The sequence below is a fragment of the Quercus suber genome, unplaced genomic scaffold (assembly GCF_002906115.3).
Source record: "Quercus suber isolate HL8 unplaced genomic scaffold, Cork oak 2.0 scaffold_439, whole genome shotgun sequence".
Classification (NCBI taxonomy): domain Eukaryota; kingdom Viridiplantae; phylum Streptophyta; class Magnoliopsida; order Fagales; family Fagaceae; genus Quercus; species Quercus suber.
The window spans coordinates 360769-432857 of NW_027069890.1; the positions used below are offsets into that span (position 1 = coordinate 360769).

At 37.0% G+C, this 72089-nt stretch overlaps 4 protein-coding genes across 5 annotated transcripts; 2 read left to right on the plus strand and 2 right to left on the minus strand.

Annotated features, from left to right (window-relative positions):
• The first annotated feature begins 20737 nt into the window (after positions 1 to 20737).
• LOC136061277 (cellulose synthase-like protein G2) lies at positions 20738 to 22252 on the plus strand. The gene is made up of 2 exons (XM_065762023.1): positions 20738 to 21754; positions 22238 to 22252. Exons 1-2 carry the CDS (start codon positions 21140 to 21142, stop codon positions 22250 to 22252), a joined length of 630 nt encoding a protein of 209 aa, XP_065618095.1. The 5' UTR covers positions 20738 to 21139.
• A 105-nt stretch (positions 22253 to 22357) lies between these two features.
• Positions 22358 to 29685, plus strand: LOC112001913 (cellulose synthase-like protein G3). Of its 2 annotated transcripts, XM_065762042.1 has the most exons (6): positions 22358 to 22626; positions 24795 to 24944; positions 25432 to 25557; positions 25677 to 26120; positions 26714 to 27061; positions 29042 to 29685. In XM_065762042.1, exons 1-6 carry the CDS (start codon positions 22420 to 22422, stop codon positions 29588 to 29590), a joined length of 1824 nt encoding a protein of 607 aa, XP_065618114.1. In that variant the 5' UTR covers positions 22358 to 22419; the 3' UTR covers positions 29591 to 29685. The 2 variants fall into 2 exon arrangements, with proteins under 2 accessions (XP_065618114.1, XP_065618115.1); XM_065762043.1 differs by lacking the exon at positions 26714 to 27061.
• Positions 29686 to 45700: 16015 nt separating this feature from the next.
• LOC112012628 (probable E3 ubiquitin-protein ligase RHA4A) lies at positions 45701 to 48697 on the minus strand. Its single transcript, XM_024045007.2, has 3 exons — positions 48313 to 48697; positions 47823 to 47908; positions 45701 to 46428 (listed from the first exon to the last, which is right to left on the minus strand). Exons 1-3 carry the CDS (start codon positions 48526 to 48528, stop codon positions 45978 to 45980), a joined length of 753 nt encoding a protein of 250 aa, XP_023900775.2. The 5' UTR covers positions 48529 to 48697; the 3' UTR covers positions 45701 to 45977.
• Positions 48698 to 60689: 11992 nt separating this feature from the next.
• Positions 60690 to 64071, minus strand: LOC112012618 (small ribosomal subunit protein bS6c). Its single transcript, XM_024044995.2, has 2 exons — positions 63583 to 64071; positions 60690 to 61184 (listed from the first exon to the last, which is right to left on the minus strand). The coding sequence occupies exons 1-2, from the start codon at positions 63991 to 63993 to the stop codon at positions 60945 to 60947; spliced, it is 651 nt and encodes a 216-aa protein (XP_023900763.1). The 5' UTR covers positions 63994 to 64071; the 3' UTR covers positions 60690 to 60944.
• Between the last annotated feature and the right edge of the window lie 8018 nt (positions 64072 to 72089).

The following is a 72089-nucleotide window of genomic DNA, read 5'->3' on the forward strand; positions in this document are numbered from 1 at the left end:
TGAGATATTCCTTAAGTTGCTGAAAAGCTAAAGCACACTCTTCAATCCACTCAAACCCTTTCCATTTGTTAATAAATAGGATGAAAGGCCTGCACATATCTACTAATCGAGAGATGAACCGGTTTAAGGCCGCAGCCATTCCAGTCAATTTTTGGACTTTTTTAGGACTTTGAGGTGGCTGCAAACTGTTAATAGCCTTGATTTGATCGGAATTGACCTCAATCCCTCTGTGGGTTACCATATAGCCCACGAACTTGCATAATCCCACACCAAATAAGCACTTGGAAGCGTTTAAGTGCAACTTGTGTTTTCTAAGAACTTTAAAAATGTTTCTGAGATCTCCTATATGCTCAGATACCACCTTACTTTTCACTACCATGTCATCTATGTAGACTTCAATATTCTTACCCAACTGTGGCTTAAACATCCTTGTCATCATCCTTTAGTAGGTAGATCCCACATTTTTCAAATCAAATGGCATCATCTTGTAATGGTAGCTCCCAATAGGGGTGACAAAAGCAATCTTCTCTTGATTATCCAAGACTAATGGTATTTGGTGATATCCTTGAAAGGCATCTAGGAAACTCATCTGAGGATGGCATATAGTTGCATTTACAAGTTGATCTATTTTAGGCATGGGGAATGGATCTTTCAGGCAAGCCTTATTTAGGTTTGTAAAATCTACGCACACTTGCCACTTTCCATTCTTCTTTTTTACCACCACAGTGTTAGCCAACCATTTAGGGTAAAAAACTTCCTTGATTGCCCCTACCCATTTGAGTTTCATTACCTCGTCTCTGACAACATCTGCATGCTCTTTGGATGGGTGGCGAGGTGGCTGCTTTTTGGGAATGATGGATGGATTAACATTTAAATGATGAAAGATGAAGTCTGCATCCACCCCTGAGGCCTTAATAGCGTCCCATGCAAACACATCGAGATTTTTTCTGAGGAATTCTATCAGCTCTTCCATCTCTTGAGGAGGCAGCTGAGACCCGAACTGAAAGAACTTTTCCAGATCATCATCGATAATAACCTTTACCAAGTACTCACATTTAGCCTCCACGGCTGAGTCGTTGATGGGTAACGTCGTAGGTTTTAACTGCTATAAATCCTTTTCAGCATGAGCCGAGAAGTCAACCTCAGGCTTATGTTGGATGGCGGCCATCAAGCATTATCTGGCTACAGATTGATCTCCCAAAATCTCCTTAACCTGGCCTTCAGACGGATATTTAACCTTTTAGTGCAGAGTAGAAGAAATAGCCCCTAATGTATGAAGCCAGGGTCTAGCTATAATCACTGTGTAGGGTGAATACGCGTCCACAACTATAAAATCTACCTCTACTATTTCTGGACCAGTTTGCACAAGTAGTCGAATTTGGCCTTTTGGGATGACGACCTTTCCATTGAAACTCACCAGAGGAGAGCTGTAGGGCATTAAGTCCTCGGGTTTTAAGTTCACCCCTTATATAGATCGGGGTACATTATCTCGACGCCACTGTCTTGGTCCACCATCACCTTTTTCACATCATATCCCCCAATCCTAAGGGTAACCACTAAAGCATCATCATGGGACTGAATGGTTCTAATTTTATCTTCATTTGAGAAGCCCAAAAATGGTTGAATTTCCATTCTAGCCCTCTTCGAATCTTGATTAGCATCCTCGGCGAATAGCCGAGCTACAGACATTACTTAGGACGAATAGGATCTAGTTCTCCCTGGTGCAACGAAGATGACATTTATCGTTCCCAAGGGGGGTTTGGAAGAATTATCTCTCCAGGATTCTAAGTTTGCCTGGCCCTCCCGACCACTAGAGTGATGTAAGAGTTGTTTTAATTTACATTCACAAACAAGCTGGTCCAAGTGGTCCCATAGACTCTTACAATCCTTTGTGGTGTGTTCGTGATCTTGATGGTATTAGCAATAGAGATTGTGGTTGCGCCTTTCGGGGTTTCCCACCATTTTATTTGGTCATTTAAAGAATGACTCATTCTTGATCTTTTCCAGAACTTGATGCACCGGCTCTCGGAACACGGCATTGACTGCCTGAAGATTTGCTGATCCTGATTGTCCAATAAAATCTCTATGTGGTTTGTTGTTACTGTACTGATTCAACCTGAAATCCCTCATCTCCTGAAGGATAACCTTATCCTTTCATTTCCCCTACTGTTGATCTTCTTTAACCCTTTTATACTTATCAATTATGTCCATCAGTTGGCGCACATTGGTAACAGGTTTACCAGTTAGAGATTTTCTTAAACCGTGCTCAGCCGGAAAGCCGAGCTTAAAAGTGCTGACGGCCACTTCGTCAAAGTCACCATCTATCTCGTTGAACATTTCCCAGTATCTATCTGAATACATTTTTAGGGTCTCACCCTCTTACATGCTTGAGGATAATAGGGAAGCTAAAGACCGAGGAACCCTACAACATATGACAAAACGAGAACCAAATGCCTAGGTGAGCTCTTTGAAGGAACTTATAGAATCTGCTTTCAGGCTGTCAAACCATCTTATTGCGACTAGTCCTAGACTAGATGGGAAAACCTTACACATTAAGGTTTCGTCCTTGGAATGGATAGCCATCCTTTAGTTGAAATGGTTCACGTGCTCCACAGGGTCTATTCGACCATTGTAGATGGTTAAAGTTAGCTGATGAAAGTGCTGAGAAAGTTTTGCCTCTTCAATTTTACGCGTGAAAGGTGACCTAGAGATTTGGTTCAGGGCCTTGCTCGTAGCGTCATTTCCCACATCTCTACGTGACGAGCTTCGAAACCGCCGCTCATGATGATGGTCTTCTTCATAGGAGAAGGATTCACTGGATGGAGTTCGAGACCTCTGCCTATAACTAACATCCCTTTCGTCATCAAAAGGAACGTTAGAGTTTGGAGAAGCTTGCTTCCTCTTTGCGTGGTGTAACTCTTTTTTTAACTAATCAATCTCCAGCTGCATGCTTTTGTTGTTCTTTGCATGGGAGATATGACTCCCCTCGCAAAGTTGATTCCTGTTAGGGTGTGTGGTGTGGATACTTTCTTCACGGTCACCTCTCTACTCAAGGTTAAGAAAATGGTCACCATGCTGGGATCCTCTCGACTCTACTTGTTGTGGATTTGGTTCTGCCATAGTTAACCATTGTTTTCAATATCACACAAGCTCTTCCCCACAGATGACGCCAATCGTAAGGTCACAATTTAAGGCCCAAGCCCCAAAGAAGAATTGGATGATGGCCCAATGAGCCCAATACAATAAATTTGTAGAGAATGGGTTAAAAAACTAGGCCTTAATGAAGCTAATAACAGCTAGTATGGATTTAGAAGATGATCAAATCACTATTTATAAATACAACTTTGATTACTACAGTGTTTCTTTTTTCTTTTTCTTCCTCCCTTCTTTCATGGAAGGTCTTTCACATTATATAGTTCCTTTCAGATCATCTTGACCCTACATTTGTTAATCATCTAAACCTTTACTTGAGTGCATGTCCCATCAAACATCGTCTTTGGCTTTATGTGAGTTGTGGTAACTGAAACTGCATTGTTCAGAGGTCTTCTCCACATAAATGTGGCCAAAAAAGTTATTGCAGTGCATTTAATGCAGTGGTAGCAGCTTTTCCTTTAGATATTTCTGAGTTCCTATCGCTTTTGTACATGTCTGAGGCTCATCCTTATCGTTGAAACTTCCTGTAAGGTCACCTAGATTACCCAAATACAGATTTGATAAATATTCATCGTATCCAAGAAAGAGCTCCTCCTCGGACTATATTGCTCCATTCTTTCCTTATGTGATTCTTAACTTTGGGGTCTCTCCCAATCATTTACTCCTCCTCGGACGTGCCCATGTCCTCAAATAAGGCCCAAGGCCCAATATACAAATTTGGGCTCTTCCCACATATAGATAGAAGAAGATATAATCTAATGGTAGATTTGTCAAAATTCACCTCCAATAAAAAGATATTAAGTAAGTTTGTAGTTTAAAACTACAACTAATTTTGTAACTAAATTTTGTCTCATATTTAATAGTTTTTCCGTACATTGCACAGTGGATACAATGTAAAATTTTAGATTAAATAGTGCATGTGTTATTTAAAAGATTTTTATATTTTTATAAATTTTATATAATGAAACATATAATTTATTTTGCATTCAACAACAATACAAAGTGATGACTAATTTGAACATATAAAAGAATATAATTTTTAAAAATGTACACCCTCATTCCATGGAACCTATGTAATCTGTTATATTAAGTTTAAATTATTATATACATTTAAAATTGTAGCATTTTTTTTCCAAATAAAACTATAATTCCTATTTTATTGAAAATTGAATTTTATAGTAATATTTTGAATATTTATAATTTTTATCGCTTTTTTAGGGCTTATATCTCTAATTTCTAATGCCAATTTTGTTTGTATATTTTAATCCAAAACTATAGAGTTTGGCCCAAAAAAAGAATAAAATTTATACTTTTCAATCCAAAATTTAAGAAAACAGAATTGAATTTTTGAACCCAAAATTGAAAATGAATTTTTGGACTAATATGGACCGAAGTAGAACAAACGGGACCTAACTGGACTGATATGGACAAAATGGACAGAATGGACTGATGTGGACCAAAGTAGACTAAAGTGGACCAAATGGACTAAAATTGCCTAAAGTGAACCAAAATGCTACGTTGATGTAACTCAAAATGATCGTAACAGTAATAAATATTATGCTTCAACTTTTAGATATGATATAGATTTGTAATACTTATATGTAGTAAAATTTGAACTAACTATAGTATCACTGCATAATATATAGGAATTTGTTTGTTATGTTGTTGATGTAAAACCAACCAATCATGTCACTTTCTAATTTTTCTAGTTAATAAACGATATCATGTGTTATTTTTACTATTTAAAATTTTAAATAAAAACATTCATAAGATGCATTATTTAAAAGAACTTATGTTTGAAAAATATTAATTTTTAAAAAATGCTTAAATTAATTCATGTACTAATAGATTTTGACAAAATAATTAAATTAACTCATTTAGTTATTTACTAATATATCTTATAATTGAAATAGACCGAAGTAAATCAAAATGCTATGCTAATGTGGCTCAATAAAAGTATAATAACAATAAATATTTTCTAACTTTTAGATATTATATAGATGTGCTATGTAGGTGACAGTATCAACGGAAATTATTAAGTTTCCAAACTTGGTATATAAGTAGCGGTATCAAATGTAAAGACTAAAGATGAAATATTTCATTTTCACCTCTAATCAGCTTTTTATAGAACTGATAAAGGTGTTTCCGGTTGGGAATCCTGGTCTCTTTTGTGATTCCTTTAATCTTTTGCTTAGAAATATAAACAGAATGCATAAAAAAAAATTGTATTAGTTTTCCGTAGAAATATAATTCGGAGTCATTGAAAATAAAAAAAAAATAAAAAATAAAAATAGAGAGACCATGACAAACAAGCTGAGAAGCATGTAGGACCTCAGTCTACAGTTTACAGATGATAAAGAGATTCTCTTTTCCTTTCACCATCAAAACAACATATTCTCTTGAAAGTCTTACCGAAGACAATTTTTCTAAGATCATACTATGTATCATCATTTTTGTCACATTTTGTTATAATAGTTGATTGTGAATGGTAAACAATTACATTCATATGGACCTATTATATTTCTCCACCAATCATAGTCATTAGTCAACCACATCATAGTGGTTGCACAAAATTATTTATCTAGAATTTCTCTAATGGATAATTAATTGGCTCCTAGTTTCTATTGTGTATTGAGTGGTAAAAGGCAACTATAGCAAGACGATGTAACAGCATACAAAATTCAAATATGGGAAGAGATTCTCTTTTCCTTTCACCATCAAAACAACATATTCTTTTGAAGTTCCTAATGAAGACAATTTTTCTAAGATCATACTATTTGTCATAATTTTTGTCACATTTTGTTATAATAGTTAATTGTGAATGGTAAAATCATAGTCATTAGTCAACCACATCATAGTGGTTGCACAAAATTATTTATCTAGAATTTCTCTAATGGATAATTAATTGGCTCCTAGTTTCTATTGTGTATTGAGTGGTAAAAGGCAACTATAGCAAGACGATGTAACAGCATACAAAATTCAAATATGGGAAGAGATTCTCTTTTCCTTTCACCATCAAAACAACATATTCTTTTGAAGTTCCTAATGAAGACAATTTTTCTAAGATCATACTATTTGTCATAATTTTTGTCACATTTTGTTATAATAGTTAATTGTGAATGGTAACAATCACATTCATATGGACCTATTATTTTTTTCCACCAATCAAGTCATTAGTCAACCACATCATAGTTGTGGCACAAAAATTGTTTATCTAGACTCTCTAATAGATAATTGACTCCTAGTTTCTATTGTGTATTGAGTGGTAAAAGGCAACTATAGTGTCACGATGTTACAGCATACAAAATTCAAATATGGGATAATAGAAAATATTTATATTTTCCACCATATTTTTTTTGTATAGACTATAGAGGATGAAAATGTGAAAGGGTGGAAAGTAAATTACTATTATGTCCTTCTAAAAATTAGAAGGATAGAAAAGTAGAGGGGTAATTTTATACTTTTCTTCTCAATATCATTCTCTTTTATTTTCTTTCCAATTTGGAATAATAATAAAAATTTGTGGACCCAAATAGAAATTTCATTCACCCTATTTTCTTTTCTCTTCTCCCCCCTCTCCAACCAAACAATGAAAAGTCATATTTTTCTCTCCATTTTTCTTCTTCCATTTTCCATGATCTCCATGCTCATCCCAAACAAACATAGAATTAGTTAGAAACTCCTAGAGAGCACTTTTATAATCTATAAATAAAAAGTAAGTTATGAAGTTCATTTTTTTTTTTTGTTTGGAGAGAGAAACAATGAAGTTCTAATTAACATACTAAGTCTTGCACAAAAAATTAAATTAAACGGTAAACTATATATTGCTACATTAATGAAAATTAATTTTTTATATTGGTCGTTAGTCACATCAGCAATTTCCATCCAAGGAATAATGGCAGGGATACAATTGAAAGGTTAGGAACCAAATATATAGTTTACCCTAAATTAAATTAAATTAACATACTAAGTGATAATAGGTTTGATAAGAGACCATTCAATTTTTAGCAACCAAAAACAAAAACCCTATGCCATAAGCAAGGATGGAACCAAGATTGTTGAAAATTATCTTCCATGTTTTTTCTCTAAAAAATAGATACAATAGGAATTTAACCTAAATATCTCTTTACCATTGGATCGACCAAGACATCAATTAATTTATTTTTGGTCTAAACATGATTCAAACCTATGCACTTTATTCAAAAACAAAAAACTTTAACAATTGAGTTGCAAGAGTTACTGATGGTTAATATATATAAAATGAAAGAAGTAATTTTTTATTTATTTCTTCTAATGTTACTATATTAGTTTTTGAACGTCCGTAGTTTTCCACGTCATCATTCTAATATATTTTTAATTAATTTTAAATTCTATAAAAAAAAATTCTCTATAAAAGCTCTTATGTTTACACACTCTATATGAATCTTGGCACGACATTTAAAAAAAAAATAGTAAAATAGATTATTTCATGTATGCACTAAACAAAATTTTCTTATGTAAAAACAATTACAATAAAAGTTTATTAATAAATATCATAATTATAAAATTCTGTAATTAGGGGAAAAAAGGAAGATAAAATCTTACTGAACTATTTGATTATTGACTAGTAAAATAAAGTAGATCACATATGAACTAGGCCAAAATGACCAAATATTACTGTAGGTCGAAATATTTTGCAATTTATCACTATTTGTGAAATATTTAGGGCCCGTTTGGTAAGAGAATTCTAGTAATGTTGTTATTGTTTTGTGAAAATACGTATGGATGAAAAAATATCTGAAAATACGTGTAATATTATTAAAACACTGAAAACTATTGTTTAAACAACAATACCAAACACCCCTTTAACAATCTACCACTATTTTGTAATTCAAATGAATGAAACTCGATTTTTACATATAACACAAGTTTTAAAGTGTCTAAAAAAATGTACCACAATAACACCTGCTGCTCTGTCATTTTTTAATTGAAAAGTTGACGTAGAATTATAATATAAATTTCGAGCTTTTTAAACTTGAGTTATTTAAAAATATAAAGTTTCAGACAGAAATATCAAACCCCAAGACACAAGTACCAAAATTTCCTAGGAATACTCACAAACCCGTGAATTCCCTAATAATATATAAGGAAATGCTAACGAGTTTCCTTAGAGTACTGGTTAATAATCCATTTAAAGAAAGTTTTTATGGGAAATAAAAAAAAAGTAATTAATATTTTGATAGCTTTTTTCATTTCCCATAAAAGTGGTATCAAAATATTCTTAAAATGGATTATTAATGAGTGCTCTAAGGGCACTCGTTAACATAACCCTAATATATAATCAAAACCAACATGATAGAATCCTATAATTTTAAATTAGAAAAAAAGAAGGGCACACCTTTCTTGGCCAGTAGTGTCCCAAATGTGAGCCTTGATGACCTTGCCATCAATATTCGAACTCTACCCCAATAGTAGAGTTGGACTCCAAATAAAACTCATTCCTTGTGAACCTTGAGAGCAGGTTGGATTTTCCCACACCAAAATCACCGATCAAAACCAGTTTGAACAACTAGTCATAATCATCTTCATGTTTGTACACGGCGATGTATCAATCTTCACTTTCTTATTAGTTAACCAGAAGATCCACTCCACTAGCTACTTTTCTTGGGTTGTGTTTTTTTCTGTGTGTTTTCTTATCTTAGGCTGTGGTTGGTTTTTTGTAAATCGAATTTCGAGTGTAAAATGAATGCTGGGGAAAGTGAATTCCCATAAGGAAAATGAAATCCGGGTGTTTGGTTCTGCAATGAAAAATAGTCTAGAAAACGATTTCTGATGTTTGGTACCATTCTGAAAATACTATTTTCCTACAAATTTTTCACATTTTCTTAATCATTTTCTCAGGTCTCAAACAAATTTTATAACAGAAAATTTCAAAATATACACTTAACACAACCAAAAATCAAAATAAAAACATTTTTTATTTTCAAACTCGGTGAGAGGAGGAAGAAAGAGTGAGAGATTAAGGGAAAGAGAGATAGATCGGGAAAGAGATGGAGATTAGGTCAACGAGATCGGTCTTTAGCGGCGGCGACGATCTTCAACGGCGGCAATGAGATCGGTCTTGGGTGGGTCGAGAACGAGATCGGTCTTGGATGGATTGGGTATTGTAGAGGGTGGGGTTGAGAGAAATGTTTCGCCGGTGATGTGGGAGCGACGGATCGGAGATGTTGGAGGTGAGATGGGCTTTGCCGACATAAGGGGGGACCTCGGACTGGCGTCTGTGTGTGGGGTGGAGCTGTGTCTCTCCCTCATTGGTGCGTGGGGTGGAGCTAAAGCTCTCATTGTGGGTGGATTGGTGGCCCTTGTTGGATTGTGGGTGGAGCTCGGACTGGTGTGAGGGAGAGGGTCGAGCTACGTTTGGCGTGAGGGAGAGGGTAGAGCTCGGTCACAACTGAGCTTGGAGAGTACCAGTGATGTTTGTGTGAGAAGCTTCGAGAGAATGTGTGAGAAGCGTAAATCATTTGAAGGTAAATAAGAGCGGAAATGGTTTTATGGGTGAGGAGGCTTATTTTACAGTCAACGCGTAAAAGGATTTCTGTTTGACCCAATTTCTGTAGGTACCAAACACATAGATTGGTGTAAAATATTTTTCCTAAAATCATTTTCAGGCGAAACAAATGCAGCCTTAGTGCTCAGGCTAGTTGGGTATAGCCTATGGTAGCCCTAGGACCCCTTATACGTCCATTAATTTATTCTTTAAAAAAATGATTTTACCTTTTTCAAAAAGAAAGAGAGAGGGAGAGAGAGAGAAAGAGAGAGAGAGGGAGAGAGAGAGAGAGGAAATGGTTTTTGTTTGAAAGGTGAGAAATGTTAAATATATTAGTAGCAATGCGATGTGTTATACCATGTTGCTAAAGTGGATATGTAAGGGGAAGCATAGAATAGAAACACCGAAAATATGAAGGTTACGTAGTTCAGCCTTGTCGGCCTACATCCTCAGAGGAATCCTTTAAGGGCTACATCTTTATTATATAAAAGTGTAGTACAATAACATGTGTTACAATGAGCCATAATATGAGTATATATAGGTGACTAAACCCTAGACTACTAGTACAAGCAGGATTGGGCTTGGACCTATTACATTGGTCGAGATTCATCAATACTAACACGACCCATTTATTAAACGGGTTAGTCATGTCAACCTGTTTATCTAATTTTATCAAAATGAAGAAAAACATTTATGAAAAAACAAGAAAATAAATATTTTAAATATAAAATTCAGAAGTAATGAGTAACTGCATCACAAATACTCATTCAAAACTAAAGCATGTCTCAATATCATAAATAATCCATCACAATATGTCAAAGAAAATAAACTACAACAACTAATAAATTTATATACTTAGGGTTTGAATGGTATATTGGTAAAATTTCATTTAATTAAACGGGTCAGACAGGTCAAATAAGTTCCATAGGTTCAAACCTAACCTAACCCGTTTATCAAACGGGTCTGTCGTGTCAACTCGAATATGACACGAACCCATGAAGCCCTAACCCATAACTTTTTAATTTTGTGTTGTGTCAGGTTCATGGGTCGTGTCCAATTTTGCCACCCCTAATCGGATGTCACTATAATTAGGGTCTGTTTGGTACTAGATTTTTAACAATAGTTTTTAATTTTTAAATATTGAAACACATATTTTTACAATATTTTTTAATTTACACGTATTTCTACAATATTTAAACAATACTAAAAATCTCTAACTAAACGAGACCTTATTTTTAATGAAATGAAACTCAAATGACATGACGGGCTCATGTTTAAAAAACTCAAATTTTAAAATAATGAATTTCGGCCAAACAATTGTTTTTGGCGATTTTGGCCCATGAACCAGCATACATGTCATTATCCTTGATAGAACAATCAAAGGGCTGTTTGGATTTTCAGTTTCCATTACCCATAACTCTATTTCCATCACTCATAACTCAAAATATGTGAGTCCCATGGCTGAATGGTTTGTTTGGGGATGTTTTCAGTTTTTGTTTCCATCATTCAATTCTTTGATTTTTGAGTAATGAGTTATGGAAACTAAAAACACATAAAATGTGTTTTCAAGTTATGAAAACAGAGTTATGATGGCATTTTTGTAAATACACACACATTGAGGGACCTACAGTCAGACGAACATTGTCTTTTTTCTTTTTTTCTTTTTTTTTTCTTTTTTTTTTTTTGGTCTTTCACGCTGGGCCTCACCTTTCTCTATTCTCTTCATCTTCTTCTTCTTTTTCTTTTTCATGCTAGCTTCTAGGTTTGGTGGCATTTTTGTTTTCCCATTCTTTTTCATTGGGTTTCTAGGCTTGGGAAAAAAAAAAAAAAAAAAAAAAAAAAAAAGCACATTGGGTTTCTAGGTTTGGTTGCCTATCCCACATCAATACCAACCTTACCACTGTGAACAACCACCAAACCCCACATTTTGCCAAACCTACATCAAAACCCAACCACCATCGTGGGGTTTGTTGAAGACCATGACTGTGAGGAAAAAAAAAACCCACGGCGAGCATAACGCAAGCCCACGTCAAGTACACCCACAACGGCAACCTAGAAATGATCCAGCAAAAAAAAAAAAAAAAAACTCCATCCTCTCCAAACAAAAATCAAGAACACCGCTAAAAAACTCACCACCAGTCTGATTTTGTCTGATCCAAAAGCCCAGAACAAAAGTCCATTGAAAACGTCGAGGAGATAGCCTCGCCGGTACATGTTTCTTTATGCTCGTCGGCGCCGTTGGGTCGCAATGGAGGAGATAGTGCCGTCGATACATGTCGAAGAGATGGGTGTTGTTCATTGGTGACGATCCTAACGAGGCAAGGGAGCTTCTGAAATTTTTATGGGTTCTTGTTTGGGTTTTGGGAGATTAACAGGGGTGAAGAGGTGAAGGGGAAATGAGAAAAGAGAAAAAGATAGGTCCCACAAAAATCAGAAAAATGTGAGTGATGAGAAGCTGAGTGAAGTGTGCAAAACAGGCGGGGATTAGGAAATTGGGATATTTTAAGTAATGAGTGATAAGTGATAAGTGATGAGTGATGAGTGATGAAAATTGAGTGAAAAATGATAAGTGATGGAAAAAAAAAATCAAACAGCCCCTAATGGATGGCAAGTTTTCATCGGGGATTCTAGCCTTTTACCCCTATTTTTTAAAATACTTGGCAATATGCCCATGTTTTGAAACTATTTAGGTTCGTGTCCCTGTTTCAAAACTCAATTTTATTAAAATTGAGTTTCAATCAAAAAACTAGATTGGTATAAAATCGAGTATGGGGCGATCAAAATTAAAAAAATAAATAAAATTGCATGGAACTCGAGCTCCATGAATTCGAGTTCCATGCAAAATATATATATATATATATATTAAGTTTGATCACCCTATAGCTACGTTCAGATATACCTATAGTGGCATTTTAAAGGGAACTTGAGCTCCATGTACTCGAGTTCTATGCAATTTTTTTTTTATTAGTTTGATCACCTCAAATCTATAGTTGCATTCAGATATACCTATAGTGGTGTTTTAAAGGGAACTCGAGTTCCATGCAATTTTTTTTTTTTTTTTAAAGTTTGATCACCTCAAACCTATAGCTGCATTTACATAGACCTATAGTAGCGTTTTAAAGGGAACTCGAGATCCATGAACTCGAGTTCCATGCAATTTTTTTTTTTTTTAAATTTGATCAGGCATAACTCGATTTTAAACCAATCGAGTTTTTTTTTTTTTTTTTTATTGAAACTCGATCTTGAGATAATTAAGTTTCAAAATAGGGGCATGAACCTAAATAGTTTGAAAACATAGGTATATTGCCAAATATTTTAAAAAATAAGGGTAGAAGGCTAGAATCTCCAGTTTTCATCACCCATAACTCAAAATTGGTGGGTCTCAAAAAGAGAAAGTCTGTTTGGCTGTGTTTTCAAGTTTTGTTTCCATCACTCAATTTTTTAATTTTTTAATGATGAAAAACGTAAATAACTTTTAGGTATTTTTGACTTATGAAAATTGAGTTACGATAACTGATGATGCCGAGAAATTCACCAGTGAGCCATACGATACTTACGCATTCGAATGTAAAACCTGCACAATACAAAGAGAGAAACCTAACAGAGAGCACCGGTGTGGTGCCGGCCAAATACCCTCTGAAGGTTAAGTTAGAACTATTCTCAACTCCAGAATGCTAGAGCAGGGGTAGATTATGCGTACCTTTTTCTTGAGGGTCTTTGGGTTTTTATAGTAGCGTAGGGTCAGACTCCTTTGTTTGCGGAATAAGTCTTTTCCTTATGGGGAAGATACTCATTAATGTGTGTATATTCTAGAATTCTACTCATGTTGGGACTTTACAAACCAGGAAAAATCATGTGTCGCAAGTATTTTCCATTTAAGGTTCCTTAGAGACCACATAATAATGAGCTGGATGCTACGTGGCCGTTCGATCCGTACATGCCACATCTGTCCATGCCACATCTGTCCAGATAGCTCTGTTATGCATAATTTTTCCTCTTCAGTTGCCCCCTTCACCCTATGGGTCCGTGATCTCGGAGTGAAAGGACCCGTGGGGTGACAGANAAAAAAAAAAAAAAAAAACTCCATCCTCTCCAAACAAAAATCAAGAACACCGCTAAAAAACTCACCACCAGTCTGATTTTGTCTGATCCAAAAGCCCAGAACAAAAGTCCATTGAAAACGTCGAGGAGATAGCCTCGCCGGTACATGTTTCTTTATGCTCGTCGGCGCCGTTGGGTCGCAATGGAGGAGATAGTGCCGTCGATACATGTCGAAGAGATGGGTGTTGTTCATTGGTGACGATCCTAACGAGGCAAGGGAGCTTCTGAAATTTTTATGGGTTCTTGTTTGGGTTTTGGGAGATTAACAGGGGTGAAGAGGTGAAGGGGAAATGAGAAAAGAGAAAAAGATAGGTCCCACAAAAATCAGAAAAATGTGAGTGATGAGAAGCTGAGTGAAGTGTGCAAAACAGGCGGGGATTAGGAAATTGGGATATTTTAAGTAATGAGTGATAAGTGATAAGTGATGAGTGATGAGTGATGAAAATTGAGTGAAAAATGATAAGTGATGAAAAAAAAAAATCAAACAGCCCCTAATGGATGGCAAGTTTTCATCGGGGATTCTAGCCTTTTACCCCTATTTTTTAAAATACTTGGCAATATGCCCATGTTTTGAAACTATTTAGGTTCGTGTCCCTGTTTCAAAACTCAATTTTATTAAAATTGAGTTTCAATCAAAAAACTAGATTGGTATAAAATCGAGTATGGGGCGATCAAAATTAAAAAAATAAATAAAATTGCATGGAACTCGAGCTCCATGAATTCGAGTTCCATGCAAAATATATATATATATATATATTAAGTTTGATCACCCTATAGCTACGTTCAGATATACCTATAGTGGCATTTTAAAGGGAACTTGAGCTCCATGTACTCGAGTTCTATGCAATTTTTTTTTTATTAGTTTGATCACCTCAAATCTATAGTTGCATTCAGATATACCTATAGTGGTGTTTTAAAGGGAACTCGAGTTCCATGCAATTTTTTTTTTTTTTTTAAAGTTTGATCACCTCAAACCTATAGCTGCATTTACATAGACCTATAGTAGCGTTTTAAAGGGAACTCGAGATCCATGAACTCGAGTTCCATGCAATTTTTTTTTTTTTTAAATTTGATCAGGCATAACTCGATTTTAAACCAATCGAGTTTTTTTTTTTTTTTTTTATTGAAACTCGATCTTGAGATAATTAAGTTTCAAAATAGGGGCATGAACCTAAATAGTTTGAAAACATAGGTATATTGCCAAATATTTTAAAAAATAAGGGTAGAAGGCTAGAATCTCCAGTTTTCATCACCCATAACTCAAAATTGGTGGGTCTCAAAAAGAGAAAGTCTGTTTGGCTGTGTTTTCAAGTTTTGTTTCCATCACTCAATTTTTAATTTTTTAATGATGAAAAACGTAAATAACTTTTAGGTATTTTTGACTTATGAAAATTGAGTTACGATAACTGATGATGCCGAGAAATTCACCAGTGAGCCATACGATACTTACGCATTCGAATGTAAAACCTGCACAATACAAAGAGAGAAACCTAACAGAGAGCACCGGTGTGGTGCCGGCCAAATACCCTCTGAAGGTTAAGTTAGAACTATTCTCAACTCCAGAATGCTAGAGCAGGGGTAGATTATGCGTACCTTTTTCTTGAGGGTCTTTGGGTTTTTATAGTAGCGTAGGGTCAGACTCCTTTGTTTGCGGAATAAGTCTTTTCCTTATGGGGAAGATACTCATTAATGTGTGTATATTCTAGAATTCTACTCATGTTGGGACTTTACAAACCAGGAAAAATCATGTGTCGCAAGTATTTTCCATTTAAGGTTCCTTAGAGACCACATAATAATGAGCTGGATGCTACGTGGCCGTTCGATCCGTACATGCCACATCTGTCCATGCCACATCTGTCCAGATAGCTCTGTTATGCATAATTTTTCCTCTTCAGTTGCCCCTTCACCCTATGGGTCCGTGATCTCGGAGTGAAAGGACCCGTGGGGTGACAGATTGATTTGGATCCTGGGAGACTTGTTAGTCTTTGACAGGCTGGCCCGAAATTATTTATGGCGATTTATTTTTATTTTTATTTTTATTTTTATTTTTTTGTCTATCCATTTTTTCATGGACATGCACTTCATAATAAAATTTTTTTTTTTTTTGTCCGTCCAGGACTTCATCATTTTTTTTGTCCATCCACTTTGGTCATGGATTTGTTGTTGGTACCAAGTGTGACCTTGTCACCTTGTTGGTTGTCCACTTGAGGTCGTGGACTTGTTGAGGTCTTGTCACCTTGTTGGTCGTCCACTTGGGGTCGTGGACTTCTTGAGGTGACTAAGTGTTACCTTGCCACTTTATGGGTCGTCCACTTGGGGTCGTGGACTTATTGAGGTGACTAAGTGTTACCTCGTCACCTTGTTGGTCGTCCACTTGGGGTCGTAGACTTCTTGAGGTGACTAAGTGTTACCTTACTACCTTGTTGGTCGTCCACTTGGGGTCGTGGACTTGTTGAGGTGACTAAGTGTTACCTTGTCACCTTGTGGGTCGTCCACTTGGGGTCGTGGACTTGTTGAGGTGACTAAGTGTTACCTTGTCACCTTGTTGGTCGTCCATTCGGGGTCGTGGACTTGTTGAGGTGACTAAGTATTACCTCGTCACCTTGATGGTCGTCCATGGGGTCGTGGACTTGTTGAGGTGACTAAGTGTTACATCGTCACCTTGATGATCGTCCACTTGGGGTCGTGGACTTGTTGAGGTGACTAAGTGTTACATCGTCACCTTGTTAGTCGTCCACTTAGGGTCGTGGACTTGTTGAGGTGACTAAGTATTACCTCGTCACCTTGATGGTCGTCCACTTGGGGTCGTAGACTTGTTGAGGTGACTAAGTGTTACCTCGTCACCTTGATGGTCGTCCACTTGGGGTCGTGGACTTGTTGAGGTGACTAAGTGTTACATCATCACCTTGTTGGTCGTCCACTTGGGGTTGTGGACTTGTTGAGGTGACTAAGTCTTACCTCATCACCTTGATGGTCGTCCACTTAGGGTCGTGGACTTGTTGAAGTGACTAACTGTTACGACATCACCTTGTTGGTCATCCACTTGGGGTCGTGGACTTGTTGAGGTGACTAAGTGTCTAAGTGTTACCTCGTCACCTTGATGGTCGTCCACTTGGGGTCGTGGACTTGTTGAGGTGACTAAGTGTTACATCGTCACCTTGATGGTCGTCCACTTGGGGTCGTGGACTTGTTAAGGTGACTAAGTGTTACATCGTCACCTTGTTGGTCGTCCACTTAGGGTCATGGACTTGTTGAGGTGACTAAGTGTCTAAGTGTTACCTCGTCACCTTGATAGTCATCCACTTGGGGTCGTGGACTGTAATTTATATCTGTCATCTTTTATGGACTTGTAATTTTCATCCTTCTTGGATGATCCGTCCACTTTGTGCACTTATAATTACATCCTCTTGGGATGATCCTTCCACTTTGTGAGAGTGTTTACCCTCTTGAAGTGATCCATCCATCTTGTGAACTTTGTAGGAATGCAGGTAGGAAAACATAGTTTTGTCTGAATATTCCTCTTATTAATTAAAAAATCATGCATTTGTAGAAAAGTACTTGCCCCCTTAGGCTTAAAAACATATTGTAGCGGAAAATTGACTAAGTAAAACTAGTAATTGTAAAAAAAAAACTAAATAAACTGGAAAATTAGGGAGCGCTTTTGTTCTTCATATTATCTCTACTGGTAGTATTTCCATAGGTGCTTCGTGTTCTATGGGTATTGTAGCTTTTGCCCATCCAGCGTTTCGAGGCGGTAGGTTCCCTTCCTCTGTCATGGTTCATTGCTCTTCTATGCACATGGTCTGCTGATGATCTTCCATCTTCATCATGGCAATGTACCACTTGTGTGCGGCCACCTGATTTCCTCGTAGCTCTCCAACCCCGTACTCCGTAGGAAACTTAATCATTAGGCGGTATGTTGACATTACCGCCTTCCATGAATTAAGGGTGGGTCGTCCGATGATAGCATTATAAGCAGATGAGCAGTCGACCACAAGGAAAGTCACATCCTTAGTGATCTGCTGAGGATAATCACCTAATGTTACCGAAAGCGTGACCACGCCCAGTGGGAATACCCTCGTACCTCCAAAACCAACCAGTGAAGTAATTGTCGATATTAAGCGTTCTCTATCAATCCTCATCTGCTGGAACGCTGGGCAGTATAGGATGTCTGCTGAGCTACCATTGTCGATCAGCACCTAGTGTATGTTGAAGTCCCCCACTCGTAAGGTGATGACAAGCGCGTCATCATGAGGGTGGTGAAGACGTTGAGCATCGTCTTTTGAGAATCCTACGATCGAGCTCTCTGTCCGTGCTATCTTTCGTACGGAGCCCGTTCGCTGGATGTTATAAACCTTCCTGAGGTATGTCTTTCTGGCCTTCTTGGACGACCCCATAGTTGCCGTGCCCCCTACGATCATTCTTATATCCCCTATAGGTGTTCTGGGGAGCTCATTTTCTCGTCGAGGTGGCTGCTCTTAATGTTGCTGATCTGTCCTTTCCTTGCTAACGAACTTCTGCAAATTTTCCTGTCTAATAAGGGCCTCGATTTGCTGTTTTAAGTCGTAGCAGTCAGCCGTATCATGTCTATGATCACGGTGGAAATGACAATACTTGTCCCTGGATCGCCTATTGGGATCTCTCTTTAAATTTTCGGGAAAGGTCAGGGATCCTTCGTCCTTGATCTGCATTAGTACCTGGTCTATTGGGGCAGTCAACGGGGTGAAATTCATGAATTTCCCTCCAAGGGGCTTGGAGCGTTTGTCATCCTTTCGATCTCAGTCCTGTCGGGCATCTTCTTGCTTCTTTCTTTTTCTTGGCTTTTCGTCTCGAGTCAAAAGCGCATCCTCAGTGTTCATGTACTTAGTAGCCCTGTAGAGGACCTCCGACATCGTTTTTGGGTCGTTTTTGTATAGAGAGAAAAGGAACTTACCCTTTCGCAACCCGTTTGTGAAGGCTGCTACCAGTATCTTATCGTCGGTTTCATCGATCGAGAGTGCTTCCTTATTAAAGCGTGTTATGTAGGATCTCAGCGTCTCATCCTCTTGTTGCTTGATGCTCATCAAGCACGCTGTGGACTTCTTATACCTATGTCCCCCGATGAAGTGTGTAGTGAACTGAGCACTTAGCTCCTTGAAAGTGCTGATGCAGTTCGGCATCAGTCGGCTGAACCATACCCTTGCGGGGCCTTTAAGCATTGTAGGGAAGGCCCTACACATGATCTCATCTGCTACCCCTTGAAGGTGCATTAGGGTCTTGAAGGTCTCTAGGTGATCCAGTGGATCCTTTACTCCGTCATAATTATCTATGTGCGGCATGTGAAATTTATGAGGTAGAGGAAAGGCATTGACGGGGGCAGTGAATGGTGAGTCGGTTCTGTTGACTAGGTCGTCAAGGTCGCTGGATACTCGTCCTTTGAGAGCGTTCATCATGACTTCCATCTGTTCCTTCATCGCCTGCATCTCTATGAAAATAGAGGGTAGAGCCGCGTCCGTGAGGGATGGGAGGCTCATGTGTTGCCTGTCTAGTCTGCTTGGGGCGTTACTGCCTTCAAGTCTTTCTAGGTTCCTCCTTTCTGCGCTGGTCCCTTCTTGATCTTCTCATTGGTCATTTGGCACTGCATTCTTCTGGCGCAGCTGTTCATCCAGGTCGTGGTTCTGTTTGGTTAGGCGCTCCAAGACAGCAGCGAGAGTTTGGACTTGTCTCTCTAGAGCCGTCGTAGGTGGTTCCTCTCCTTGGACGTTGTTAGTGGTTGCCATACATCAAGTGAGTACCATGCAATCTTTTTGTCCGGGAAACGATAATATGGCTTACGAATCTCAAATGCGTTTCCCACAGACGGCACCAACTGATGATGCCGAGAAATTCACTAGTGAGCCACACGATACCTACGCACTCGAATGTAAAACCTGCACAATACAAAGAGAGAAACCTAACAAAGAGCACCAGTGTGGTGTCGGCCAAATACCCTCCGAAGGTTAAGTTAGAACTATTCTCAACTCCAGAGTGCTAGAGTAAGGGTAGATTATGCGTACCTTTTTCTTGAGAATCTTTGGGTTTTTATAGTAGCGTAGGGCCAGACTCCTTTGTTTGCGGAACAAGTCTTTTCCTTATAGGGAAGATACTCATTAATGCGTGTATATTCTAGAATTCTACTCATGTTGGGACTTTACAAACCAAGAAAAATCGTGTGTCGCAAGTATTATTTAAAGTTCCTTGAAGACCACATAATAATGAGCTGAATGCTACATGACCGTTCGGTCCGTACATACCACGTTTGCCCGTGCCACCTCTGTCCAGATAGCTCTATCATACATAATTTTTCCTCTTCAATAACATTATGATAAATACACACATTTTAAAGGACCCAAACAAGTAACGTCTAGGCGCAACTTTTGATGTCTCCACCAATGCCTCTACATCAGTTCACTGAGATCACTCCAATTTCTTTACACCGCCAACTCCAAACACAAAAGCCTCTGCCCTGCCCTCACCTCCTCACGCACGCACTCACCCCAGTCAAGCCCACCGAGCCCCACCTCATACCCGGCCCGTTTAGCACCACCTGGGTCTCAATGTTCTTGTTGTTTCCCATCCGAGTTCATTGATGTACTACTCTCTGCCCCCATTACAGATATCCAACACACACAAATATTATCCTTTTATCTTCAAGTTCTTTCTTCTCGTGCCACCGGAGAGGGAGAGAGAGAGAAAGAGCGAAAGATTTGAGGGTCAGAGATCCATCTGCTAATCTCTGAGCAGAGAGAGAGGCAAAGAGAAAAGGTTGTGGCTTTTGATTGTGAGAAATAAAAGCAAAAGCAAAAGCAAAATTCGCAAACAAAGGGAGAGGAAAAGGACAAAAGGAGGTCAAGGTGTCTGCTTTTGATTCATTGGCTCCACAATACAATGGATTCACATCACACAACGTTTTTTTAAAATTAAAAAAAAAAAAATTTCATATTTACAACCGGTCAGGCACTACTTGGTGAGTTGACTCAGCTTATTTGGACTCTGTTTTTTTACCATTGATGGACGTCGAGCGTGCGAGACGAAGTGGAGAAGAAATGGGATGGTAAAGTGAGGTATAACTGGTAAGTGGAGTTAATAGGGACGGGTAGGGGGTCAGGTTCACTGGTGAGCTCAGAGTGTGTGGGTCCTATTTTTTTAGATATTTTTAGTTGAAAATATAAGTGATTGGTGCCAACTAGCTGAGTGTGATCTTTCATCATTATTAGGCGATAGAAAATGAGTAACGGAGTGATAGGTGATAAATGCTACACTTTTCTTCTAAGCTGAAGTTACTTGAATGTATCCTATCTTAGATATTATCCCTGCACACGATACTTTACCACCACAAAAATGGAGGATCTGAGGCTGAGAGGGTTCAACACAAGTTCCACAACCTCTACCCCTCCCCTTCACACACTTAGACACGCACGTCGCACAACCTTGAACCATGTGTTTATGGCAGTTTACATTTGTGCTATCTTAGCCCATCTTTATCACCATGCACACAAACTCATCCAATCAACCACCTTAGCCTCCTTCTTTATCACCCTTTCCTTGTTTATCTCTGATATTATCCTTGCCATCATTTGGGTCATGCAGCAATGTTTCCGAGTGGCCATTGTTTATCGCAGTGAATTCCCTGAAAACCTTGAAAAGGTCATGAAGAAATCGGATTTTCCAGCACTAGACATGTTCATTTGCACAGCAGATCCGTACAAGGAACCACCAATAAGGTTGGTGAGCACAGCCTTATCAGTCATGGCTTATGACTATCCAACAGAGAAGATTTCGGTCTATGTATCGGATGATGGTGGTTCACAGCTCATTCTCTTCGCTTGTATGGAAGCTGCAAAGTTTGCAAGTCATTGGTTACCATTTTGTAGGAAGACGAACATAATAGACAGAAGCCCAGAAGCCTATTTTGCATCAAAGCACTCATGGTCATCTGATGCTGAAAAGATTAAGGTAATAGTAGTATTTAGTAGTTCATCAAAAAAATAATATTTAGTAAAACCTTTGGGTCAAAAGGCCAAAACTTAGTTATAATTTCTTAAATATTTATAAATTCAACTATATGTGATTCTATTGACAATATTATCTTACATAAAGATAATTTGTTTGAAAGAGAGTTTTATATAGTTTTTTATTATCAAAACAAGGTATTGATCGATTTTTGGTATAAATGGAGATTAAATATCATATTTCTTATTTAGTCATAAATTTTTTTACTAATTAAGTTAACTACTTCAATATAAATTAAATTAAACATTTGATCCTATTAATCATATTTAAAATTAATTATTAAATCTAAATTACACAACTCAAGGGAGTGGATCTAAGTTTAGCCCAATTCTTTTTTGATAAACTCATATTGAGCTAATTAAATTTTCCTAATACGTACCTCCCCCTTTTTTCTCTAGCCAAATTCTCTTTTTCTTGATGAATTAGATTCATGTTACTTAATATTAAGCGATATGAATTATATCCAGACATAATTCCTGTGCAAGTCTTGATCAAATTTCCCAGTGTGGATCATTTGCTCATCCCAAAGAAATTCCTCTATGTTCATTTGCACAGCAGATCCGTACAAGGAACCACCAATAAGGTTGGTGAGCACAGCCTTATCAGTCATGGCTTATGACTATCCAACAGAGAAGATTTCGGTCTATGTATCGGATGATGGTGGTTCACAGCTCACTCTCTTTGCTTTTATGGAAGCTGCAAAGTTTGCAAGTCATTGGTTACCATTTTGTAGGAAGACGAACATAATAGACAGAAGCCCAGAAGCCTATTTTGCATCAAAGCACTCATGGTCATCTGATGCTGAAAAGATTAAGGTAATAGTAGTATTTAGTAGTTCATCAAAAAAGTAATATTTAGTAAAACCTTTGGGTCAAAAGGCCAAAACTTAGTTATAGTTTCTTAAATACTTATAAATTCAACTATATGTGATTCTATTGACAATATTATCTTACATAAAGATAATTTGTTTGAAAGAGAGTTTCATATAGTTTTTTATTATCAAAACAAGGTGTTGATCGATTTTTGATATAAATTGAGATTAAATATCATATTTCTTATTTAGTCATAAATTTTTTTACTAATTGAGTTAACTACTTAAATATAAATTAAATTAAACATTTGATCCTATTAATCATATTTAAAATTAATTATTAAATCTAAATTACACAACTCAAGGGAGTGGATCTAAGTTTAGCCCAATTCTTTTTTGATAAACTTATATTGAGCTAATTAAATTTTCCTAATACGTACCTCCCCCTTTTTTCTCTAGCCAAATTCTCTTTTTCTTGATGAATTAGATTCATGTTACTTAATATTAAGCGATATGAATTATATCCAGACATAATTCCTGTGCAAGTCTTGATCAAATTTCCCAGTGTGGATCATTTGCTCATCCCAAAGAAATTCCTCTTTTTGTGACCAATTATATATATTCAAAACTCTATACTTTATAAATTGTTTATAATTAACCATATAATTTCTAAAGTTTCAAATTAATTCTTAAAATTAAATCAAATTATTAAAAAATTAGATTATAAATGATTATAGTTTTAAAAGTTAAAAGTATTTATTTGAAACTAGCAAAAGTATAAGTTTAAATTTCTAATAGTCTTGAACTTAATGATTAAATTTGAAAATTTCTAAACTATTGAGTTTAATTTAAAATTACTCCTAAAATATAAAGTGTAAATTTAACCGCATCAAACCTAAAAGCCAAGTGCAAACAGCACTTGTCTTCCCTCTTACAAGGAGACATATAGTGCATAACTGCATATAGCCATATACTAAAGAAATTAGAAACCTAATAATTGAATCTCAAATGTAATTGAGTTTTTTAATTTTCAAGTTTATTTAATTCAAGTTTTTTGTCCAATTCTGTTAAAATATTGGCGGTAATTATACAATTAACTAATTAAAAAAAATTTGAAAAAAATTCTCACACATAAATGCTATAAAATATTTTTATTAATTATATAGATTTTTTTTTCATGTGAGAAAAATACTTTTTTAATAACAATTTTTTTTTTAATGAAATTGGACAAAAGTCCTGAATTGAATAAATTTGAAATGTAGAAGACTTAATTGAATTAAAGTAAAATTAGAGAACTAAAATGAATTTTAGACAAATTTAGAAGGTATAATTTGCATTTTAGCCTTAATTTTTTATATAGGCATAACAAAAAATTTTACAAACTTTTTCACAATCACAAGTCTTAAATAAGAGATAATAAAAGCAATGTTAGTTAAAGATCCTATTGAGAATTAATAACAACTTATTTATTCTGAAATTAAAATTTGTTATGGAAAATATTGTATACATAGTATTGCTCTAATTTATTGGACACATCTCATATTTGATCTCTCTCTCTCTCTCAAACACACACATATATATAACTCCCTTTCTCTTAAAACAATGCACTTTTGGGTATGAGTGAGAAAGGGATTGAACCCCTTAGCTTTAACCTATGTGCATATTTCTATTGGATATATCATAAAGGCATATAGTGAAAATAAAATAAAACCTACAATATTATCTAACCCTTTCTTTTTTTATTGTAATATTGATGGAAGGATATGCGCATATCATTTATTCATTCAATTAAATGATTACACAAAATTGCACTCGGAATTAAGCATTATTCATACCTAATGCACAAAACTTATACTTTTGAGGGATCTTAGAGAGGGTCATGATAAACAGTCTTACTCTTTTATTTTTAATAAGGTTAATTCTTGAATTTGAACTCACGGCCTATCATTTTTAGAAGAAGACACTTATTATTGCACAAATGGCCAATTTAGATGGAAAGGGAATAGAATCTCCTCTAAAACTTATTGATTCCCTTTTAAAATTATAATTTGCAGGGAAGATTTATTCATGGAACTTTTGTAAAATTAATGCGATTTCCTCATTGAAGAGTTCTATCAAACAATAACCCTAACCATTAACTTAATCACATTCTTGTTCTTAACAATCCTACAGATAATGTATGAAAGAATGAAAGTTAGGTTAGTGAATGTTCTTGAGCTTGGGAAAGTTTGCGAAGAATATATCACTGATGAGTCAGAGCGCAAGGCTTTGAGCAAATGGACAGATGAATTTACACACCAAGATCATTCAACTATCATTAAGGTTTGTTTTATATCAAGGGATTTACTATTTGTGTTAAAAAAGATCAGTGTATTCATTGTTAGCATTTTTTTTTTCTTTTTTGTCTTTGACAATGTTAGTGATACAAATTACTTTATTAATTTTTTACAACTTATTAAGGTGACAAATTATAATTGAAGTTCTCATTTTCACATTAACTAATCACTAGCACTACTTTTATCATACATCAATTACAAAAGGTTACATCAATTGTTGTGAAAAAAAAAAAAAAAATTTGTATCCATAGACTCTTTTATTCATTCCAAAGAAATTAATCCAAGGGTCATCACATATTGTAGAACAGCATTGGGATAGGAATTGGTAATAGAAACAATTGCTCGGCCAAAAAAGTAGCAAAATTTTTTTGTTTTGGGCATCTAATTCCCATTTTAAAATAGTAATTCCTTTTTATTTTTAGGTAATTAAAACTTTAGTGGGCATCTAATATATTGGCTTGTACCATGATCAGGTCTTATTAGAGAGTAGCAAAAACAAAGATATCACGGATCATTTGATGCCAAATCTCATCTATCTCTCTAGAGAAAAGAGCAAAACTTCATCCCACCATTTCAAGGCTGGTGCCCTTAATGCCTTGGTAAGCCTTCTTATATTTGAGCCAAAATGTACTATGTTACACTTTCTACTACTTCTTTTATAGTTCTTTTTGTGTTTCTGTTCATCAATTGCTACTTGTTTTGGCCTTTTGTTTTAAAGCTTCGAGTCTCGGCTGCCATGACCAATGCACCTATAATCCTAACCTTGGATTGTGATACATACTCTAATGATCCACAAACACCTCTTCGTGCATTGTGTTATCTATCAGATCCTAAACTTCAGTCCAAATTAGGATATGTTCAATTCCTTCAAATGTTTCATGGGATCAACAAGAATGATACTTATGGTAGTGAATATAAACGAGTTTTTCAAACTAATCCAATGGGTATGGATGGACTATTGGGCCCAAATTATGTTGGAACCGGATGCTATTTCAATCGGTGGGTTTTCTTTGGAGGTCCATTAGCTTTTATTTCACCAGAAATCACAGAAATTAGCCCATACAATGTAGTGAACAAGCCCATCCAATCCCAACAAATTCTCGATTTGGCACACAAGGTTGCAAGATGCAATTATGAGAACAATACCAAATGGGGGTTCGAGGTAAGCCTTTGAGTTTGTTTATATTTCCCTAGCTTATAAGTTATAAGTTATATCTGATTAGTGTGCTTTTTGATTAGTTTTTCCTTTTAAAAAAAAAAAAAAAAAAAAAAACTTAATCATTTGCTTATGTATGATTGATTAAATCGTCACTTTTCTTAAGTATAACTATACTTTTGTATTCCCATAGGGAACTCAGGTAGTGAGTTTATTGGTTTGGGATATGGCGTAAAGTTGGAAGTCTTAAATTCAATCTACCATTCTATTGGTTGATTTATGGGATTTTTGAGATGTCTCATGAATAGCGAGCAAAATAATCTGGTTAAAAACTAGGATATCACTTCCTTGCACATACATACTTTTTTCAACTTTTAATAAATAAACAAATAAAATTTTCAGCAAAAAACTAATCCAATTGCACACTAAGTATTATATAATAATTAAAATTTAGGGTCGAAATCTTATTTTCATCTAGAAAATGCTGAATATCTTACATGGATTCAATTCTTAATTAAAGAAGAGTGAAAAGTGAAAAATCACATTCGATTGTAAGTATAACTTATAGATGATCAATAAATTCATTGTGCAATACGTAGATGGGCTTCAAATATGGATCACTAGTTGAGGACTTCTACACGGGTTATCGGCAAAAATGTGATGGATGGAGGTCCATATTTTGCAATCCTAAGAGGCCAGCCTTTTTGGGTGATGCACTAATCAGCCTTATGGATGGATTAAATCAATGCCAAAGATGGGCCATTGGTGCTATACAAATTGAATTCTCAAAATATAGCCCCGTAACCTTTGGCACTAGGTCCATGGGCCTTATTATGGGCCTTACTTATACATATTATATACTGTTAACCAATTGGCTTATTCCATACATCATATATGCCTTCCTCCCCCAACTAGCTCTTCTCAATGAAGTTAGTATATTCCCAAAGGTATGTACCTAAACACTTTACAAATTTCATGTCATTACTTTGGTTTTTCTCTTTTGGATAGAATAATTTAGCCATGTAATTACTTAAATGTTAGTCTTTGAAATATATGCTAGGCTTCTCTACTCTTTTTCTTTTCCCCACTTTTATTCGCTAAACTTTTGAAGTGTTGATGCCAAGATTATGTCATTCATTAATGTTAATGAATTTATTATTTTTATATCAACAAGTCTATGGAGGCCAATTTTTCACAATTACTAGCATGTTCTGTTATGATTAGTATATAATAAAAATAATGTTAGAGATTAAGCCATGTGTAGAGCAATTTAACCTAGGCCACTTTCAGACAATAAATGGCCCTAGCTCCCCCAATGAAAGAAGACCCCTATTCACCAACAAAATATATTTAATTAGTCTTGCAATATAGAAAGAAGAAAAAAAATTAAGGCACCTCACCTAGGGGGAAAAAATTAAGGCTCTCTCTATTGGCCAACGTAATGCATTGTTTATCAACAAAAGTTATTTTTGAAAAATTATCTTCTCTTTGAATGCTATGCTACATATAAAAATTTTAATTAATTAATTTTTTTAATCTATCATCTCATGGTTTGGAGAAAGAGAGAGAGAGAGATTGTTTGTCAAAAAGCCAATGGCACATATGGTGCAAATAAGAAGGGTAAAGAAGGTAGGGTAAGTAGAAATTACATTGTGATAAGTGTGCCGTGTGGCACATATGGTGCAAATAAGAACACAAGAAACTCCACAATTTTTTTACATCAATTAGTTTAGAGTTACAACAGTTTTTACCACACATTTTACAACTGCCAAGTTGACAAGTTTTGAATGGTAAATGATAAATAGAAAGTTAGTGATGAGTCTAGATGTGAACTAAAAAAACCCTGCTAGGTGTCAACTCAACTGTTGTAAAAATTATTATGGTGAATAGGTAGCTAAAGTTTCTCTTGATTAATATTCTACCAGCAGTATTACTATACATAATTACTGTATTTTTTTTATTTTTTTATACTTGTTTGAGCTTATCGATCTCTAATTATATATAATGTCATTTTCATTTTCTCTACCAAAGGAACAAAACACTACTTCTTCAACAGTACATGAAATTAAAATTAGATTTGTTACCAATGTTTATACTCGTGTGATGAATCTATAAAAATATTTTTTATATTGAGAAATATGCAAATTTCTTTAGTTAGTAGGGAAAGGATGTGAAAGTTATACTATTATTTTAAATCTATCCCTTTTCCTTTGATTAGTTCAATGATTATTTAAGATAAATCATTATTACCAGTATTTATCACTTTATTTTTGCCATAAATTAGAATCTTACCATTCTTAATTCGATTCTACAATTTGATCTATAAGGACCTCTCATTGATCTTGCTTAGGATCCCAATTCTAATAATTTAGGTTTTACAGGTAAATTATACTTTCCTATTATAGATCATGCTTCATATCACCGGAAAATTATTAGATACTCCTGAAGTATTATAAATGTGTAGTCCCCTCTCTCACATGAATGATAGGTCCCACCATGAATTTAATTAATGGGATCCACCATTCATATGAAAATAGGAAGTACGCATTTATGGTACTCTGGGAGTACACAATAATTTCTTCATATCACCTATGTATGATTTTTTTTTTTTTTTTAATCTTAAAAATGATTTTTGGATAAATTTGTTACTAGTGATAAACAAAACATAGCTGAAAATTTGGATGAAAAGTATTTCCAAAATTAAATAAATATTAAAATAATAATTTTTATTTATATAAGAAAGTATCACATTTGAAATTTTGGTCTAAGACCCAAAATGTATTGAGCCACTCCTAGAAATATTAAAGTAAAATTGCTCTAATCATAACTTGCCACATTAATAAGTTGTGAAAAAAGCCATGTTACCATCATTAAGTGATTGTCATTTTTCAATTGATGAATTGATTTAATTGAAAAATGAGTTGTAGTTATCGGAGCCATGGTTCTTCTTGTACGTGTTTCTTTTCGTTGGAGCCTATGGAAGTGATTTCCTTGAATTTATAGTAGAGGGTGGAACAGTTCAAAGGTGGTGGAATGATCAAAGAATGTGGATGATAAGAGTACTCTCAGGCTTCTTCTTCGCATTCCTGGAGTACTTTCTCAAGTGTCTAGGCATTTCCACGTACGGTTTTAGTTTGACTAACAAAGTTGTTGACGATGAACAAAGCAAAAGATATGACCAAGGTGTTTTTGAATTTGGAGTCCCATCACCCATGTTTGTGCCAATAACAATGGCAGCAATAATCAACTTAGTCTCATTTTTTATGGGGCTCATGCAAGTTTTGAAGGGCAGCAATTCGGAGGGACTATTTTTGCAGATGTCTATGGCAGGTTTTGTAGTGGTGAATTCCATGCTAATCTATGAAGCCGTAGTCTTGAGGAGGGATAAAGGAAGAATGCCAGTGAAGATTACTACAATTTCTACATGTCTGGCATTGGCTCTCTATGTTCTAGCTTCACCGGTTCTCTTCATCTAAGGAATATAAATTAGGAATTGGGTTTATATTCTTTCTGCTAAATAAGTGGAAAACTTCATTACTTGTATGCAATTTCAAGTATGGAACCTTTTTTTTTTTTTTTTTTTGAGAAACCAGTCAAGAATTTTATTCAATCAACAGAAAAATCATTGTCAAACAATACAAGAGGGGCAACATCACTATGGATGTCTTCCAACCAAATCTGGGGTTCAACATAATGCTTTGCTAATTTGGCTATTTTATTAGCCACAGCATTACCCTTTCGACGTACATGGAAAAAAGTACAAGAACTGATCTGCAAAGCCCAAACGTGGGAATCCTCAATAACATGAACAAAAGATGCCAGACAAGAAGGGCCAGCCTTAACTCTTTAAGATAGCTGATGACTGTACTAGAGTCCCCTTCAAACACCACATTCTGCAGCCCGATCTCTAATGCAAAAGAAATCGCTCTCCTACATGCCAAAGCTTCGCCATCGTCAACTGTTGGAGGCAGCGTAATCCTTTTCCAATAGAGCAGCAAAAACCTTTCCTGTAGAATCTCTTGTCACTACTCCAATACCAGCAGAAGAGGTGTCCTGGAAAAGTTGGTGGCCTTTGTTTGGGGCAACCATAGAGACAAATAAACAAAAATAATTATATATCCATACTATTAATAACAGAATTTTTTGTTTGGGTTTAATTATTTTGTGTACTAAAATATTTTTACACAAATTCTTAAACTCTTTAAAATACCAATATATTTTAGTTAAATAATTTTAAATTTAAAAACACAAACGGATTGAAAGAGTAATTTACTATATTTTTTTAAAGTTCCTAAGTTTTACCTTTTTTCATTTTTCACTTACAAATAACTAATTAGAAAAAGAACTCAAGTACAGAAAAATCCTAATAATTAGAACACTATTTCTATTTCATTTTTAAACATTATGATACTAAACCTAAAATAAAAATTAAATAAAAAAATTTGAGATTTACACACATTTGAAAGTTATATGAAAAAAAAAATGCATTCGAAATTGACAATTGAGCCAAAAGTTATGGCCTTTCGAAGTGTCTCACTTTCTAAGTGCATTTTATGCATATCTAATCGACTTGGATGCTTGTTATATATAAGAGGACTTTCCTCTTTCAACTAGATTTTTATGTGGCTCAAAAATACCCCCATTAATGAAAGGTAATTTTATTTAGAAATAAGGTCATAAATGTCAAATAACAAATTTAATTTTAAATTAAAAAAAAATAACTCTTAAAATTTAGGATTTTTTTTCCCTTCAAGTTCAAAAAAGAAATTACAATTACTGCTTATTTTTAAAGTTTATCATTTTTATTTGTTTGAAAAAAAAATATTTCTAAATTATAATAGATACAAATTATTAACATTTATTTAAAAAAAATAGAAGAGTATCTGAACACGCACGTGGGCGCGTGTGCAAAGGCTAATATATATATATATATATTGGAGAAAGAAATAATTTAGATATATAGTGAGTGTTTGGATTGTACTGAAATGATACCACGTTTGCGTTTGTGCATTTTGTTGAAAAAATGTGGGTCTTATGGCACTGTTCACGAACCCACAAAAGACATCCAAACACAGATTTCAATATAAATTTGGGTCTCACAATACTATTCACACATTTAAAAATTATTTTACTACAGTATTTTTAATTTTCAGTAATAAGCGGTATCCAAACAGACTTATAGTATCACTAAAAATGTTTTTTTCTTTTCTCTTTTTTTCCTTTTTTTACTTAAACATTAAAACAGGACTACACAGAGTTTACCATTAGAGTTCCAAAATATTAACATATAACATAGAAGCTATATCAGCTTGGTTTGACATCTCTAATAAATAAATAAAAGAAGGCCTTCTATTCACACTTCCACAACATGTGTGATAATTAACAGCACACCAGCTTTTTAATTAGTCATATGGTCAATCCTAGCTATCTATCAATGAGGTTTTTTTTGTTTTTTGTTTTTTGTTTTTTGTTTTTTTGTTTTTTTTTTTTAAAAATAAATCTAACCACAAGAGATTTTATCAGTTGTGCATATTAGAACCCACAACTATCAATGAAATTATTAAGCCTCATTTTTCATGAGTTATTTAGCCATATTGAGCCTCTCTTTTTCCTACCTCTTCAATTGGAATTATTTACTTTCTAATATTGACATATAAGTACCTGTAGGGATAAGGGCCCAAAATTATATATTGGGTCATGGGCCTTATCTGAGGACGTTGGCATGTTCGAGAAGGACAAATAGTTATGAGGGATTCCAGTTAAGAGTCTCGTAAATAAGAAAGGAGTAGAAGGTAGTCCGGGGAGGAATTCCTCCTCGGCTATGACAAATATAGCTCAGATACGTATTCCAACGATGAAAATGATCTCCATAGAATCTCCAGTATTAGAAGCGTGGCTCATATACACACGAGAAGGAAGGGAACCCAAAAATATCTAAGGAAAAGCTATTGTCTCCGCATTAAATGCACTACAGCTGCTTTCTAGCCGCATTTATGTGGAGAAGACCTCTGAACAGTGCTTCCTTAGCTATCGCAACTCACAGAGAGCCAGAAGGGGTGTTTGATGGGATAGACACTCAAGTAGTGACTTGGACGATTGACAAATGGAGGGTCAAGATCACCGGAAATGAGATATATAATGTAAGAGACCCCTGAAGGAAAAGGAAGAGAAAAAAGAAGAGATGGAGGATACTGTAGCAATCAAAATTGTATCCGTACCTATTGTTATTAATTTATATAAAAAATATCTCCTCAGACGGTGAATAGATCCAGCTTTATTTTCCTCATTCTTGCTTGATCGTCTTTTAAAATTCACACGAGTCGTTGTCAAATTCATTATGACCTAATTCTTTAACCCGCTCTCTACAAATTCATTGTACTGGGCTTATTAAGCCAAGATCCCATGCATCTTGGGTTTGGACTGCAAAACGTGTCCCTATAATTGGTACCGTTTGTGGGAAGAACTTATGTGATAGTGAGTGCAAAGGCTAACGATGGTAGGTTCAGGTCCATACTGGGCAAAATCCATAGGATCCCAACGTAAAAACCCATTTGTCAACCTCGAACGTAGAAAATTGTATTTGTACTCATTGTTATTAATTTATATAAAAAATATCTCCTCGGACGGTGAATAGATCCAGCTCTATTTTCCTTATTCTTGCTTGATCGTCTTTTAAAATCCACACTAGCCATTGTCAAATTCATTAGGGCCTAGTTCTTAACCCCGCTCTCTACAAATTCATTGTTCTGAGTTCATTGGGCCAAGATCCCATACATCTTGGGCTTGGGCCGCAAAACGTGTCCCTACAATTGGTGCTGTTTGTGGGAAGAACTTTTGTGATAGTGAGTGCAATGGCTAACGATGGTAGGTTCAGGTCCACATCAGGCAGAATCCATAGGATCCCAACGTGAAAACCCATTTGTCAACCTCGAACGTAAAAGAGATCGAGAGAGGAGTGTGCATACTATTTAGTCTAGTAAAAGTCACTCTCGGAGTAAAAGCCATCTCTCTCATGAGGAAGACACACAAGCCCTGCAACTGGAGGTTAACCGGCTGAAGAGAAAGCTGTGCCACGCGCAACAAAGTGAACCCCCTCCAACTCCGATGCTTCCTCTGATGATAAAGAGGATGCTAGTTATAGGGGAAGGTCAAGGCAAGTCCTTCTCCTACGAGGAAGAGCATCATCACAAATGCAGGTACAACAGCCCGCCTTGCAAGGGCCTGGGAAATGACGTTATGAGCAAAGCGTTGAACCAGATTTCTAGGTTGCCCTTCACACATAGAACCGAAGGTGTAAGGCTACCTCAGCGATTCAATCAGCCAACATTCACCATTTACAATGATCGAACAAATCTTGTGGAGCACTTAAGCCATTTCAACCAGAGAATGGCTGTCCATTCCAAGGATGAAGTCTTGATGTGTAAGGTGTTCCCCTCCAGTCTAGGACCCGTGGCAATGAGATGGTTTGATGGCCTAAAGGAAGGCTCCATAGACTCCTTTAAGAAGCTCACTCAAGCATTTGGCTCTCGATTTGTCACTTGTAGTAGAGTTCTTCGACCCCTAGACTCCCTACTATCCCTGTCCATGCGAGAAAGGGAGACCCTGAAAAGTACTTGGACAGATACTAGGAGATAGATGGTGATTTTGATGACGTTGCCATTAGTACTTTCAAGGTCAGCCTCCCAACCGAGCACGGTCTAAGGAAGTCTTTGACGGGAAAGCCTGTCATTAGCGTACACCAACTCATGGACCGGATTGACAAGTACAAGACGGTTGAGGAGCACCAGCAGCAGGGGAAGGGCAAGCCTAAGGTTATCCCTCAAGAGAGAAGGGATTTCAGGTCGGACCGTTACAACAGCAACCAGCCTCGGAAGGACTTTGCCGAGTAGTCAAGATCTGCCAACACTCAGATGGTTAACGCGATGTTCCGGGAGTCGGTGCATCAAATTTTGGAGAAGATTAAGAATGAGCCATTCTTCAAATAGCCAAATAAGATGACAAGAGACCCCATGAGGCGCAATCAAAACCTCTACTGCTAGTATCATAAGGACCAATGACATACTACAAAAGACTGTAGAAACTTGTGGGACCACTTGGATCAGCTGGTCCGAGAAGGAAGGTTGAAGCAATTCTTGTATCATTCCAATGGCCAGGGGAATCAAACTGGCCAGGAACCCTAGAGAGATGCTACTTCAAAACCTTCATTAGGCATGATAAACGTCATCTTCGTCGCACTAGGGAGGACTGGGTCCTATCCTTCCAAAGTGATGTCTATGGCTCGATTGACCACCTAGGACCCCAATTCAAAGCCAAAGAGGGCTAGAGTGAACAACCAACAAACACTGGGTTTTTTTGGAAGAGGATAAGATTGGAACCATATAGCCTCATGATGACGCTTTGGTGGTCACGCTCAGGATCGAGAGTTATAATGTGAAGAGGGTGATGTCGGACCAAGGCAGTGGTGCCGAGACAATGTACCTCACTCTGTATAAGGGGCTGAACTTAAAACCCGAGGACCTAACACCCTACTACTCGCCCCTGGTGAGTTTTGATGGGAAGGTCGTCACCCCAAAGGACCAAATTAGACTACCCGTGTAGACTGGTTCAGAAGTAGTGGAGGTGGACTTCATCGTGGTGGATGCCTACTCCCCTTACACGGCCATTGTGGCTAAGCCTTGACTCCACACCCTAGGAGTTGTCTCTTCTACTCTGCACCAGAAGGTGAAATATCTATCGGATGGCCAGGTTGAGGAAATTATTGGGAGCAATCCATGGCCAAATGCTTGGTGAACACAATCTTACATCGGCCCAAAGCTAAGTCCTCAGCCCTTGCTGAAAAGGGTTCATAGCAATTAAAGGACCTGGTGCTGCTTGTCAACGGCTTAGTTGATGAGGCAAAATGTGAGGATTTGGAGACTGTCGTTGTTGGTGATGATCTGGAGAAGTTCTTTCAGGTCGGGGCTCAGCAACCTTCTTTGGAGAAGGAAGAGCTGATAGAGTTTCTCAGAAAAAACGTTGATGTCTTCACATGGAGTGCTCACGAAGCCCCGAGGATGGATCCGAACTTCATCTATCATCATTTAAATGTTAATCCCTCTATCACTCCTAAGAAACGACCTCCTCGACGCTCGTCTAGGGACCATTTTGATGCCATCAGAGATGAGGTGAAGAAACCAAAGTAAGCAGGGGCTATCAAGGAGGTATTCTACCCTAAGTGGTTAGCCAATACCGTGGTGGTGAAGAAGAAGAGTGGAAAATGGCGAGTGTGTGTGGACTTCACAGATCTGAATAGGGCTTGCCCAAAGGATCCCTTCCCTATGCCTAAGATAGACCAGCTGGTAGATAAAACCATAGCACATCCTCAGATGAGCTTCCTAGACGCCTTTCAGGGATACCACCAAATATCACTAGCCCTGGATGAACAGGAGAAGACAGCTTTCATCACTCCTACCGAAACTACTACTACAAAGTGATGCCGTTTGGTTTAAAGAATGCAAGGTCTACCTATCAAAAGATGATGACTAAGATATTTAAACCACATTTAGGCAAGAGCATTAATGTCTATATAGATGACATGGTGGTAAAAAGCAAGGTAGTGTCCAAGCACTTAGGAGATCTCGGGAACATCTTCAAAATTCTGAGGAAACACAAGTTGCACCTCAACGCTTTCAAATGTTCCTTTGGTGTGGGATTAAGCAAATTTTTGGGCTACATGGTAACCCATAGGGGAATTGAAGTTAACCCCGACCAAATTAAAGCAATCAACAGTTTACAACCACCTCAGAATCCCAAGGAAGTTTAGAAACTGACCGGAATGACTGCTACCTTGAACCAATTTATCTCTCAGTCGGCGGATAGGTGCAGACCCTTCTTCTTACTGATGAATAAATGGAAGGGGTTTGAGTGGACCGAGGAGTGTGCCTTGGCCTTCCAACAGCTTAAGGACTATCTTTCTCGACCTCCTATCATGTTCAACCCTGAGGTTGTCAAAGTCCTGTTCACTTATATTACTGTGGCCCCTCATGCTGTAATTTTGGTCCTGATATGAGTTGATGGTAGCACATAAAGGCCAGTTTATTATATGAGCAGGTCACTACATGAGGCCGAGATCCGTTATCTGCCGCTAGAAAATGCTATTTTAGCAGCGGTACACGTCATACCCAAACTTCCCCATTACTTTCAAGCACACATGGTTATTTTCCTAACTCAACTTTCGCTCAGAGCATTGCTCCGGAGTGTTGATTACATGGGGAAGATTGCTAAATGGGCCACAATCCTATGAGCTTTCAACATTAAATACATGCCTTACACCTTTATCAAGGGTCAAGTCCTCATGGATCTGGTAGCTAAGTTTGCTAAATCCTCGTTAGAAGAAGAAATGGAAACATAACACATGGGTGAAAAATCAGTTAGCATGATCTCCCAACAGAGTCCCCTATTTTGAAAAGTGTATGTTAATGGTGCAGTAAATCAGAAGGGTTTCGGAGTGGGGTTAGTACTATTATCCCTTGAAAGGATCACCATCGGGAAATCATTAAGATTAGGATTCTCGGCCACCAATAACGAAGCTGAATATGAGGCTCCACTAATGGGAATGGCCATGGTTCGAAAAATGGGCGAAAAGGCCGTAGATATATTCTTGGACTCCAAATTGGTCGTTGGCCAAGTGAAATGAGAATTTGAAGCGAGGGATGAAAGAATGTAGGGATACTTAAGTCAAGTTAGGCACCTACAATCAAAATTCAAATCTTTCAACCTGTTGTACATCCCCAAGAGTAGAAACACACATGTCGATTCCCTAACCACGCTCACAACCTCCTCGGCGTAAAGTTTACCTCGAGTCATCCTTGTAGAAAACCTATGCAAGCCTACAGAGATAAAAAGAGAGGTGGTTCACGTTCACCAAGTTAGGGTGGGGTCTAGCTGGATGGACTTCATATCACTCTTCTTAAAAGAGAATAACCTACCTAAGGAGAAATTAGAAGCAGACAAAGTATGTAAAAAGGCTCATCGGTTCTGGCTGTCCAAGGACCAAAAGTTATATAAACACTCATTTTTTAGGCCATACCTACTATGCATATACCTCGAGGCAACATAATTACTCCTTGAATAGTTACATGAGAGGATTTGCGGGAGCCACACCGGAGGCAAATCTTTGGCGCAAGAATATGTAAAAAAGTGTGACCCATGCCAAAAATTCACACCAAAGATACACCAACCGAGGGGAGTGCTTAATCCACTATCCAGCCCTTGGCCATTCGCTCAATGGGGCTTAGACATAGTGGGCCCTTTCCCCAAGGCAGCGGGAAATAAGAGATACCTGCTGGTCGGCACAGACTACTTCACTAAATAGGTCGAAGCCAAGCCTCTAACAAACATCAGAGATGTGGATGCCAAGAAGTTTGTATGGAAGAACATCGTCACACGATTTAGAGTCCCTCATACCCTCATCTCGGACAACAGCCTTCAGTTTGATAACAAATCTTTCAGGAGATACTACTATGACTTAGGAACTACAAATAGATATTATACCCCAGCCTATCTCTAAGGAAATGGACAAGCCGAGATTATTAACAAGGTCATTGTAAGCAGACTTAAGAAGAGGTTGGACGATGGGAAGGGAAAATGGGTGCAAGAACCACCACATGTCCTGTGGACATACCAAACCACACCTCGCAGGTTGACAAGGGAAACTCATTTCTCAATGACATATGGAGCCAAAGCCGTTATCCCTTTTGAGACTGGCTTTCTGACACTGAGGACAAGTACTTTTGATTCGAGTAATAACAACAGATTGCTGGAATAAAGCCTAGACCTGATTGAGGAGATGAGAGAAAATACAATGATTCAACTAGCATACTACCAACACAAGCTTAAGCAAGGTTATGATACTAACATAAAGCTGAGACCATTAGTGCCTGGTGACTTGGTGTTGAGAAAGATTCTAGGTACTTCGAAAAATCTAGCGTGGGGAAAACTAAGGCCTAATTGGGAAGGACCATATCGCATCACCTTAGGGGCTAGTATCGAAGCATATTTTCTAGAAGACTTAGATAAGCATGTAATACCACACCCGTGAAATGTAAACAACCTGAAAATGTATTATTATTAATGAAAATCTCTTTTGTCAATATGTTCATTTATCAAAGTCATTATACTTCTCATTATTCAATCTTTTATAAGTATTAAACAAATCTTAAGTTATGTCAGGTCTCTCAGACCACATACTTAGGTGAAATTAACACTCAATGACATCTTTTATAAGTAATTAAACAAAACCTTAATCATGTCTGAGTCCTTGGACCAGATGCTTTGGGGAAATTAATACACTATGACATCTTTGATAAGTGTTAAACAGATCCTAAGTTATGTCAAGTCTCTCAGACCACATACTTGGGTGAAATTAATACTTAATGACATCTTTTAGAAGTGATTAAACAGAGCCTTAGCCATGCCTGAGTCCTCGGACCAGATACTTTGGGGAAATTAATACACTATGACATCTTTTAGAAGTGTTAAACAGATCCTAAGTTATGTCAGGTCTCTCAGACCACATACTTGGATGAAATTAACACTCAATGACATCTTTTTAAGTGATTAAACAGAACGTTAGCCATGCCTAAGTCCTCGGAACAGATGCTTTGGGGAAATTAATACACTATAACATCTTTTATAAGTGTTAAACAGATCCTAAGTTATATCAGGTCTCTCGGACCACATACTTGGGTGAAATTAACATTCAATAACATCTTTTATAAATGATTAAACAAAACTTTAGTCATGCGTGAGTCCTCGAACCAGATGCTTTGGGGAAATTAATACACTATGACATCTTTTAGAAGTGTTAAACAGATCCTAAGTTATGTCAGGTCTCTCGGACCACATACTTGGGTGAAATTAACACTCAATGACATCTTTTATAAGTGATTAAATAGAACCTTAGTCATGTCTGAGTCCTCGGACCAAATGCTTTGGGTAAATTAATACACTAGGGCATATTTCTAAGAGTTAAACAGAACCCAAGTTATATCAGGTCCCTCGAACCACATGCTTTGGTAAAATTAACACCCACTGCCATCTTTATAAGTGTTAAATGAGTTGAAGTCCTTGTACATTTATCCAAGTGATGAGCAAAATGAGGGTTGTCTCTCCCTCTGATTTCTCCCAAAGGTATATGGTTACTTCAGTATAGAAGATTCAATTCTTAATACAAATGTGTGTTAGACCTCATTATTATTGGAACTTAATCAAAGTACTTAGATTGTTGTCAGCATACTATTGTTAAATTTTGTTGAGGGCAGTAATAATAAGCTTCGAAGTACACAACAATAAAGGTATGAGAGATAAAAGGAAAAAACATTTTCATTAAACAAAAATGGGAATACATTATGTTTGATGGTAGATTGCCATTACAAAAATAAAAATAAAAATAAAAACATATATATATATATATATATATATATGTATACATACAAAGAAAAAACTACAAAAGAAAGTCCTACATCTAGGAAAATAAAAACATATATATATATATATATATATATATGTATACATACAAAGAAAAAACTACAAAAGAAAGTCCTACATCTAGGCCTTGGCTGGGGGAGGGTCTTTCTTGGGATCGGCAGTCTTGGAATGGACACTATCAGCTTTAGACTTAGCCTCCGCGTCCTTGGCCTAGGAGACCACATCCCTGATTGTAAGGGCATCCTCAGAGGGCTTGGCCTTCACTAGTGGTTCAGTCTCCTTACCCACTCCAGCCCCTTCAGGAACTTCGGCCTCAGGAGGGGAGCTTAAGTATTAGGGAGTTACTCAGGAGGAGGGTCCGCATCTGGAATTTCTTGAATGTCCTCCGAGAAGAAGATATTCTCGGCCCTCCTCAACTCAGAGTCTACAAGGACTCCCACCCAGTCCATCGCCACTCCCCAAGACACGGTGCAGTAGTCCCTGCACACTATGGCCACCTCCTCAGCCAGCTAAGTCTCCATATCCTACACCCTGCGCTCATAGGATGCTGCCACCGCAGCCTCAATGGCTTCCCTGGCCACCCGAGCTGCCTCCTTGGCATGCTGCAGCTCCACCTTAAGATCCAAAACAGCTTATTTCTCGGTGGTCAGGTTTATCTCAGTTATGTGCAGTTGTTGGCGCTGATCATCGGCCTGCCTTTCCACGGTTTTTAGACCCGCTAAGGCAATCAGATGAGTTTCTTTGGCTTCTTTTAGCTTCTCGGATAACTCGACCTACTCCTGCTTTAAAGCCTTCAGTTGCTTCTCAACCTCTAAACGAGAGTAGGCCCCAACCCTGACTTCATCATTAGCGTTCCTTACCCACTCCTCAGCTAAATAAATTTGCTAGGTAATCTGTATAAAAGTAGTAAAAAGGTCATAAAGAGTATACACATATATGAATAAACGTGCAGCTTAGTATTTAACAAAAAAAGATGTCGGTTGACTTACCATTGCAAGGTCCCTCTTCAATGACATGAAGAGGTCAGGTTGCTTAATACGCCTGAGACCCTCCATGTCTCTATGGAGGAAAAGGGGCTGCTCTAGGGCCTCGGCAAGGATGCCGACGTGCCCCCTTTGAGACTCCCAAATCGTGGCATCCCAAGAAATTGGAGCACCCTCCACCTTTAGTCAAGGCACCCAAGAGCGCTGCCCTCGACGCACTTCAGCCTCATCCCGACTCTCCACTAAGTGGGCCCTCTTGTCCTTAGGGTCCTTAGCTTTCTTTTGTTGCTTAGCTCCCTTTTAAGGTCCCACCTCACCTTCCTCCAGGTCCTCAACTGGCCTCTTCTTCCTTAAGTCCGGAATGGCCTTTAGTCCGAGGTCAAGAAGGAGCAAAGCGGGAGGAGGAGGAAGATTGGGAGTAACCTGGGTCTTAGGGACTTCTTTCGAAGCTTGTCCCTTGTTCCTATTGGCCATTAAGCCCTTTAGGCCGGTCCTTTGCTTTAGGTCCATGCCTTCTTCTTCGACTTTTGAGCTGGTATCGATCTGAGCTACTATCAACCTTGGAGAATATGCAACAAAAAGTCGGTCAAAATCAACTTCAAAGTCCGAAAGTTCTACAGACCTTACTGGCACTTCACCTTCCTCGTCGAAGCAGAATTGGTCAATCTTGGCCTCGAGGGATGAATGTGTAGAAGCTATCTCATCTCTTGGAGCAGCTACCTCTTGAAGGGTGCGTTGAATGGGCAGCTGAACGGGCGAAAGATCTCTCCGAGCCAAAAACCCTGGTTTCGAGACGTCTATCCAAGCTAATCTAGAACTTCCAGCCCTTATCGCTTGGCCTACATCCTGGAATACACAAGACAAAGGCTCATAATCCAAAATTAAGTGAGTAGCTCATAGTTGTCCGTCCTCACTTATAAATATCTCCAACCTTAGTAGGTAGTTGAAAGCTGGAACGTTGGTCAAACTAATCCTCGAAGCAACGTGGTTTTTATCTGCAAAAACATCCGAGAAGGAAATTATAGTCAGACCGACGAAGGTTACCATCAAAAGAAGATGAAGCATTAAAAGTGAAAGGGATAAACCCCTTGTTCAAAAGAATTGATCCTAAATGTACCCCACCTAGATCTCCTGCCCGAGTTGGGTAGGGAAGATCATCGTGCCACACCCCGGAGGCAACCAGATAGTCATCCTTCAAGCCCTTGTTAGACTTAAGAAGGCAGGATATCAACCTAACGACATTGGTCCGGGATTTTAGGTAATATCCCGCGCTAGCAAAGGAATGGCACTTGTACATATGATCAATGTCGTGCCATGTAAGCCTTAAGTTCATTTGGTCGTTCAGAGCATCTATACACCCTAGGACTCTAAACAGGTTGGGAGTGCACTGATGGGGACACAACCTATGGTTAAGCAAGTAATCTCTGGTTATCCTACCCATAGGAAGAGTCATTCCTCCCTCTATAAAAGCGATCATTGGAATGACAACTTCACCCACCTTTCTATTAGTAAGTATTCAGTCTAGGGGATAGTATTGTAAGCCCACTCCCTGTGGGATATGATATTTGGCCCTAAAACCCTCCATACTGGCCGAAGAATCCACTAAGTGTTTAAATCTACCATCTATGCGAATGTGAATGGCAAGGACAAAGTTTTCTAATAAGGAAGAAGGCCGAGGAGAAACAGAAAGTTTGAAGAGGTAGATACTTATGAGAACAAGTGTACTAAACCCTAAACCTTTAGGAAAAATCTTTTGGAAATTTCTTAAGGAAAAGATTTAGGGAAATTTAGTGGCTGAGAGAGCTTTGTGAGTTTGAGCGCTTGGGATCCTTGGAGAGCTTGAAGACTTGTAAAATGAGGGAAATGATTTCTCCGGATGCTTTATATAGAGGGTAAGATTGAGTGGGAGTTATCCCACTCAAAACCCAAGGAAAAATGTCAACCATTGGATCTACGCCACGTCATTGGATGTGGGAACATAACGCCGCTTAGAGCAATTAATGGTGCCTCGCAAGCCACAAAGCATCAGTAGCAATCAATGGGTGTGTAAAACAGCACTCCTATACGTGTGAACCAAAGAGATAAATGGTTTCCATGAAGCGTCAATAGCAATCAAGGGGCGCGTAAAATGACACTCTTACACGTGTGAACCAAAGAGATAAATGGTTTTGTCTCTTAAAAATCAAAACCTCACCTTTTCTCCTCAGATGAAAGGGAAAAACCGAAGTTTTGAGAAGCTATTGTAGGGATAAGGGCCTAAAATTATATATTGGGCCTTGGGCCTTATCGGAGGACGTTGGCATGTTCGAAGAGGACAAATAAAGGATTTCAGTTAAGAGTCTCGTAAATAAGAAATGAGTATAAGGCGGTTCGAAAAGGAATTCCTCCTTGGCTAAGACAAATATAGTTCAGATACGTATTCCAACAATAAAAATGACCTCCATAGAAGCTCCAGTGTTAGAAGCATGTCTTATAAACACACGAGAAGGAAGGGAACCCAAACATATCTAAGGAAAAGTTGCTACCTCTGTTGGGTTACACGTGTGAGTGAAATCCCACATTGAATAAAGATGAGAAGAATGAGTAGTTAATATAACATAATTGAGCACATACCCATAAGGCTTAGGCCTTTTGGGTTAAAGTGTGTCTCTATATGTTATATTAATTACTTAAGGAAGCTCCTCAAGGTATTTATCTCCCCAACAAGTGGTATTAGAGCCCATGGTGGTGTGCGGCGAAGGTGGTGAGATGTGTTCATGGTCCCTACCCAGTGGGGACAGAAAAAGCCTAGACGGCCCACACACAAAAATCCTGGAGAAGAAAAAAGAAAAAAAGCCCAACAAATGAATATTGCTAATGGTGCTAAATAATGGTGTGATGCGAGGTTCCCATGGACATGGACGTACGGGGTTCCCATGGATGTGCGTGTGGGGTTGACACGTGGTTCCCATGGATGGCATACGAGAGACCTATGGATGACGCGTCAATGAAGTGAAAAGCCCATTAGGCAAGGGAGAGTGAGAAGGACTTGTTCATGGCCCACAGAGAGGTCTTGAAGCCCATAGAGAGGCAGACTCACACGTGAGGGGGAGATTGTTGGGTTACACGTGTGAGTGAAGTCCCATATTGAATAAAGATGAGAAGAATGAGTAGTTAATATAACATAATTGAGCACATACCCATAGGGCTTAGACCTTTTGGGTTAAAGTGTGTTTCTATATATTATATTAATTACTCAAGGAAGCTCCTCAAGGTGTTTATCTCCCCAACAACCTCCACATTAAATGCATTGCAACTACTTTTCTAATCGCATTTATGTGGAGAAGATCCCTGAACATTACTTCCTTAGCTACCGCAACTCACAAAGAGCCAGAAGAGATGTCTGATGAGACGGGCACTCAAGTAGTGGCTTGGACGATTAACAAAGGGAGGGCCAAGATCACCGGGAATGAGATATATAATGTAAGAGACTCCTAAAGGAAAAGAGAGAGAAAAAAGAAGAGAGGGAGGATAATGTAGCAATCAAAATTGTATTTGTACCCATTGTTATTAATTTATATATAAAATATCTCCTCGGACGGTGAATAGATCCAGCTCTATTTTCCTTGTTCTTGCTTGATTGTCTTTTAAAATCCACACTAGTCGTTGTCATATTCATTAAAACCTAATTTTTTAATCTGCTCTCTACAAATTTATTATACTGAGTTTATTAGGCCAAGACCTCGTACATCTTGAGTTTGGGCGTAAGCAGGTTTGTGTTTTGGGCGTAAGCAGGCTTGTGTGAACTGATAGATGTGTTTCATGTCAGGGATCTCTTGTGTGATTCACATGCTTGGGGCTTGCCGACAAAAGATTTCTTTGACTTTTTTCTACAAATAACCCAAACTGCTGGTGCAATGATTATAAGATGTGAATAATAAGGGGACTCGTACGCCACTTGTTTGGATTCATCGATTACTTTATAAAGTTATTGAAGAATTCATCACCCATGTTGTGCCATATATTGGCAACAAAGGAATAATCATCTGATCACATTTTGTCATTTTTTTGTAGGGGCTCGTTCTAAATATGTGACAAATGGAATAGAATGTTCAAAACTGAGAGCATATTATTGAATCACAGCTAAAACGTACTAAGGAAGCCTACACATGTAAGTATAGTCTTAAATTACCTATTACAATAAAGTAATTCTATGACTACACCTTTTATCATATCATTGTCCATAATTATCATGTGACAGACTGATTTTTTTGTCACTTTGACATAAATTTACAACTTTTTTTCTACAAGCAAGTTTTTCAAGGTAAAGAAAGAGTTAGCACAAGCCATGTAGAAGCCTTTCTCTTTATTCCTTAAAAAAATAATAATAAAAATAAATATGTGATTTATTCACTCTTTTGCCTAAATTGTTACGCTTGAAACCACAGAATTAGTTTTTCGATAGTGGGTTGTTGTTGCTGTCCAAATTAGTTCTAGTGTTGCAGACGAGGGTTGTTATTGAGGAAAGTTCGTGTAAAAGAATTTTACAGTTCTGAGGCCATTACAATGGAAAAGCAGCTGCGTGGTTAGTTTTTTGACAATGGATTGTTGTTGTTGTTTGAAATTTCTATGTAGTGGATAAAGTTTGTTCGTGGAGAGAGTACGTGTAGAAGAATTCTACAATTCTGAAAGTTTTGAGGCCACTGCAGTAAGAAAGCGAGTAGGGTGTTTGTTGAGGTTGTATTACTAGAAATTTCGAGGTCACAAAAGTTTTGTATATTATGATTGATTGTAAATTTGTAACTATTTCTTCTATAGTGAATTTTCTTCAACTTGGATCCCCTTGGAGTAGGGTTTCTTTTTTTTTTTAATTAAAAAAAAAATCCAAAGAGGTTGTTAATTGGTTTTCTACGTGATTATCTTTTTTTTTTTTTGCCTTTTACTCTTTTGATGATTATTAGTTTTAGATCTTGTAATTATATTTGTGATTGAATTGCTAAGTAAAATTATTTTTTTGGAATACGCATTATTTGTTCAGTTAATCCAATTATTCCCTTGCTTAAGTTGTTGGGGGCCTAAAATTGTATATATATTTTTTTCAGTATATATGTTACTTTGTTGTATTTGATCAGGCTACGTACACCTACAGAAAAGAGCTCAAGATAATTATGCCAGCACTAGCACTCTTTTTTTCTTTCAAGACAAATAGCAAATTACTACACACACCTCAAATGAGACTTTCCAAAACTTATACTGATCTTCCCTCTGATTCACTAACACTAACTATAGCCGCCTTCATAAAGTTGGAATAGCAGCAATAACACAGCAAAAAAAAATGTGAATGTTTTAAGAGGCATGGACCTGTCTGCATGCCTTCAGAACTGGTGTATAGTCCATCACTTTATTCCAACTTGAAAAAGAAGGCTTCATAAATTTATTGCATTCGGATATGGAGAACTACAGATTCTGGACTATGATCCATCTCATTCTCCCTGCAATTGGACAAGTCAGGTAATCTGCCAGATTCCCTTATTCGTGTATTCTCACTCGACGATCCTTCAATAGCTATTGTTGTATGTTCTATTGGAATGTTAATGAGATTTGAGCTTGCTCTGTCTGCTTGTTGTTGTTGCTGCTGCTGTTCTGATGATTCATTCTGTGTGTGCTGGTTGGAAGTTGTGCTATCTTGCTGGAGGGGCTCGGATATGGTAGGTAGAGCAGGTGGATTGTCAAGTTTGGTTGGGGTGACCAAGCATCTACAAAGTGGACATGTTAAATTTGAGTGCAGCCAGTGACGAATGCATTCAACATGAAACACATGTTTGCACGATGGGATTTGAAGCAATTCTTCTTTGATCTCGAATTCTCCCAAGCAGACACAACATCTGTGAAAAATATATCATAAAATCTTCTTAAATTCAGTTCAACTTACACCTCAACTGAAAAATTGCTAATACTTTTCCAAAATGTTGATCTTACATTCCTTTGTCTTACTAATATGTTACAATAATAATAACAACAAAACCTTAGTCCCAAAATTTTGGGTCGGCCATGTATTTTTAAATAGAAAAGTTAGGGTCGGCCAATTCTGAGGTCTTAGTAATATGTTTGTTTAACAAAAATAGTTCTTCGTTTTTAAAAATGAACTTTTATACTTAGCATTTTGAGACTAAGTTTAATTGTTGTGGCTGTTTCAACCTTGGCATTTTAGCACTTTAGAGAACTTATGCTGCAATTTGCAGACCAAGTATATAAATTGAGATCCATGAGCAGCCAGAGTTTGCTGGACTTTATATTGACTTAATCAGCCTTCATGATCATCTATACAGGTGAAGTGATAACGTTGGCGGAAAGTTATTTAAAACATGCAACAAATAGAGATAATAATCAAATGCAACTTAACATGGAGGGCAAGTCAGATCTTCCTATGCCTGAAAGAAAAACCCTGCATATAGCACATGAATGGATGTTGATCTTATCCAGATGGGATACTGTTTCTAAAGAATCTTCAAATCAATTGCACAATTCTCTTTTCAACTTTATTCATATTTAATAACCTCCAAACATGTCATCTCTCATATATGCTACTCTCTTATCGTGTAATGTTTAAAACGCACTATTTAGGAAAATAGTGGATGTCATTAGAGATACTCGTTTGAAAAAAAAATTGAATTCTATCTGGAAGCTGTAACGACTATAGGGGTTTCAAGGATATGTCACTATCAAGGTCCTTTGTGAAGTTCACAAAGGAAAAAAAAAAAACTTAGTGGTCATTCTCAGTCGTTCATCTATTATGAAGAGGGCTTTTCAAGTTGACGGATGTGATATATCTTAGGCCATCGGGTGCACGTGCTGTAGTGCATAATTGATTAATAACCACGGAAAAAACTTAGCTAGACTTGGACCTCTCACAAAGGATGTGAGACCCCCAAGTGTGGAGCCTACTCTTTTTGTGAGAGACCGAGAGTCTTGATGATTTCTTTTAGATTATTTAAGAATTGCCCAACAACCCTATAACCTTTAAAGTCCCGATTATTTCTTTTGGACTATTTAAGAATTGCCCAACAACCATATAACCCTTACATCAATAGCAAGCTCATCAACTTTTAAATACAAAACAAAAAAAATAATAAATAGGAAATTTTTTTTATTATGTTATTGGTATGACACTCACTTTGTAAATTTTTTTAAGTAAAATTGATAGTCATTTTCTAATCTTATTTGGATTAAAAGTATAGGGGAAATCTGAAAGGTAAAAGGAAAAACAAAAAATACTTACTGTGATTCCTTTGTCCTTAATTCCTCATCAAACAAGATTGTTGGAAGCTTGTCCTTGATCTCCCCCTTCAAGCCCACTTGAGAAGGCTGTAGAAAATATGAAGCAAAAGAGAATTAGACAAATATTGGCCTGAAAGAGAAGCTATATATCATGTATAACTCTAATATGAATATCTGTGAATCTCTCTATAGCCTGAAAACTTTGAAAAAGATCAGGACGAGTACTGTCAAATTTTATAGTACATGATTGACATCATCACAGTAGTGATGCCATACATGTACAATAACATTTTCTTAGTCTATGTTGGGGTAATTCAGTGAGCTTATTATTAAAGATCAAACAAAAAAGTACCTTTACTCAAAAAAAAAAAAAAAACACATGATACCATATTGTACTTGTTTTTCTATTTGTATGTGTGCTTGCATGTAGGGTATGCAATATTGTGTGTATGTGAGAGAGAGAGAGAGAGAGAGAGAGAGAGAGATCTTACTGAGGTCAAATATGCACTAGCTGGAACTGGACTTCTTGAAAGTATAGGTGGGGGATATGAGAGAGTAGAAGCTCTCCTCTTGAGGTAGAACAAGTAAAACAGGAGAAGTAGAATAATGGAAAATAGGATAGGAATTGAGAATATGAAAGCTTGGTAAAGTTTAAGTTGAAGTGCCGGAGAAAGGTGTGGAGGATTTGGAGTCTGAGGAACACCCATCTGAGTTTTTAAGATACAGAAGAAGCGCAAACGCCTTGGCCAGGGTATTTATGCAGAAGAATCTTCTAGTGTTTTTTTTATATATGCCCAACACAAAGAGAGAGAGAAATGTTGAAGGATTGCTTTACTGCTGTATTGGGAAACGCTCACTAAGAGTTAATGTAAACTTTGTTAATTAAATATGATAAACAAAGAGCACTTTTGGGATCATAGTTACATGATGGCATATATTCTCTACCTTTCTATGATGGGAAGAGCCCATGACTCTCCACTAAATTATAGGCCCCCACAGCAAGCACTTAGGCCCGTTTATCTTCGTCCTTCATGCATGGCCCAACATAATCATGAATTCTCTTTTATTAGTGCTTAGACTAACGCTAATCTTAAAATTCCTTAGTTGATATTTATAAACAGAGAAAAAGGGTCTTGTCTGATAGATTTTAAATTAGTCAATAAAGCAATTGATAACCATGATCTAACATCTGCTAAATTGTGTCCTGTAAAGAGATATTTGGCTTGCTAAAAAGTTTGTGAAAGTGGTAAGTGAATCTTAACTGCTTTAGGCCAAAGAATATCTAGATTGATTATTCTTAACCTGATGATTATAATTTATGCAATATTGACCCTCTTAGTGGATCCATTCTTGGGTTAGAAAGGTTGGTTTAACTCAACTTCAATAAATTGACTCATTTCTACCTTATAGGTTTGACAGTTTTAAGAGCAACTAAGGCCACGAGTATATACTTTGGCGTGTATGTTCCCCCATGAACATCAGGTTTCTTGGTGTCATATATGTTTTTTCAATTATTATTATTGGAACAAAAAACATAAGGAAAAAGATAGGGTGTGCCCTACACTTTGAGTGGCTATTAGGGCCAGCCTTTTCTCTTTACTAAGTATAAAATAGCTAAAGAACTTATTCGTCTTGGAAATGAAAGGAAAAATTCTGCAATTCATTGCACCAAAGAGATGATGTTTTTCCTTTGAACTTTTTATCATTACATAAACACGGGATCAATTCAAGCACTGAGGCATCAATAAAGCATCGCTATCAAGTGCTCATGCGTACAACTGTGCTTATTCAATTCCTCAATCCCGCATTAGTTAATTATTTAATTCCTAAATCCAGCATTAGTCATCTAACTACTCAAATAAAGTTTGTCAGTTATTTCCAGCCATTTGTTCTCTTTATTATTACTTTTTTCCTACATTATATAACTGCCCAATAAAGTTTTCCTCCAAATCGATTAATATTCCATCCACACTGTCATTTTTATGACATAGTTATTAAGGGTGTTTTCAAAATAAAGCCTATTTTACTAAAACAAAAAATTATTATTGAAAGTATTATAAATAAAGGTAAAAGTTAGTTGAAATAATACAGTGGTGTCCATGAATAGTGTCAAAAAGTGCAGTAAGGCTCATGAATAGTAGCAAAAATAAGCTAAATAGTGAAATAATTTTAATTTTTCATTTCAATCCAAACACACACTAAGTTATCTAAATTAGTTATATGATTATTTATTTAATGGTCGCTATGGTTAAAGAAATTTTCTTCTAAATCAATTTGGAAGAAAATTATATTTATATTCACAAGTGAAAAGTATAAAATTAAGGATGAAGGATCCATTTAAAAAGACCTGACGGTACTAGATTAGCGGACGGATAGTGTTTCTACATGGATGGATCCAAGATACACGGACACGAGGTGGACAGATCTCAAGGCCACATGGCATCCACATGAATTAAGTGACCTCCAAAGAATCCTAAATAGAAACAACTTGCGTCCCACAATTAACCCTAGTCAATAAAATCCCAACATGAAAAGAATCCTAACATGGGAAGGATCCCGTAATATACACGCATTTATGATGATCTTTTCTCGTAAGGAAACATCTTCTAACGCAAGAAACGGAGGTTGAATCTACACCACTATAAAAACCCAAGACCCTCAGAAAATAAAGTACACATAATTCACCCAGCTCTGGCACTCTAGAATTGTGAAAGTTCTCTAACTTAACCATCGGAGGGTTTTTGGCCGGTACCACACCGGTACTCTCCTAAGGTCTTGTTTTGTGTTGTGCAGATGCTGTTTTGAGCGCATGAGGACTATGTGACTAACTGGCGATTTTCGGCATCATCAACAAGACATGGTAAAGTTTTATAGAATCTGTGTATATTAAGAATTCAATCAACATTTTGAGTTGAAATCAACAGTTGGAGCAGGAATAGTGGCATGGAGTCCAAGTGCAAAGCATCTTGTATTGTGTCTTATGTACGAACTCATTCTTTAAATTAGCCACTTAAACAGGCAGTGCATTAAGCATCATAATTCATAGGATACAAAATTCGAGACCAACACTAACTTTTCTTACATATCTGCACCATTTTAATGTGTATCAAATTTTATTTTGTGATCCTACTTGGTGCAACTTGTTCTCTTTATAATCTTTTATATATAGAATGCCCTTTGATGTCTGAGTGTCCCAAACTTGAACTGAGGAGGCCTTTCTGTTGCTGGTGGCTTGTGAAGTCTCTATCAGAAAGTGGGTATGAGATCAGATTTCAGACAGCAGCACTTATTCAGATTCTCTAGCTATTGAAAAAATGTTGCTACTTAATTAACACATGTTTTAACTGAACAAAGTTCTCTCACTGTTATTTTGAAGTAATCCTTAGAAGTTAGCAACTGTGGAGATTTGTATGTGCAATTGAAAAAAAGTGAATCCAATTACCATTAGGTGGCGGCTGACGCTGAATCTACACATGCTAATGTGGCATCAAAGCTAAAAATCATTGGCAGAAGCTTACTCTAGAAGCTCTCATGATTCAACTATGATTAAATAAAAGTAGTTTTATGATTAGTGCTTGCCAAGAAGGATGAATCTTTATGAAACACTATGGATGAAGATTTGTCACAAATTACTAGTCCAAAAAGATCAGAACTGCATATACCTTGTGAGAACTTTTAGTATCATCGCTGGCGTATGAAGATAGGATCCTTTGTTGTGGTGGGTGATGACTAGTATGTATAAGACAACCTACAAATAATTGATTTTGACAAAAACTTACATCAAATGCTAAAGATTAATATGTTTAACATCACCAGACCTCAGTCCCAACTCCAAGGCTTGCTCATATTAGCTATACACTAAAGGCCAAATAACCTAGGACACAGACAAAAGAATACATTAATCCCAACAATAAAAAAACAAGCATTCTTTTTCACTTGAGTTCAGGATTTTGTCTTAATTTTATCTTGATTTGTCATATTCCCCACACAAAAGATCGAGTCAAATCACCTTGAATTCATCAGTTTTGTTGCTCGAGTCAAATCCCCATATTGATGTGTAGCTGTCGTCCAAATAGCTTCCCCCAGTGGTCTAAGGACAAGAAATTAGATGATTATGTGACAACAAACAAATCTATTTATATATATATTTAAAAGCTAATGCTACGCTCCTGTTAAGTCACATCAGCGACTACGTTGCCATATATATATATATATATATATATGTTTTGTGGTTTTCCATCTTTATTGACTGTGTATTGCAAAATTAATTATTTTTGGCCAATGTGATGCACTACATGCCATCATAAACTCTAATTGTCTATTGTCTATTGTCTATATTAAAAGTTCCTTTCAACATTGACTCTCTCTCTCTCTCTCTCTCTCTCTCTCTCTCTCTATATATATATATATATATATTAATGTATGCAATAAATCTCACTACTCTCACAACAAAATCCTCTTCTTCTACTTATTAGTTCACACCTACGGTTACACTTCCTCCAACCTTTCCGTTCCATCTTTGCCTCTTTACCTCCCCCACTACTCTCTATTTCACCATTACACTTCATTTATCTTTTTCTCTTTCTTATATTTTAACTATTCTTCTTGCCATTTTATTTTACATAAATTTGATATCATTTCCTCCATTCAATACATATTTTTTCCACACAAAAAAAATTGTGAGCTCTCTCTCTCCTTTCTTTTGGTGAATTTTTGTTCTTTCTTATAACTCTAATTAAAAGGTTGTGGTGGGCTTTTTGTGTCGTTGGGCTTTGATCTCTCCTACGGTACCATGGCTCGTGATTTTAAGGTAGGAGAGTTGGGACTGGCCTAAGTGAAACATACCTTAGGCCAGCTTGTGCACAAGTTGGGCCATCCTAATATAGAAGCACCCTGGCAAGAGTCTTAAGTGTATGGCGTGCCCACGACAGGAGTAAATGTTACAGACATTACAATAGGAAACACAATACGGCAGGATAACTATAACATTTTACAAATAATACAAACACCTAAATAACAAAACCAAGGAATCTAACAAGGTTATGGTAGAATAATACAACCACAAATAACAAGATTACAGCAAACGATTGAGTAATAAGGTAACAAATTAATCATTCATCAATCAAAAAGTAAAACTCGTCTGCCAAAGAAATGGACTTAACTATTTACCAAACACAAGTCCAAAAAGGGAGCCGATCTCCAATGTGAGTAACCTTAGAGAAGGCTTCTGCGATAGAGATTACGCACTTTGGAAAAATGACCTAGATGGCTTAAACTCTAACTCTTAACTTCTCAGAGAGTGGGTCTGTCAAGAGGGAGAGAAATGGGTAGCCTATTAATGCATGCCTCTATTCTTATCCCTCATACTTTTCTCTGATTTCTTTCTTCTTTTCTTTTCTCTCATTTTCTTCCTTGTTCTATCTCTATTTCTTGCCATGGTTCCCCCCTCCCCCCCATTTTTTACTATTCACAACTATTGCCTTTTATACTATCTGCCATGATAGGATTTACCATTTTACCCCTCAACTGATTTTGGCTCGTTGTAGGCGTCCTTCCAAGACTGCCCACTGGCTTGCCGGCTGTCCAGCCACTACCATTACAACTATGTTGGTTGCACCACGCTTCATTCCCAGACAAAAATGACATGTCTTGTCTCTTACTCTCTCATATTGATGCGCCTCTATTCTATCACTCATACTTTTCTCTAATTTCTGTGTTCTTCTTTTCTTTTCTCTCATTTTCTTCCTTTTCTATCTCTATTTCTTGTCGTGGTTCCCCCCCCCCCTATCTCTATTCAAACTATTGCCTTTTATATTGTCTGCATGACAAGATTTACCATTTTTACCCTGAACCGCTTTTGGCTCTTGTAAGGTCCTTCAAGACTGCCCACTGGCCTACTGACTGTCCAGCCACTACCATTACACTATGTTGGTTGCACACGCCTCATTCCCAAACAAAAATGGCATGTCTTGTCTCTTACCTCTTTTGTTTTCATTACTCTCATCTGATAAAGGTTAAACTCTCCCTCACCTACCTCCATGACATGCTCACATTACTTCTTTTGGGTGAGATGTATCCCACAAGACATTTCTCCCCAAAGTAGTTTGAGCGGAACTCCAAAATAGACTTCCTCTTTCTCCCCATCGCCAAACCATACCCTCTGAATACCCTTGACCCATGGCCTACCTCCCATGTATTGATTGGGTACAGGTAGTGGTGCTTGGGCCTGTGTGTATACTCTACTTCCGTCTGAATCAATTACTTTTCTGCTTCACGCATTTGCTATTGCCTTGTGTTTTTCTGATTCTATTGTAGTTCTGTAAGGTGTTTAACTCTTATGCATGAAAGACATATGGGTCTTTGGGTTCACGTTCTCTGCCTTCCATCTCTTCTTTAGATTGGGTATTGCTTGGGTGCAGGTCCTCTCCTTCCTGTTTAACCCATCTTCTTTCCTGTGTCTATGGGCTTCTTGGCTAGGGATCCTGCCATGTCACTGCATTACTCCTGTTGTATCATTACCTCTCTTTATTTCCTTATAAACTATGGGCTTACAAGGCAGATGTTTCTGCCGTGCCAGTCCAATTTCCAGATCATACTTTTGATTCCATTCTCTTGTAGCCTTTCAACTCTCTTGGCTTATTGGCCAACATTCCCGCTGTGTCAGCCCACTTTTCACATCCTTACCTTTTTTGGGCTTTACAGGGCCAACATTCCTGCTGTGCCAATCCATTTCATTCTTCGGCTTCCTCGACCCATTTACTTCTTCTTTACCTTTTTTACTCTCATGGGCTTTTGCTAAATCCTTTAGGCTTCCTGGCCCGATTACCAATCTTTACCTCTTATTACTTTTGGGCTTATTGGCCTTTAGGCTAACCCAATGAATTTACTAACTCATTTCTTGGGCTTCCTCGGCTCATTTACTTATTCTTTACCTCTTATTGTTCCCATGGGTTTACTACTTCATTGCTTGAGCTTCCTCGGTCCATTTATTTCCTTTTTACCTCTTATTATTCTTGTGAGCCCATTATTCCTGCCATTTCGGCCTACTAGGCTTGCTCTTCTCACTTTCTTCATATTGTTAGGCTTCTTCTGCTATTGGACCCTTTGTCAAAAAGTGGGCATCAACAAAGGGTTTTTTTTTTTTTTTTTTTTTAAAAAAAATTATGTGTTTTGGTATTGTGTTTCAATTTCCCATCACAAAGTTTTATCTCTCCCTTCTATAGCTTTGGTTAAATTTTGGTTTAGGTTAATACTTAGTTTTTTTTTTTTTTTTTTTTTTTTTTTGAAATAGGAATTTGAGTTTTTATCAAAATACAATCTACATGGCTATAAATTTGAATATGCCTACCAATTGTTTAAAATTTTGAATAATAAATAATTATAAAGCCTATCTTTTATACCTTTGGTTTCATTTTTAATTTTGGTTAAGATAACATTGTAATTTTGTGATGAATTTTGATTATCATGATAGTTTCCTTATTGCTTAAGAAATTGAATAATAAATTTGAAACTGATAAATTTTAGTTGTATATTAGGCAACTATAATACATTACAACATAAATTAGAAGGATATGGTTCACCTTAAAAAAATATTAATTAAACAAAAAAAAAAATGATATATCTGTAGGAATAAAAAGATAAAATATGCTTGTAGAAATCTTTTTAAAAAATTGACAATACTTGAAGTAAGTGTTACATTTTATATATTACACCCATTGCATAATTTCATAATATATATATATATATATATATTCTCATACATTCCGTGGTTCTTCGGTTAATATATAACTACATTTTAAAGCAAGTGGGACCAAGACCAACCCAACCTACTCAAAGCAATGAGACTACTGGCATTGTACACGGGACAAGATGGTCAAAGAAAGTTTGTTCCGTGGCAAATGAGTTTACATAGTGCATATTAAATTTTTCTTTATTAATGATAATGGTCATCCACTCAAAGTGCAAAACAAATTATTCAAACTTAACTAATACTTCCACTTCCTTATTCATCTGCCTTTAAGGTACTCTCAAGGATTGCCAGGGTCTCAGGTTTTGTGAAGTAGGTGAAGAGAACAAGGATATCATCCACATATATGTTAGATTCTCCAACTTTGTTTTTCTTCTGGATGCTATAAGCAAATTAGTTGCCCAGAATTATCTCTCTGTTGAATACATCCACATACATGCCGCTCTCAGCTACAAGCAACAGGAAAATTTAGCACCATAAGCATTTTAGTTTCCCAGAATCTCATTTGTAAGAAATACATGGAGCAGCAATAGCAAGATTGCAACAAGCCTCAAATAAGGGGGCGCTTCAATTTTCATCCTGTCAACATGCTTTAAGCTGCAAAAATTAAAATTCACTAATCACAAACTCACGTGATACTCAGGAAAATGTAATATAATTATTTTATAAAAATATAATGTAAAATTTGTAAGTTAAACAATGCATGTGTTATTTAAAAGTATTTTCTATTTTCTTAAGTTTTATTATTTTTATGTTATGAAACATAAAATGTATTTTGCATTTAACTACAATAAAATTTAATTTAATATATGTTTATTTAATAAAATATAATTCAACAACTACATATGTGTGTGTGAAAAATGTAATTTAATAAAAATATTTAAATTACACAATTATAATATTGTTTTACATAAATGAAGAAGATGTTATTAACATTATTTTTTTTTAAATATATCATAATTGGTTGACTATTTTGAACAAATCCAAGAATTTTTTTTTAAGTACGCCTTCATTTCATGAAACACATGTAACATGTTGCATTAAGTTTAAATTATTATATAAGTTTGAAATTGTAGCACTTTGTTTTTGCTTTCCAAATATAAGTATAATACCTATATTATTGAAACTTGAATTTTAAAGTAATCTTGTAAATATTTATCATATTTATTACTTTTTTAGGGCCTATATCTTTAATTTCTATTGCCCATTTTGTTTGTATTTTTTAGCCTAAAACTAAAGAGTTAGGTCTAAATATAATAAAATTTCATATTTTTCAACCCAAAAATTAAGAGAGAGAAAACAAAATTGATTCCAAAACTTGAAAATGAAACCTACAAAAGGAATCAATTTAAGGTTCAATTAGTCTGATTGGACCAAAATAGACTGAATTGGACCGAATTGACTAAAGTGGACTAAATTGGACTTGAATAGACTGAAATACTACACTAATGTGGCTCAAAAAAAGCATAGTAACAATAAACAATACGCTTTAGCTTTTAGACATTACGGAGACAGAAAAATATTGCTCAAAATTTACCTTCCCTAAAATCATAGATAAGTATTAAAATGATGGTCTAGCCAGTACATCCTAATTAGATGTAAAATCCTACTTCATCCAATGTAGACCAACAAAAAGTCACACCATATATGTTTCTCAGGATCTTTATTACAACTCAAAGATCCTTGAAGCACTAGTTCAGGAGATATGTGGCATACAGAGCATAGGAAATGAATGAAGCTCATAATTGAGTAGAGAAGGTATAACATGGCATGGTCAAGACTAAATAATGCATTTCTTGAGCATTAGGTTGAGTTCTAAGAGACATATTGTATGAATTTATAAGTTTTTAACATAATATTTACAATGAGAAATTTGCTTATTAAGTAATAACCATAGTAGGAAATCATGCGATGACAAAAATTTTACATTCCACGTCTTCATTCTCACTCGTGACTCAATGATTCTTGTTACAATGATACAACAATCTAATTAGGGGACTTGTGCCTTCCAATGGTTTAAAAAAAAAAAAAAAAAAAAGGACAAGGAGCTGTTATTTTACATAGGGTACCCGAACATTGAAAAAAGAATGGATCCAAAAAATATTTTCATTCCATGAAAAGAAAAAACTTGAGACAGATAACGTGTGCATGCAATATCTAATTTCAGGTTATTAAGTGTCCGTTTAGTATAGCTTATTTTTTAACTTTTTAAAAATGGGGTTGATTGAAAGGGACCAAAGGGTTGTATATTGAAAAAACAACCAAGACTTTGTCCCAAAATTGTGGGTATAAATCCTCAATCGACTAATCAAAGTTTGCATCATCTATTATTTTCTGACATTCTATTTTATCCATATATGAAATCATACTCTTTGTCATCTCTTTATTGACATATCTTTTTTCTTTTTCTTTTTTACTTCTCTCAATGTTATTTTAGTCTTTCTCTACCTTTTTTCTATTCCCTATACTTGAACCAATTCACTCTTTGTCATTGGTGAATCGTTACACTTTGCACATGACCTAAACATCACATGCAAGTTGTACTTTGAAAAAATGTTGTTTCAAACCCTTACACCAAATGACCACTAAGCCTCCAACTTAACTGCATAGTTGTATCTCACTCGCACACTTCAATTTACACATTTTGTCATCCTCTCCATTGCTTAATAAAGCAGAAACGCTTTCCAACTTGCAATTTGTCTTAACAATGCCTTAGCATCTTCTCAAACGTGTGAAAATGACTCTTACACCTAAATAACATAAAAAGCTTTTCCAAAATGTGACATAGAAGAATGAGGAACCAGACGTAGTTAACTTCTCATACATAACATAAGCCTTTTTTTAGATTGGTTCGACCTGGGGTTTGAAACTGTAAAGTTGTTATTTACAACTATGTGTTTTGTTGGCTTTTATTCTATGCCAAATTTGATTGTAATTATTGTTCAATCTTTTGTACCATGTATTTATTGTGGGATTTAATTGTAAGAGTTGTGTGATAGAGAGAGTGTGTGTGAAGACTCAAGCAATTAAAGACTGAAGAGTTTTTACAGGTAACTCGCGACTAAGCATCCCGCGAAATGACTCATGTGCCTTGCACATGTTGGAATGCAAAAAGTCAGGCCAAGATGGAAATAGTTGTGTCTCACGAGTATCTCGCGGGTAAGGCCTTCCCGCAAGACATTCTGTTCTGCCAGACTGTCTATTCTGATACACACTTTATGTGCCTATACTATATATACTCACATTACTCACATTACTCACAAATGTTGAGGAGTGCTTCTGAGAGAAAACCCTAACCAAACACCTTGAGAGTTAGAGATTATTATACCCACAATCCTCTATACATTTGCTTGTGAAATTTTCTCAACTCCTACCTCTCCATTTCCATACCATTAAGAGATTGATAATCCAAACACTTATCACACCCTTTCAGTGTGTCAAGTGAAGTTTTTGTGCTGCTGGGAAGCATTAGAAGAAGCTAAGGATGGCAGATGCAACATGGAGCTTGTTGCGGGATTCGGAGAATTAGACAAGATACGGTTCCGAGAAGCCTTATTGGAGTAGGAGTTTGGAGGGCTTAGTTACATCAGGTATATTAGGTTTGAAGGGTCTCTTGCTAACCCATGTATCCCAACTGATTGTTTAGTGAATCGATTTCTGCTTGGAGGGCGGCAGAGAGGTTTTTTGTCGAGTTCTTCGGTTTCCTCTTCGATAACACATCAGCGTATTATCTTGTGTTTGCATCTTTCTTCCCTACTCTTTTACTTTCCATTTTACTGCTATGTTGCTTTGATTATGGATTAGAGTAGCTTGTTTGTTTATCCGATCACCTTTACACTATTCCACACTTAGTATTAAGTTAGCGTAAAATCAATCGAGTCGTAACTTTTAATTTGGGAGTCTAAACAGCTTGTGTTTTCAACACATTTTCGAGCTTTAAGAAACCAAACCTTTTTTTTTTTTAAATCAACATGGAGGACAAAGTTTTATAGAATATATGTGCATATTAGAATTCAATCACAATTTTGAGTTGAAATCAACTGTTTGATGTAGTGACATGGTGTCCAATTGTCCAAGTGTAAAACATCTCTTATTGGGTCTAATGTACAAACTCATTCTTTAAATTAGCCACAAAACAAGCAGTGCTTTAAGCATCATAGGATACAAGATTTGAGACCAGCACTTAATTCTACACATCTGCACTATTTTAATGTACTTCAAATTTTCTTTGTAATTCGACTTGGTGCAACTTGTTCTCTTTATAAACTTTTCTAGGATGCCCTTTGATGCCTGAGCGTCCCTAACTTGAACTGAGGAGGTCTTGCTGTTGTTGGTGGCTTCTGAAGCAAGGTCTCTATCAGAAAGTGGTTATGAGATCAGATTTCAGACAACAGCACTTATTCAGATTCTCCAACAGCTATTGAAAAAATGTTGCTGCTTAGTTAACACATATGTTTTAACTGAACAAACAACAAAGTGCCCTCACTTTTATTCCCAGTAATCAATCCCCAGAAGTTGGTAACCGTCAAAATTTGTAGGTGCAGTTGAAAAAGGTGCATGCAATTACTGTCAGGTGGTGGCTGATGCTGAATCTACACATGCTAAGATGGCATCTAAGTTAAATATCATTGGGAGGGGCTGATACTAGAAGCTCTCATGATTTAACTATGATCAAATGAAAGTAGTTTTATGATTTGTGCTTGCCAATAAGGATGAATTTATATGAAACACAGTGGATGAACATTTTTCACAAATTACTATAGTCCAAAAAGATCAGAACTTCATGTACCTTGCAAGAGGCTGTAATATCATTGGGAGAGGCTGGATTGTCATATTCTCCACACAAATGAGCAAGTCAAATCAACTTGAATTCATTAGTTTTGTTGCTCATTGGCACAACCCTTAATGATGATTGACGGGTATCTTTTGTCTGAATCGCTTCCCCAGTGGTCTAAGGACAAGCATTTAGATGATTATGTGACAACAGGCAAATATATGACTACATTTTAAATAAAGGGGGATCATCCCAAACTAGCACTCAAAGCAATGAGACTATTGGCATCGTACAAGACAAGATGCCTTCTTGTGCATTTCAATCCAATCATGGAAGAAAGAGGAAACTAGAAAATAATTACACCCATATATAAGATGCATAATATCCACAAATATATGCTCACAACCTTGCACATCTGCAACTTCTAGCAACTGCATAGATTCTGTATTGCCACCAATCCAACTATAATTACAAAAATGAAAAATCCCAATAAGAAGGGAAAGAGAGTAAGTTCCACAGGATATGAGATTACATGGTGCATATTAAGTTTGTCTTTCCTAATGGTCATTCTCTCAAAGCTAAAACAAATGATTCAAACTAAACTAATACTTCCTCTTCCTTATTTTGAAACTCATTGATCGGATAACATCATCATCTGTTTTTAGCTTCTGCTCAAGAATTGACAGGGACTCAGGCTTTGTGAAGTAGGTGAAGAGAAGGTAGATACCATCCAAGTAATTGTTAGATTCCCCAGCTTTGTTTTTCTTCATTATGCTATAGGCCAGCGGAATTACCCCTCGGTTAAATACCTCCACATACATGCCACCCCCAGCAACAAGCAACTGTAAAATTTAGCACAATTTGCATATTAATTATGCCCAGAATCCAAAATATAAGGCGGCAAAAGCAAGGTGTTGGAACAAGCCTCGAATGAGGTGGTGCTTCCAATTTCATTATGTCATTATGCTTCAAGCTGCAAAAATTAAAATTCATGACAAGTATTTGCTCAATAATTACCTTCCTTTGCTCCTTAAAATCATGTTTAAGCTCTTACTTGGTAAATAAAATCATGGCCTCAATAGAAGATTCTAACCATAGCCAAGACATCCTAATTAGACATAAAATCTTTAATTCACCCAAAGCAGACCAACAAAAAGTCGCACCATGTTTCTCAGGATCTTTACAACTCAAAGATCTTTGAAGCACTACTTCAGTAGATACATGGCATATGAAGCACAGGAAATGAATGAAACTCATAATTGAGTAGAGAAGTATAGCACAGCATAAAAAGCCAGAACTAAACATTGCATTTCTTGAGTATTATGGGTACATCACATTTAAGTTCTTCTATATATGAGTTTGTAAGTTTCTAACATAAGATTTACAATGAGAAATTTTCTTATTAAGTAATTACCATGGTAAAAAATCGTGCAATGACAAAAAATTTGCATTCCACATCATCATTCTCATTGATGACTCAAATATTGTGTCAATTTCAATGATTTAACAATCTAATCAGTGGTTTTGTGCCTTCCAACGTTATAGAAAAGACAAGGAGCTATTAAGTTACATAGGATATCTAAACATAAAAGACAATGGAACAAAAGAGATTGTCATTCCATGAAAATGACCAACTTGAGACAAATAAAGTGTGAATGCAACATCCAATCTAGGTTAACTTATTACGTGCATGTTTGGTACAATTTAGTTTTTAGCAAATTTAAAAATGGGTTGTTTGAAAATTTTGAACCTAGAAAAAAAGACAAAAATAACAACCAAGCCTTAGTCCCAAAATTTTGGAGTCCACTATGGATTCTCAGCAGACTAATAAGGTTCAGCCATTCCTTTCCATCATTTTTTTCAATTTGAAGTCGTATTCCTTAATTGAAATGTCCTTTTTCACTACTACTAATGTTATCTAGGGCTTCCTCAAACATTTTTTTATTCCCTTAGCTTGAATCAACTCATTCTTCCTCAATGGAGCATTAATTGCTCTCCTTGCACATGACCGAATCATCTCAATACTTTGAAAAAGTGTAGTTTCAAACCATTGAGCTGGACGGGCACTGCCTCCAACTTAACTGCATAATGTCCATCTCATTTGTACACCTTAATTACACATTTTGTCCTCTACTCCATTGCTTATTAAAAAAAAAATGTGATCCAACCATGCAATAAGTCTTAAGTAACAATGCCTTAGCATCTTCTGGGACATGTGAAATTCACTCTCACACCTAAATTACATATAAAGCTTTCCCAAAAATGTGCCTACAGAGGAATGAGGCACCAGACATGGTAAACTTCGCATAATTAACATAAACCCTTTTTTGGATTGGTAAAGACAAAATCGATACCTTTTAAATAATCAGAATTGGGAATTAAAAGAAGCCGTATTGAGAAGCACCCAAGATACCTACCATCAACATATATAACCAGTCACAACTTAATGTAAACATTGAACTTTCTCTCGTATTGAAACAAAACCAAGTCTTACTTTCATTAATATACATGACCAGAGAAAATCCAATACAATCAAACTTTCTTTCTTGTATGGAATCAAACCAAGTCTTCTTTCACCAATATACATAACCAGCACAACCCAATACAAAAATTGAATTACCTTTCTTGCATTTGAAACAAAACCAAGTCTTCTTTCACCAATATATATAACCAGACACAACCCAATACAAATATATTAACTTCCTTCCTTGTACTTGAAACAAAACCAAGTCTTTCTAGGTCAATATACATAGCCAGACACAACCCAATTCAAAATTTGCACTTTCATCCTTGTATTGAAACAGAACCAAGTCTTCTTTCTTTCAGCAATTTACATAACCAGACACAACCCAATACAAAAATTGAACTTCCCTTCTTGTATTGAAACAAAACCAAATCTTTCTTTCTCCCCTTTTGTCTGAATTAAGCATTATCCTTTTCACACACACGCAAACACATTTTAAATGCTAAGAAAATTCTCAACCATCCCCCTCAAAAATTATTTCTTAAATTTAAACAAAACCAAATATCTATCTCTCTCTCTTTCTCTCTCACATTCTAATACTAAGAAAATTCCCAACCATCCCCCTTAGCAAACACAAAATTTTCTCAGAAACCAAAGAAAGAGTAAAACACACATACACAAACATTCTAATACTAAGAAAATTCTCAACCCACAAATATTTCTCAGCGACCAAACAAAGAGTAACGTCAAACCTCAAACTTTATAGAATAATTTACCTCTTCGTACTTCTGGGTCAGAGTCAGTCTCTCATCCTCGGACATGTCGGGCCTAAGAACCGCCATGGTCTCGTACTGTCGAAGCCCAGGTGGGCATTGTGGGGCCTCCTTCTCCTCCGCAGCCGTCAAGCCCGGCCCAGGCGGTGAAGGTGGGTCCTCATCCGACCCGAACCCGCCTTCGAAGAACGAACCCGAGAAGTCCAGAGTCTGAGCTCTGATGGGCAATCCAAGATTGGTTCTGTTTTGGTGTGTGAAAGTGAAAGTGAAGGGTTTTGGGTTTGAAGGGAAAGGCCTAAGGGAATGGGAGAAGGAGATGAGGGGTAGAGATGGGAATTGGGAAAGTGGGATGGGGAAAAATGGGGAATTTGAGGAAGAGTGAGTGAGAGTGGAAGTGAGGGAAGTGGAGGCCATTGCTGCTGGGTGGAGCTCTGTTTTGGAACAGAGTGGATGAACCAGTGATGTGAGTTGAGAGATTAGATAAGGGTGCCTGTTTTATAAAACTAGTAATCTCTTCTTGCCAATTACAGGAGCAGTAGGTGATTATTTTTATTTTTTTTTTTTTTTTTTTTTTTTGCATTTAGCATTATTTTTGTAACATTTTATTTACTTATCTAATTTGCAAAACCATTCAGCAAACTAGCATCTCGAGTATTTAAAACTCGAATTCCAAAATAAAACTCAAATTTCTAAAACTCGAATTTCAAAATAGAACTTGAGTTTCTAAAACTCGAGTTGCAATGATGGTATTTGATGTGGAAAAAAATCCACATAAAACTCGAGTTCTACCATTTTCTTTCCCAGTGTCTGTTCTTCTTCTTATTCTTCCTCTTCTCCAACCAAATCATGCTCTGTTATTCTTCCTCTTCTCCAGCCAGATCATGCTCTGTTCTTCTTCTTTTTCTTTGTTCTTCCTCTTCTCTAGCTAGATCATCTTCCTCTTCTCCAAATTGTCTTCCCCTTGCTCTGTTCTTCTTCGAATCTACGTTTTCCAGATCGTCTTTCTTCCTTCATCTTCTTCGAAACTCCAAATCGTCTTCCTCTTCCTATGTTCTTCTTCGAATTTGCGTTTTCTAGATCGTCTTTCTTCTTCCTTCGTCTTCTTCATATTTGGTTCTTCTTCTTCTGATTTCTACAGATTTACTTCTATAGAACTCGAGTCTAAGAAACTTAAATTCCATGTGGATAAATTGTTCCACCTCAACAGTTAGAACTTGAGTCTTTGAGGCTAGAGTTTCTACATGGAACTCAAGCCACAAAGACTCGAGATGTTACTCTCTTCAAATCTTTCTAACACATGCTAACTAACGACATAGTGTGGCAACATCATGCTACTCTACAAATTACCTCAGTAGTAGGTTGTCGTTTCATCCTTTTGAAAACATGTGTAATTGAGATGGAATTGGAACCCCAACTCAAATTCATCATTATATAACTTTAACCCTTTTTTTATTATGTTGTTAGGTATGCTTGATGATGAAAATCTATAATGGAAAATCAATGGAATTTTTATTTTTATTTTAACTCTATTTTACTAATTACATTTAAGCTACACTATGGAATATAATGTAATTTTATTTCTTTTCTTTTTAGGTTCTTGGTTATATTTGATTTTGGGGAAAAAAATAGAGAAATAGATAGAGAGATAAAACTAATCATAAATCAAGTTGAATTGAGTTGGATTTTAACCCATAATTCGAGGCTTAGGAGTCTAGGAGTCTTGGACGGGTTGGAAGGATGCTCAAGTTGGGCCCAAGCCAAACGGTTGAGTCTGTTTCAAGTCTCAAGTTGATCTATGATCCAACTTGACTTGCTTAAAAAAAATAAAAAATGAAAAAAACCACAATGCATGGATCATACAAATATTGTTAGACAAAACGAGAGAGAGAAAGAGAGAGAGAGAGTTGTTAAGGAAAAAAGCACAAAATGGAACGATGAGAGTCCTTGTTCTTCTCCCTCTTCCTTCTCCAATTCTTGTGTTTTGCTTTACTTTCTCGTAAAACTTTGATTAAGTGGATCAAATGCATCCCAAGAACGAGTGGAAGATGAAGAGGTAGATCCATGGTATGTAAATGGCATATAGTAAATTTAATTATGACTATAAAACTCTTTAAATTCCTAAATGAACAATTAAAAAGAGAGCAATTTAATATAAAAATAAGTGAAATTTTGAAAAGTCATTAATTGGTTTATAGTAGCAAAATTTCTCAAATAGACAATTAAAAAAAGAGCAATTTAATATAGAAATAAGTGAAATTTGAAAAGTTATTAATTGGTCTATTATAGTAGCATGCAAGTCAAAACTAACATATAGTGTAACCTAAGGAGTCTCCTCCTAGGTTGAAACTATCTCAAAAAAAAGGGATTCCCCCCACAAACATGATTTTTGCCTCTTAGCCTCATTAAGAAATCACGACCATTAAACCTATACACAATAACATGAAAACAATGTTTTTTTTAGAAATAGTTTTAACCTATAACGTTCGCCCCTAATTGTAAGGTTGAATTTAATTTATCATCTTATTGGCTTTATTCCGTGCCAATTTGCTTGTATTTCAGCACTTATAAACCCTGTATTTAGGTGAGATTCATGTAAGGGTAATGAGTGAGAGAGTGTGAAGAAATGCTCAAGATTGTGCAAGGATGTAGGGCTTCGCGGTTGGGACTCGCGGGTGACTCGCAACTGGCAAGCCGCCAAATGCAGCACACAAGTGAAGCGTGCGAGAAGATGAACAGTCGTGCCAGCTGGAGCACTACAGGACAAAAAGTCCAGCCTAGCCGTTCTGTTATCTCGCGGCTTGAACTCGCGACTCAGCCAAGTCGCGAGGCCAAGCCGCCAACCAGCTTTATTTTGAAAAACCTGACTCTTCGCATTCCTATTTCACCCTAGTATAAATACCCCTTAAACCCACAAAATGTAGAGACCTTCCAAAGAGAATTTTGAGAGAGAAAAACAAGATTGATTCATCCACAATCTTCACATAGAGACTCTTCAAATTTCTCTACTCTCACCATCTCCATTGATACATCATTGAGAGGTTCTTAACCAAATCATTTTTTCACTGTACCCACGTCTATGAGAAAGTCTTTTGGTGCTAAGGGAAGCAGTTTGGAAGTGACCAATGGTTATTGGTTGATGCTATGGTTTATAGCAGAATCCGGCAAGCTAGAAAAGACAAAGGTTTGGCGTAACCTCGTTGGAGTAAGAAGCTTAGAGGGCTTAGGTACCTGAGTAGATTAGGCTTGGAGGGTCTATTGCTGTTCATGTATCCCAACTTCATTTTCTAGTGGATTATTGACCGCTTGAAGGGCGGCAGAAAGGTTTTATGTCGAGGGCTTCGGTTTCCTCTTCGATAACACATCGTTGTGTTGTCCTTGTGTTTGCATCTCTCTTCCCTTAATCTTTACCATTTAATTTCTATTATGAATGTGATTTTAATTGGTTTAGATTGCTTATCAATTATGATATAAGTTTGTTATCATTTTCTGCACATACTTTGTTTGATATAAAGTTTGAATTGGTATTTTGTTGTTTGGGGATCTAAACGTTCATAGTGTTTTCAACGCTATTTGAACTTTCACTAATGATTGCTATTTATCATCAAACCAAAACACCAATTAGTCATTTGGTGTAAATAGGGATTAAACTCTAGATCTCTTATTCAACGATAAAAAATTTTACCAGTTAAGCTAACTGGAACTCATATGAAAATAATATTTATGTGTGCACTTGCAAGGCTCTAATAATAAATTAATAAGTATATTATTTATATTGTAAGCTAAGTGCTAACATACAAGTACGGTATAACATTTTTACTGTAGTATATGGCTTATGTCCAGTGTTTTTTTATATTGGATACAAAACGATGTAGACATGTGTCCAAAACTAGACACATGTCCAAATCATATCGTGTCTAGTGCACAAGCTTCACCATTTATTGTAAAGGTACAAATAACACATGTTAATTAAGTAAACTGAACAAAATAAAATAAGAGTAATGCTACAGACATAAACTAGTTTACAATATTTTTATAAACTGGTGATGTGACTTTAGTAATTTTTAAATAATTATTGATAAATATAAATGTGATGTTAGTAGTGAACCCATATTAAAACTAATAAGAACTTGCCACATCAATAGTTTGTAAAAATATTGTAAAATAGTTTATGGCTATAGCATTACTCATAAAATAATATCTAAAACAATTGTCAAAATTAAATGGTAAAAAGATTATTCCTAATATAGATTTCTTTCTTAACTTATAGCTGTATAGGTGGCGTTTTGGCACCTAAGCCTAAAGGGTAGAAGGATTCAAGCTCAAAGAACCCAACACAATGAATTTGTAAAGAGTAGGCTTAAAAGCTAGGTTTCAATGAATCATGCAACATGCACAATGGGTTAAAGATATTAAGAAAGCGGAGAAAGACAAATTCTAAGCAAGGAAATCCTTCCTCGGCGAAGTCCGAAGAAAATGATTCTTGAATATAGCTCTTTTAGACTTGGATACAATTTCAGTTCTTATTACTACAATATGTTCTCTACAGATTTACCGATCCCTTCCCCCTGGAAGGTCTCTTATATTATATAGCTCCCTTTAGATTATCTTAGCCCTCCATTTGTTGATCGTTCAGGCCATTTCTTGAGTGCTTGTCTTGTCAGACACCATTCCAAACTCCTTGTGAGTTGCGGCAGCCAAGGCAGCACTGTTCAATAGTATTCTCCATATAAATGCAGTTAGAAGGTTTGGTATGATGCATTAAATGCGGTGGCATCCACCATCCCTTCAATCACGTCAAGGCTAACCCCTTCTTTGAAACTTCTTCTCTATAGTATGACTTCCTTTGGTAACGTGCCACTAACATGGCCTTATTGTCCGAGGGTGTAGCCTCTTTGGCAAGATAATGGCCCCCAAGCTCAGCCATGGGTATGACACGTGGTGTGATCTCTTTATTTAAATTCCTATACCCCACAATAGCCCCCCAAAACTCCAGTTTTTCTTCTCTTATCTGAGGAGAAAAGTGGGGTTTTGACCTTGGATAATTAGTTCCACATGTGAGAGTGTCACTTTGCGTGCCCCACAACCGTTCTGGCACTTCGGAGTCCACAACGTCTCATTAAATGCTCTAGGCAGCGCTTTGTTCCCCACTTCCTGCGGTGAGATGGAGATCCTACGGCTGGCATTTCTCCTCGAATTTTGGATGAGATAACTCCCACCCAATTCTGTCTCCTATATAAGGTGCATGGGGGATTCATTTCCCTCACTTTCCTAATCTTCAAACTCTTAAGACTTCCTAAATCTCCAAACTTTCAAGACTTCCCAATTCTTCAAACTTTTTGAGAAGCTCCTGAAATGACCCTTGTCTTTATTTTCGCAAGTTTTTTTGTTCTTAGGCTATTTTCTCCTCTACCGGTCTCCTCGACTTTCTACTTTTTATTTCTTCTTCACAAATACTCCCTTCACTTCCCTTTAGTTTGCTCTGATAGGTAAGTTCACTCATTTAGTTGATTCCCCCATGGTTATGGAGGGATTTAAAGCCTTGTATCACATTCTCCAGGGCGTTTCCTTGCGATACTGCTCTCCGGGTGAGTGGCTCACCCACAGGAATAAAGGGGAGGTCGTCATTCTCATGATTGCTTTTATAGAAGAAAGAATGAGGCTTCCCATGGGTAACGTGACCAGGGACTATTTGATCGCCCATAGGTTGTGCCCCTACCAATGCGCACCTAACCTATTTAGGATTCTAGGTAGTGTAAATGCTCTTAACGAGCAAATAGGGTTGAACCTCACCTAGCACGACGTCGTTTGGATGTACGAGTGCCATCTACTGGCAAACTTGGGTTACTACCTTAAGTCTAGGTCTTCAATTGTTAGGCTCATCTCATGTATTCCTAAGTCCAACAAAGGCATGAAGGATGACTACCTAATCACCTCTGGTAAATGGCATGACGGTCTTCACTACCTAACCTGGGAAGGAACCAAGTGGGGTGCCCTAGGTTTAGGTCCTTTGACACGGGACTTAGTTTAGTGGTTCACCCTTTTTTTTCCTCTAACACTTTGTTCTCTTTTGATTGAGGGTTTACCTTTCTAACTGTGATTTTGCTTCTTAGTTGTTTTCGCAGATAAAAGGCACGTAGCACCCAATCTTAATTTTGTCAACGTATAGGATCTCAACAAGGTGTTAAGATCTGAGGTGTTTGTAAGTGAGGACTAACAATTAAGAGCCGTCCATCTCATCCTTGACTTCAACCCCTTATCCGACAAGTTTCAAGACGTGGGCCACATGATCAAAGCCGATGATCCTTGGCTTGCTTGGATAGATGTCTCGGTGCCTAGATTTATGGCCCAAGAAGACATCATGCTAGTTGAACTACCTGCTCATCGCTTTCCCCGTGAAGCGGAGTTTCTAAGAGAAGAGACAGCCTTTTCGCGCTTATCACTTAAGGTAGAGATAGACTAGTTCTATCTCGAGGAATAGAGAGAGCCCGTGATTCAAGTCTCGGACTCAGAAGACGAGCCTAATAGATTTTTAGATGTTTACACCTTCGGTCTCGTCATTGCACACATACACAACAGCTTCAAGGAAAAAGAAGAGGAGATGTCTCTAAACAGGAAGAAAGGCCTGCGTGAGCTCCTTGCAAACAGGGCTAAGGGGCTGACGCCCAAAGACACCTTAGGGTCCCAGCCTCCTCCTGCTCTCCCCCCTTCCTCCTCCTACAGTTAACCCGTTCGCCATTGCCAATTTGAAGAAGAAAATGAAGGAGAATGAGGTGGCCAAGGAAGGGGACTTCGTCCCTCAAAATGAGCCTAAGCAACAAAAGACGGCCAAGGGCCAAGGGAAGGCCTCCTCGGTCAAAAGCAAGGAAGACCATGGCATGGCCGAGGTGCGCCCTCCAAACGTAGTGTGGGATCCCCAGCTGGAGCTGGAAGGGGCGGCCATACCATGGAGCTCCTTCATTAGGGAATTCTAGAAAGGGCATGCCTACTACCTGGCTGAGACCCTAGAGTAGCCCCTGCTGCTACCCAAAGATATGGCTACACTGCAAACCATGAGGCAGCAGGATCTTTTTTTGTCCTTGAAGAGGGACTTAGCCTTGGTAAGCTTCTTTTCATGCTAGGTTGTCATGCTAGGTTATCCTTTTCCCCTTTTTTTTAAACATAAAATTCCCTTGTTGTTTTTGCGCAGGTCGTCTGGGAGGTATTCATGGCTAAGGAGTAGGTGAAAGATGCTCACAATGAAGCCAGGGTCAAGGCTAACCTTTGCACCAAGACCAGCAAGGCCTCAGGTGCAGCGGAGTAAAAGAACCAAAAGTTAACCATGAAGCTAACGACAGAGGAGAGGGAGAGAAGGATCGCTAAGGCTTGCCTCAAGAATGCTCAAGACCAAGCTGAGGAGTAACGCAAGAAGCTCCATTATGTTGAAATAGAGCTAGCCACGACCAAGTAGTAGGTTGCAAACTTGAAGGCAGAGCTAGGGAAGGGTAAGAAGGCTGCTCAAACGGCCAAGGAAGTGTGAGCTCAGGCACTCAACTTGGCAGGAGTTCCTTTTGCTTCAGAATGGAGGAAGGCTGAGAACATTTACTACCCTACAAACATCTGTGAAATTCCAGTTGCACTCCTTCCTCCTACTGCCCCTACACTAACCTCCTCTGAGCAGCCCTCTATCACCTAGGCCTCTTTTCCTCTTGCTGAGGTCACCAAAGGGCCTAGCAAGGCTGGTGACCAAAGCTAGGGAGTTGAGGTGGCTAAAGGTAAGAAGGCTAGCCAGGGTGATTCTCGACCAAAGGATAAGGCTAAGGGTAAGGAGGTCAAGTCCCTGCCAGAGGCCAAGGGTTCAGAGGCTGCTTTCAAGCTTAAGGATGTCACTCCCAAGGCGAAGGATGTTGCTCCCAAGGCAAATGAGGCTGATCCCAAATCCAAGGAAGCTAATCCCAAGGCCACTAACCCACTTGTCTTCCAGCCAGGCAATAAGGAAGACCCTCCTCCAGCCAAGGCATAGTTTAGGATCTTTTTCTTTTACTTATTATTTTTTGTATGTAATTTTCCTTTGTTATGGCAGTTTGCCATGTTTAAGATGTATCTCCTTTCTTAATCAATGAAAAGACATAGACTTTTGCTTTTGTGGGTCTTTGTTTTTCTTGCAATGTTTGTCTTTGGTTGGCTGTAATTATTGTTTTGCCCCCTGTTGAGACTATAGATTGATGATGCTTCTAAGGGTGAATACCCCTACTTTAACGAAAGCTAATTGTAATGAATTGTTGCTAATTCAAATAAATTACTCCCATGTAAATAGTGAGAAAGTGGCTATCACCTTGATTAGGATATATTCTAACCCCTAAAGTTAACAGTTACTTATGCAACTAACAGTCCAACTATTACTTTTCATGTAGTTTGCAGTGTAGTTGGATAACCTAACCTTGTCCATAGCACTTGGCACCTAGTAACCGACCTTAAAACAAACTTTGTGTACCTCATGTAAATAGCTCAAAGGATGAAGTGCACTTTTGGAT

Excerpts from the sequence above, each read along its gene's own strand:
- LOC136061277 (XM_065762023.1), top strand. The coding sequence starts at position 21,140 with ATGGAGGATCTGAGGCTGAGAGGGTTCAACACAAGTTCCACAACCTCT.
- LOC112001913 (XM_065762042.1), top strand. The coding sequence starts at position 22,420 with ATGGCTTATGACTATCCAACAGAGAAGATTTCGGTCTATGTATCGGAT. Across the intron at positions 22,627-24,794 it reads CTGATGCTGAAAAGATTAAG|ATAATGTATGAAAGAATGAA; the intron begins GTAATAGTAGTA and ends ACAATCCTACAG. Across the intron at positions 27,062-29,041 it reads AAGTTAGTATATTCCCAAAG|TTATCGGAGCCATGGTTCTT; the intron begins GTATGTACCTAA and ends AATGAGTTGTAG.
- LOC112012628 (XM_024045007.2), bottom strand. The coding sequence starts at position 48,528 with ATGGGTGTTCCTCAGACTCCAAATCCTCCACACCTTTCTCCGGCACTT. Across the intron at positions 47,909-48,312 it reads CTAGTGCATATTTGACCTCA|CCTTCTCAAGTGGGCTTGAA; the intron begins GTAAGATCTCTC and ends TATTTTCTACAG. Across the intron at positions 46,429-47,822 it reads TTAAGGACAAAGGAATCACA|ATGTTGTGTCTGCTTGGGAG; the intron begins GTAAGTATTTTT and ends TATTTTTCACAG.
- LOC112012618 (XM_024044995.2), bottom strand. The coding sequence starts at position 63,993 with ATGGCCTCCACTTCCCTCACTTCCACTCTCACTCACTCTTCCTCAAAT. Across the intron at positions 61,185-63,582 it reads TGACCCAGAAGTACGAAGAG|TTGCTTGTTGCTGGGGGTGG; the intron begins GTAAATTATTCT and ends TAAATTTTACAG.